The 72089-nt window shown below is 38.2% G+C and overlaps 1 pseudogene across 1 annotated transcript; it reads left to right on the top strand.

Annotated features, from left to right (window-relative positions):
- Positions 1–16654: 16654 nt before the first annotated feature.
- Positions 16655–50176, top strand: LOC110203670 (E3 ubiquitin-protein ligase DTX3L pseudogene; annotated as a pseudogene). Its single transcript, XR_013483530.1, has 2 exons — positions 16655–16761; positions 45969–50176. The product of XR_013483530.1 is annotated as an E3 ubiquitin-protein ligase DTX3L pseudogene (transcript).
- The last annotated feature ends 21913 nt before the right edge of the window (positions 50177–72089 follow it).

Here is a 72089-nt window from a genome sequence, read left to right as displayed (position 1 = left end):
GGGATCAACTGCTGTGGGTACCGCTGCCCTAGTCCGAGGAGAGGCCAGTTACCAGGAACTTAGTGCTCAGGTCGATGCAGACCTCAGTCAGTCATCTGGAGCACTCTATATCCCAACTGGAGAGACAGGTCAACTCCTTGGCAGAGATGGTTCTGCAGAACCAGAGGGGTTTGGGCTTATTGTTTCTCAGGCAAGGCGGCCTTTGTGCCACCCTAGGGGAGGCCTGCTGTTTCTATGCCAATAACTCAGGTGTAGTTCAGGAGAGCCTTTCCCTAGTATGGAAAAATAGTGCAGACAGGCAGAGGGAACAACAAGGGAACGAAAATTGGTACCACAGCCTGTTTCGGACTTCCCCATGGTTAACCATTCTTATTTCTGCCTTAGCCGGGTCTTTGCTCCTTCTTACTATAGCCCTAATTCTTGGTCCTTGTCTAGTTAATCGGCTCCTTGACTTTGTTAGATCCTGTATTAATTTAGTTAAGTTACTGTTGGTTAGAGATCCCCGCTATCAGCCCCTGGCGTCTGCCTCCTTTACACCCTATGATGAGACAGCCCCCACCACGTCAAGGGTTTGACGTGGTACACAAAAGAAGTGGGGAATGTAATGCAGAACATCATTTTTGCCATTTAGGTAGTAGAATCCTTCAGGCCATGGAAAACTCCAAATTCCTTAGTAAGACCCTTATCTGGCTGCTCAGGCTCCAACCCTCAGATCATGTCTCTGGAAGCCTCCCAATTCCTCAGTAAGTTCCTGTGTTGTGAGAAAGCTTTCCCTTGTTGCAGAGCATTCTCTCATCAAGACAGAGGGAGAGGGGTGTCCTTGACCAGCCCAAGAACTCTTCCTCTTGTGAAACTTCAAAGATCCATCCCCCTCCCTGTCCTATACACTCCCTGTACTTTCCCATCCATAGCCCCAAAGACACCTGCACCTTTGGATTACCTTATCAGTGTTCCTTGCATTTCTTTCCCATGCTCTTTTCTATATAAACCCTAGCTCGACCCCTGATGGGGGCTGCGTGATTTGGACGTGAATATCCCTGGCAGCCGCGCGCTAATAGCTAATAAAGTCCACAATTTAAAATTAGCTTGGGTCGTCAACTCGCTCATTTCTCAGTATAACAGTCTCCACACTCAAACTTGGCCAGAGTTAGAATGCAGAGAGAGAGAGAAACTATTACTCATGCAGAAGTCCCAAAACCTTCTCAGTTTCAAAACCTCCAGTCACACCATGCAACTAAATCATATTCCCTTCAAATTTTCTACACACACTCCTCTCTCCTACATGCTTAAACTTCCTTGCCTTTCTTTCTAATGATTTAAAATCCCCTTAAAACCTGTACATATCTCATTCCTTTCTAATTCTGACCTGACACTTCAAAAATCCTTCCCAAGTTGCCCTCTACCAACCATATAACCTAAGTAATAAAGTATTCTTCTCTCTTTCCCTCTCACATTCACGCACTGCTTTGAAGCTGCTGTTATCTGGGGAGGGAGAGGGGGAGAATGAAGGCAACTTTTCAGAGTCCTGCTGCAGCCTTTGGCTGTCTGGCTGCAAACAACCCAAAAGGGAGGGAAATGATGTACTGGCCATATCCCCCCATTATTGCAGAACACAGACACAGACAAACAATAAGAGCCTGAACACAAACACATCCTCCCAATGGAAGTCAAAGGAACTGCCCTGGAGAAAACTGTCTGCAATCCAGTCTGACACCTGTCTTTCAGTATGAAACAGAGGTGGCTTCAGGCAGATGATTGCAAAACAGAATCTCTTAAAAACACAACCTCTACACATATAAACTAATAGACCAACACTGAGACAGAAACCAGGAAGGAGACACGGGCCCAACAGAACTAAGACAGAAACCAGGAACCAGAAACCGGGTACCAGGAACCAGATACAGGCATAGTCCCGACGTCTCAGGGTGCCTGGGGGATTGAGGCACTAATTAGGTGCTCTGCCACGTCTGGCACTCGTTCCCCACCAGAAAACAGGTTTGCAAACATTTACCTCCAGAGGGTTACCAGGTCCACGAGGGCCTAAATGAGGTACAGTTGGAGTCAGGGAGGGAGGCTTCTCCTAGTCCTGAGTCCTGGGGCCCTGGAACATCATCAGGGGCCGGCTCCCCTAGAAGTCAGAACAGAACAATTCCCCCTCCCAAGGCCGATGTCCTCTCCAGGTGGGTCTCTGCAGCGACACAGTACGCTGCTATCTCTCTGGGGCCTCCAAAATGTTATACCGAGAAATTAGCGAGTTGACCACCCAAGCTAATTTATTAGCGCGCGGCTGTCAGGGATATTCACACCCAAATCAAGCAGCACCCATCAGGGGTCGAGCTAGGGTTTATATAGGGAGTATACAGGACAGGGAAGGGGATGGATCTTTGAAGTCTGGCAAGAGGAAGAGTTTTTTTTTTGGGGGGGGGCTGGTCAAGGACACCCCTGTCCCTCTATCTAGATATGATAATGCTCTGCAAACTTTCTCACAATGGAGGCTTCCAGAGATATGATCTGAGGGCTGTGGCCTGAGCAGCCAGATAAGGGTCTTGCTAAGGAATTTGGAGGTTTCCAGAGATATGATCTGAGGGCTGTGGCCTGAGCAGCCAGATAAGGGTCTTGCTAAGGAATTTGGAGGTTTCCAGAGATATGATCTGAGGGCTGGAGCCTGAGCAGCCAGATAAGGGTCTTGCTAAGGAATTTGGAGTTTTCCACGGCCTAAAGGGTTCTACTACCTAAATGGTAAAATAATGTTCTGCATTACAATTCCAGCTTCCTGGCTCAGACCAGTGGTATCCATTTCTCTAACAGCTTCTCAGGGATGAAAATTCTGGGAGCTCTGAAGAAATATATCTATTGGATCTTGTGACAAGGGATTGTTTTATCCACTGTATCTATATCCCCAGACCCTAGAGAAGAGCTTGGACTGAGGCTGTTGTTGTTTATCCTTCATTCCGGAAAAGGGCCATGACATTGGGAAGGCAATGTCATGACTTGCAAGTGAATTGGATTTAAGTGAGGCAGAGCTGTGCAGACACCAGCCTCACTCTCTCCTCCTGATCCATCTGGGTCCAGTGGCAAGATGAAGATGACTGAAGATGACCCTGGATGCAGTGGGAGACCTTGGCCTTTTTAAGCTAAGGTATTTGGCAATGCCCATTTAGGGATGAAGAATTGATAAGAAATGAGGCAAAAAAAAAAAGGTCTTTTTTACCTAGTCAAAAAAAAAATCAATTGGGCGGGGAGGGAAACCTCAGGGTTTCTGGCCAAAACAGAAACAATTGCCATTTACATTCAGTCTGAGCCATCAGAACCCAAACAATGACCAAGGTAGGCTTGGGCTGGACCCACTGTTGGCCAATCAGTGAAAGTCAGAGTGATTTAGTTTTAAGACATAGTCCTCAAAAAACAAATCCAGCCTGTAAACCCCAAGATATCTTTGGAGGTTCCAGCAATCAAAATTTATATTCCTTTGGACATAGTACCCACAAGTAAGGGTATGATCCCCTATGTGGACAGAGGTAGAAGAGGGAGGGAGAGGAGGGGAAGGAAAGAAGGAAGGAAGGAAGGAAAGAAGGCAGGAAGGCAGGAAGGAAGGAGCTGCTGCCCAACTGAAACTGGCCATTGTTCTCCAACCATTCAGCTCCACAAACAGTGCATTAGCATCTCTGTTTTCCCAAATCCCCCCCACACACCAGCAATTGTCATTTTCCTCTATATCTTATTAGCCAATCAGATAGGTTCGAGGTGGTACTTCAGAGTTGTTTTTATTTTGATAATTGAAATAAGCCCTTCAGGGAAATGCAAAGTTAATCTGGAGAAGATCAGCCTTCCTTGAGGTTCTCCTACTCTCTGGAAATGGGCCTTGTTCTCATAGTCCATGTAGAGGGGCACACCACTCTTTGCTCCATACAGGCAAGCTAAGAGACTTATCCCTTCACTCCCTTCCAAAAGGAAGAAAGACATGGACGCCTGACAATTTCAGAAGGATTTCCTGTAGGGATCTCAAACTCTACATGTTCACAAGAGAAGTCACTATCTTTCCCCTCAAACACATGCCTCTTCTGAACTTCTCTATAACCCTTCAAGCCAGCCAGGGCTGAAACCTCACAGTCATCCTCTAATAATAATACAGCTTATCTTTCTTGGAACCAAGACTTCACCTCATTCTCTAGTTACCAGCTTTAAACCACTCGCTTTCCCTTTCTTTGCAATTCCAGGTCAATTGTTGCTGTTGTTGTTTAATGTGTATATCATTTTACTGGTTCTGTTTAATTTACTTTATGTCAATTCAAATAAGGCTTGCCATGCATCTCTAAATATATTAAATTTATCCTTTCTTATAGCAAAGTAATATTCTTTTTTCTTTTAAAAAAATTTCTTTAGTATTTTATTTTCCCAACTTATATGTAAAAACAATCTTTAACATTCGTTTTTAAAAGTTGGAGTTCCAAATTCTATACCTTCCTCCCCGCCTCACTGAGAAGGCAAGCAATTCAATACAGGTTATACAAGTGTAGTCACTCAGAACATTTCCATGATGACCATGTTGTGAAACAAAACATAGACCAAAAAACCTAAAGAAAAATAAAGTTAAAAAAAAAGTGTGCTTCAATCTGTATTCAAACACCACCAGTTCTTTCTGTGGGGATGGATAGCATTTTTCATCATAAGTCCTTTGGAGTTATCTTGGATCATTGTATTGCTCAGAATAGCTAAGTCATTCACTGCTGATCATCTTATAATACTGCTGTTACTTTGTACACAGTCAATTTCACTTTGCATAACTTCATGTAAATCTTTCCATGTTTTTCTGCGAGCATCCTGATCACCATTTCTTACAGCACAATAGTATTCCATCATAATTACATAACACAAATTGTTCAGTCATTCCCCAATTGATGAGCATCCCCTCAATTTCTAATTCTTTGCCACCAGAAAAGAGGTGCTTTAAATATTTTTGTACATATAGGTCCTTTTCTTGTTTTGTTTTGTTTTTTATCTCTTTTGGGATACAGACCTAGTAGTGGCACTGTTAGATCAAGGGGTTTGCATGATTTTATAGCACTTTTGGCATAGTTCCAAATTGATTTACAGAATAGTTGAATCAGTTCACAACTCCATGAACAGTGCAGCTGTTTTCAGAGATACTTCTAGAGACTAAGTTTTTAGTTCTTCCAAGGTGGTATGATCTAAAGAGAGATGTTTACTACTCTCCTACCCTATGCTGTGGTCCGTGAGTGACCATAAGCACTCTTTTCTGCCCTAGAACCGTGACAAAGGTCCCTGCTCCACTATAGCCACAAGCTGTGGTATAGTAGTGCTCCTCCTTGCCCTGGGACTGTCACCCACAACTGCAACTCAGATCCGAGTATGAGCAAAGCAAGAGAGTCCTACCTCAGTGTTAGCAAAGAGACTCTAGTAATCTTCTTCTGGACAGTTGTGGTCAACTCCCTTACCATCTGTGGGCTGAGAGCTCCAGAAGCAGCAGCTGTTATTCAGTGGCTCCCAAAGCCTGCTCCTGGTTTGCTGGGGCCAGGTCTGTGCTGGTGCCGCCTATGCTGAACTGTGCTCCTCTCTCACCCTGGTACAACAGATCTTTCCTGACAACCTTTTAAGTTGTCTTATGCTGGAATATTGTTTCACTCCATCTTTTTCTGTGTTCTGCCACTCTAGAATTTTAGAGTTGTTTATTTAAAGGTATTTAGAGGGGTTTGGGGGGGAGCTCAGGCAAGTCCCTGCCTTTACTATACCATTTTGGCTCCGCCTCTCCAGGTCAGTTGTTTTTGATAGACTTTACATTTTCTTTTGCTTTTTGAAATCTTTTCACTTTGTTTTAATACTTATTGTCCCATGGAGTCACTACTTTCTCTGTCTCTTTCCCCTTGAACATATACTTAGACAAATCACTTCTTCTCATATACTTGGGCAAATCACACTTTTCACAGGCCTGTTTGTTTATATTTGAAGATAGGAAAGTGGCATTTGTACTAATGACTTCACAGAATTATTTTGAAGCCAGAGTTTTAGGAATGTGAGTGCTATAACAATGGGGAATATTGTGGTTATGAATGTGGTTGAACCAGACCTATGATTTCTACCAAGGCAGTTTGACTCCTGCTCTGAAATCTTCAGTCTTACAAGCTGCTTGAGGTGCCAGGGTATGGGCAGGAATTACTATGACTTCTTTCATTACAAAGACTAGAAAAAGAAAGGCAGAGGTCCAGTCCAGAGTAGAAAACATTAAGGTACTTTTAGGAAGGTCTGCTTTGGCTTTTCTGTGTCCCTTGGGTTAGTGAGCTTTCCTTAAGGTACATAGTTAAGGAGTATTGATTGGCTGATTAGAGGGATCTCAGAATGGTTGCCCCTTACAAAGCATTGCCACATCCCATAGAAGGGTAGTCTATGTTTAGTGATATGTCTGTAAACTTCTTCATTTACAGTGCCCTCCTGGTGCCTGGTGAAGAATGGGCAGAAGAGGCAGAAAGTTCTCTGGGCTTCAGATGGGCACACCTTCTGGCAGGATCTAGCAAGTCCAAAAGGCTTCCAGGGAAGTCCCAATGATGAACTGGGTGTCTGAAGTCTGAGCACTGGTCTAGCTAGTCTCCTAGAAGATCATCACCATAGCCTTCAAGATCATAATCTCCCTTCAGGGTCTGAAGGGGAATGGCTTTTATTGTCAGAACAATTTTTGAACAGCACTGACTAATCTGTGGAAAGTTTTGATCTGGGGGCAGCTAGGTGGCATAATGGATAGAACACCGGCCCTGAAGTCAGAAGGACCTGAGTTTAGATCCAGCCTCAGACCAAACACTTGACGCTTACTAGCTGTGTGACCCTGGGCAAGTCACTTAACCCCAATTGTCAAAAAAAAAAAAAAGAAAGTTTTGACCTGAAGAGGTGGAGGTGAATATACCTCCCCAGATGAAATACAGATCCTGGGCCTATTGGCACAGCTCAAGATTAAAAAATGCCCTCCTAGGACCACTGACTTCTTTCCTTATAATAAGAATTTTCATCTGGTGATACAAGACCTTTCACAGCTTTTAAAGAAGAGGCTGCTTGGGGGTTCCAGAAAGAGCTCTAGATGAAGAACCAGGAGATCTGGGGTCTAGTGCACCCTCTGCCTCCCACTAACTGTGTGACTTTTGACAGGTCCCTTCCCCTGTCTAGGTCTTCCTGTCTTCATCTGTCAGGTGAAAAGGTTGATGGAGGTCTTTGATGTCCAAGGACCTTTCTAGTTCTGACATTCCAGGAATCAGATTAACCCACGCTAGTAAATGTTTACTAGCTAGCTCTCCAATAAAAAGTATGCACAATACACTTTTATGTTTAACCTGAACTATGAACATTTTCCACCACTTTCTTAAGTCTAGACAACCAACAAAATAATAAATCAAGCCTTGATTGCCAATTTCTGTGGTGTAAATCCTCACACTGAAAATTTCACAATTGAGTCTCTCTCCAGCTGGCATGAGCTGATTCTAGCACATCCCTGCACTGATTTCAATGACACTAGCCAAGGTTTCCAAAAGAAAATTGGCCCAGATAAAACATTTAAGTAGTTTCTTCACTTTAGAAATGTTTACATTTTCTTTTGTTTTATTCTGAACCTGCCTCCCAAGGAATCATTTGCCCCATACCTAGGGTTTCCCCAAGGAATATCAGAATTTGACATCTGTCTAAGTCTCCACAAAAAATGTATAAAAGACTTCTAGTTCCCAGTCAGTTTAGCAGCACAGCAAATGTAGGACAGGCTTTATTTCACCTGATAGAAAATGTAAAATTTAAAGGATTTGTGCTTGAGCATGGTGCCTGGCACAGTGGGCACTTAAGAAATGCCTTTTTGATTAACTGGGCCCATAAATATTCAAGACAGCTCTTCTTCCCTTTCTCTGCCTTTCCAAGGGTGGAAGTTCCCCACTCACCAAGGGAAAAGCACTTGGGGTAAATAGAGTCCATCCCGTCCCCTTAGGGATGTGGGCATCTGCCTACAAAGTATGATTTCGGAGACACAGAAAGTGTCCTCTCAAGGGGGCAGCTAGGTGGCACAGTGGATAGAGCACCGTCCCTGAAGTCAGAGGACCTGAGTTCAAATCTGGCCTCAGACCAAACCCTTGACACTTACTAGCTGTGTGACCCTGGGCAAGTCACTTAACCCCAACTGCCTAAAAAAAAAGAGAGAAAGAAAGAAAGAAAAGAAAGAAAGGGAAAAAAAGGAAAGTGTCTTCCCATCCCAACTGACCTGTAAATTCTACTCATTCAAGTCTACTCATGCAGTAGAAAGGTATTTCATTTTGGATTTGGGGTGAGCAAGTGTACCCCACATGTATTTTCTTGGCTCTCCTTTCTATTTGTGTCTGAGCTAAATCAGCTTCTACTACAGGGTGGGAGGAGGATCTCCCAGGCAGTCTCTACAACATTGAGGGTCCCTAATCTAGGGCCAACCCTAGGGAGAAAATAGCATATTTTCAGTGCCACCCCCTTTTGGAGCAATTGAGCAGAAATCAGAGTTTGTTGCTTGGTGCAGAGGGGTAGGAGAGTAGAGTGAGGACACTGCATTGGCAAAAATTGTCTTGGCAAAATCTCTGAAGCAGGAAGGCAATCCCAAGGGAATACCAGGCACACCTATCAGTAGATGACTCCCTGCAGGAAAAGAGGAAGTTGTTAAATGAGGGTGTGTTGAGTAAGTGCTTTAGGGATTCCTGTACTCTTCCACTGTTAATTCAGCAAAATTTTGCCTTGTTAGGATTCTCTCTTTGTTCTGTGGATTTGAACATAATTGCTCTACATCTGGTATATAACTCTTCTTTACTGGAGGTTTGGAGAGTTAGTAGGGTCTCAAGAAAACATTTAATCCGAAATTTTGCTGGTTGAATGGCACAGAAGGCTTTCTGTAGCTATTGAAGAAGGTATAATACCCTCCTGGCACAATATCCCCATCCAACCAAGTCTTACTGACATCTACCATATGAGTCCAAATTGGCTTCCTTGCATTAGGTTATTCTATTACCCTCATTTTGTGTATTTCTGGGTTGCCAAATGGGGACTGGGTTGGATTGCTGCCTATCTTTCTTTGTAGGTGTCAGTCTTCTGTGAATTATTGGTTCTCTGTTATTTAGTCCTATGATATGAGACTGGAGGTCAGGAGAGAATTTAGGGTTGGATAGATAGATAATAGATTTGAGAATCATCTGCATAGAGATGATTACTGAACCCCTGGGGGCTGAATAATTCACCTAGTTACATTTTACACATCAAGAAGAAAAAAAGGTCAAGTGTAGACACTTGGGGGACATTCAGGATTATTGAGTATGATTTAAATGAAGCTTCAGCAAAGTAAACTTTTAAAAAATGATCAAAGTTGATTATCTTAACTATATTGCTCTTGCTGTGTAGATTTTTCTCCTGGTTCTACACACTTCAATTTGCATTAGTTCATACAAGTCTTCCAAGATTTTTCTGACACCATTCCCTTCATCTTTTCTTATAGCACAATAGTATTCCATCAGATACATTTACCTTAACTTGTTTGGCCATTCCCCAATTGATGGGCTGATTTTCCCACATCCCCTTTGGCACTTGCTATGTTCCATTTTTGTCATCTAATCCAGGCTGAAAAGGGTGAGGTTTTTTGGGGTTGCTTAATAGGTTTTGCTTTGTTTTAATTTGCATTTCTCTAATTCTTAGTAATTTAGAGCATGCTTCCATATAGTTATTGATTGCTTGGATTTCTTCCCCTGAAAACTGTCTCAGTCATACCCTTTGACCATTTATTAATTGGGGAATTGATCTTATTCTTGTAAATTTGACTTCATTCATCCTTAGAGATTTCAGAGAGAAGAATTTGAATTGAATGCTGAGTGGAAGAAAAGGGAGCTCATGGTGAATGTCCTCAATTTATTTCATCAAGTATAAGGTAAAGCCTTCAGTTGAGAGATTGAGGAGAGATGTGCTATGGGAGAAATGGAGACAGTTGAGGGAGAAAAGAGAAAAGAAAATGGTCAAGAGTTAGAATCTGTACTTAGGAACATGGGATGGAGAATTAATTGAGGAAGAAAAAAATGTTTTCCATGAAATAGTGAGGACACAGTAATGATTAAATAACGGGAATTAGTCGTGGTCCCAGGAGCTCTGATTTCTTCTTCTATATGCTCTTTTTTTCTCTGAACTTAACCATCATCAGCAAACCTGAACCATCATAATGGCAACACCACTATCAGCCTTCCTCAGCTCCTTTGCTTCAATGGCCATCAGGATGCTGAGGAATCTTTACAGGTGAGAAACTCCTTATACCAATGCACATTCATTTTGCCTAGGGTGCTGAGAGTTTAAGTGACTTGCCCAGGGTCACACAGCCAGCAAGTGTCAGATGTGGGACTTGAAACCTGGTCTTCCTAGCTCTCAGGCCAGCTTTCTATCCCCTGTGCCCTATTCCTTGTCCTGTATTTATTTAGCCACAGTTCCCCATGAAGACCACCTCCTACTTCATAGAGGGGTTGGAGGAAGCAGGGTCTACCCCCATAGCCTCAGTCAGTCTTTAATCTTTCCGGACTCTGGGCCTTTCACTGTTCAGCCCATGTTCCCAGGAATCCTCACCACATGTAGGGCTTTCTTTCATCATCCTGATGGTTTGTCTAGGGAGGATTTTCTGTCTTCATGTCTTGGTAGGAGGTTTAAAAAAAGGATGGAGTATCGGATGCTTTGTGCCTGAGGTTGTAGTTAGGATAGGGAAGACAGGGTAGTGAGGGAGAAGGCAGCTGTCAACTATGAGCCTGAAGAGGCACCTGTAGCTCATGGCTCACTTGTTTCCCTATTACAGTGCAGAACTTGTAACACCACAAAACACATAGGTCTCATTTGCCCACTTCACAGTGGCACTGGCAGTTTGGGTCCCCAGGGTGACTGCTACTATGTTCAGGAGTTGCTATCCTCCTAACACTATCTCTCAGGCCCCCATCACTGTGCTTCCCTTTAACAATCAGTCAGTAGACACAATTCTACAACAAAGATATTTCTTTGAATGACACAGTAAGAAGAGTAGTTTCAAAGGATTTCTTCCAATACCCTGGGGAAAATCTTCCACAAATATACACAGAATTTGGAAAGAGGAAATTTGAGCACAAATTTAAAGTACGTTGGTAGTGAGGTATATGTGTAGGGAACACGTGATGATGGCAACTCAAAATTCCAGAATTCCAGAGCCTCAGTGTCCTCAATTTTCTTTTTTCAAAGGGTCCTGATGACCAGTCATTTTGAGGTGTGGTGTCTACGAAGGATAGATTGTGTTAGTCTAACCATTAGGTGGTCAAGCTACTCACAAGGCACAGTGTTCTCTGGAATTCTTGTTAGTCCTTGCATTGACTGGTTATTTAAAAAGCCCAAGTGATTTTTCTTTCAAATGTTTTCACTAGATTATTTGTTCTCCTGGCCCTGCTCACTTTTCTCTGACTGAATTCATGCATATCTTTCATTTCTTATAGCATTATAACATCCCATTACTTTCATTTAGGAATTTCCAAAATGATGCATACCCACTTTGTTTCCAAGTATAGATGGGCCTTTTTCTTCTGTCTTTCCTTTCTTTGGAGTATTCACCTAGTAGTTGTATTGCTTGGTCAAAGAGTATGCACAACTCAGTGACTTTTGGGGTATAGTTTCAAATGCTTTCAGGAAGTCTAATAATTTTTAAATTATCTCTCCTGGATCTATTTTCCATGTTAGTTGTTTATTCAATGAGATATTTCACATTGTCTTCTATTTTTTTAGTCTTTTGATTTAGTTTGATTGATTCTTGGTGTCTCATAGAGTCATTAGCTTCCACTTGCCCAATTTTAATTTTTAAGGAATAATTTTCTTCAGTTAGCTTTTGTGCCTCCTTTTCCATGTGTTAAGAAGTTCCCCCCCCCAGTGGATTTTTATTCCTCCTTTTCCATGTGGACAATTACCAGTATCAAAAATGAAAAGGGTGAATTCACCACCAATGAAAGGAAATTAAAGCAACAATTAGGAACTATATTGCCCAATTGTATACCAATAAATCTAACAATCTGAGTGAAATGGATGAATATTTACAAAAATATTGATTGCCCAGATTAACAGAAGAAGATATAGAATACTTAAACAACCTGTTTTAGGAAAAGAAATTGATTAACTTATCAATGAACTCCCTAAGAAAAAATCCCCAGGGCCACAGTGATTCACAAGTGAATTCTACCAAACTTTTAAAGAACAATTCATTCCAAACCTATATAAACTATTTGGAAAAACAGATGAAGGAGTCCTACCAAATTCCTTTTATGACACAAATATGGTGCTTATACCTAAACCTTGAAGAACCAAAACAGAGAAGGAAATCTATAGACCAAATTCCCTAATGAATATTGATGCAAAAATTTAAACAAAATACTAGCAAAAAGATTACAGCAATATATCACCAGGATCATAAACTATGACCAGGTGGGATTTAAACCAGGAATTTAGGGCTTGTTCAATATTCAGAAAACTATCAGCATAATTGACCATATCAATGACAAAAGCAACAGAAATCATATAATTATCTTAATAGGTTCAGAAAACCTTTTCACAAAATACAGCACCAATTCTATAAAAAGCACTAGAGATCATAGGAATAAATGGAGCTTACCTTAAAATGATAACTAATATTTATCTAAAACCATCAGCAAGCATTATCTGTAATAGGGATAGGCTAGAAGCCTTCCCAATAAGATCAGGGGTGAAGAAGGATGCCCATTATCACCACTATTATTCAATATTGTACTAGAAATATTAGGTGAAACAATAAGAGAAGAAAATTAAATTGAAGTTATTACAGAAGGCTAGGGATAGGGAAGCTTTGGCCTTGAGGCTACATGTGGCCTTCTAGATCCTTGGGTGTGGCCTTTTGACTGGGTCCAAGTTTTACAGAACAAATCAGTCAAAGGGCCACACTTGAGGACCTAGAGAGTCACATGTGGCCTTGAGGCCACAGGTTCCACACCTGTGGAATAGGCAATGAGGAAAAAAAACTATTACTCTTTACAGATGATATGATGGTATACTTAGAGAATCCTAAAGAATCAACTAAAAAAACTACTTGAAATAATTACCAACTTTAGCAAAGTTGCAGGATACAAAAAACCCCATATCAATCATCTACATTTTTGTATATTACCAACAAAGTACAGCAGCAAGAGACAGAAATAGAAATTCTATTAAAAATAACTCTAGACAGTATAAAATACTTAAGTCTGCCTGCCTACACAAGCCCAGGAACTGTATGAACACAATTACAAAACACTTTTTACACAAATAAAGTCAAATCTAAATAATTGGAAAAACATCAGTTGCTCATGGGTAGGCCAAGCTAATACAATAAAAATTACAATTCTACCTAAGCTAATTTGCTTATTCAGTGCCATACCAATCAAACTACCAAAAAATTATTTTATAGATTTAGAAAAAAATAATAACAAGATTCATTTTGAAAAACAAAAGGTCCAGAATATCAAGAGAACTAACGAAAAGAAATGCAGGGGAAGGTGGCTTAGCCATTCCAGATCTTAAATTATATTATAAAACAGCAATCATCAAAACTGCTTGGTGCTGGCTAAGAAATAGAGTGGTAGATCAGTGGAACAGATTAAATATGCAAGACACAGTGGTCAATGACTATAGTAATCTATTATTTGATAAACCCGAAGACCCCAGCTTCTGGGATAAGAATCCACTCTTTGAAAAAAACTGCTGGGAAAACTAAAATGGATAGTTTTGATTATATTAAATTAAAAAATTTTAGCATGAACAAAACCAATGCAACCAAGATTAGAAGGAAAGCAGAAAGCTGCAAAACAATTTTTACAGCAAGTGTCTCTGATAAAGTCCCCATTTCTGAAATATATGGAGAACTGAATCAAATTTATAAGAATACAAGTCGTTCCCCAATTGATAAATGGTGAAAGGATATAAACAGGCTGTTTTCGTGATGATGTAATCAAAGCTATCTCTATTTTTAGGAAAATTGCTCCAAATAACTATTGTTTAGAGAAAAGCAAATTAAAACAATGCTGAGTCACTACCTCACACCTATCAGATTAGTTAATATGATAGAAAAGAAAAGATGGATGTACGAAAATTGGGACAGTAATGCACTGTTGAACAGTGGTGAACAGACCCAACCATTCTGGAGAAAAATTTGTAACTATGCCCAAAGGGCAATCAAACTGTCCATACCCTTTGATCTAGCAACACCATTACTAGGTCTGTTTCACTAAGAGATCATGATAAAAGAGAAAAGGACTCATATGTGCAAAAATATTTATAGCAGCTCTTTTTGTGGTGCAAAGAGTTGGACATTGAGGTGATGCCCATCAGCTGGGGAATGGCTGAATACGTTGTGACATATGAATGTAATGAAATATTCTTGTGCTATCAGAAATGATGGACAGGTGGATTTCAGAAAAAGCTGGAAAGACTTACATGAGTTGGTGAAAAGTGAAATGAGCAGAACCAGGACAACATTGTACACACAGCAACACTTTTTGATGATTAATTGTGATTGACTTGACTCTTCTCACCAATACAGTGATTCAAGACAATTCCAAAAGACTTAGGTTGGAAAATTCTCTTCACCTCCAGAGAAAGAGTAATAGAGTCTGAATGTAGATCAAAGTATAGTATTTTCACTTTTTTTCTTTTTTTTCCCTTTTATTCTATTTCTGATTTCCCAACATGTCTAACATGGAAATACGGTATCTGATTGCACATATATAACCAATATCAAATTGTTTACCATTTTGGAGAGGGGGTGGGGAAGGAGGGAAAAATATGGAACTCATAATTTTATAAAAATGACTGAAGCATTGTCTTTACATGTAATTGGAAAAAATAAAATACTAATCAAACAATATTTATCTAAAATCAAGATGGATAGAGTACTTCATATAATTATGTATCTTTCTTGATTTTGTTATTAATGTAGCTTATTACATTTGTGTCTTTTCTTAATATTGAATCTGACTGGCATTCCTATTATAAATTCAATCTGGCCACAGTAACAGCTTTGTAATATGTTCTGGTAGCTTCTTTATTTAGTATTTTTGTACATATATTCATCAGAGAGAATGGCATATTATATTCTTTCTTTGACTTTTCTTGCCCAGGTTTTTGGTGTTGAAAAATCACATTTTTCTGTCAAGAGTTTCCCTATTTTAAGAGACAATTTATGTAAAACTGAAGTTAGTTTTTCTTTAAAGATTTGCTAGAATTCCTTTGTAAATCCATTTGCTCCTTGGGTTCTTTCTCTCACTCCCCCAAACTTTGCAAGTTCATTTATGGTTTGTTTAGTTTCTTCTGGTTCTGTTAATCTGGGTACTTCATGTTTTTGTAAATATTCATTCATCAGTTTCGTTGGCATAAAATTGAGCGAAAGAGTTTCTGCTAATACTTTCCTTTATTTCATCTGCCTCGGGTCTCTCTCCACTCCATTCCGTTCTCCACTCAAAGTGAGTATCCTAAAGCACAGATCTGATGATTACCCTCCCGCCACACACACACACACACACACACACACACACACACAGGCACATACACACATAAATACTCATAAACTCTAGTGGCTCCCTATTGCCTCCAGGATCAAACACAGAATCCTCTGTTTTGCATTCAAAACTCTTCTTAAACTTGTCCCCTCTCACCTTCCCAGTCTTCTTACACCTTATTCCCTTCCATGTGTTCTTCAATCCACTGTCTCTAGCCTCCTGGCTGTTTCACCACCAGGACACTCCATCTCCGGCTTTGGGCAGTTTCTCTGACTCTCCTCCCTGCCTGGAACGCGGCTTCCCTGACTTCCTTAAAGTCCCAGCTAAAATCCTATGTTTTTACAGGAAGCTTTTCTCAAATTTTCTGAATTCTAATAGCTTCTGTCTGTTAATTAGTTTTTATTTATTCCCTAGGCAGCTCCTTTGTACATATTTGTTTACTTATTTTCTCTCCCTTTAGATCGCTAGATCCTTGAGGGCACTGTCTTTTGCCTTTTTTTTTTTCTATCCGCAGTGCTTAGCACACTACCGGACTCATAGTAGGCAGTTGTTAAATGTTAATTGACTGACTGATCTTCATCCCTTTTTTTCCATTAAAAAAAAAGATCCTGGCAATTTGGTTGTCCTTTAAAAATCAATTAGCTATTTGTTTTGCCCAAATTTTATTCATTTCTTCTTTCATTTGCAGAACTTATCTTTATGTGAAGTTTTTTTTTTCTATGTGTTTCTTTTCCAGGTTTTTTCTTTTAGTATTTTAGTTTACTCTTTTATTCATGAGTGTATTGGAAAGATACATTATACATAAGGATTGCTTTGCCTGAATCCTTAAAGTTTCAGTATGTTGGGTCATTTTATCAGTTTAAGAGATGATCTCTTCTTTTTCTGATTTGTCCTATGTCCGTGGTGATTTCCAGCTCTTGCCCAGTAGCCAACACGTAGTAGGAACTCATCAAATATTGATTGACTGCTTGACTGATTTGTTCTGCAGGGGCAGCGGCCCCCTTCACTTCATATCCAAGCCTTCCATTGGCTGGATCAAGGCACGCCTCCAGACGTGACGTCACAGGCTTCCTCCTTTCTGCGGTTTTCACCCAGGCTGGGGCGCCCAGCGTTCTTTGAAAAAGGGGCTGCCAGCGAAGCAGCTCGAGCTCCGTCCGCCTCCCGCCCGCCCCTCCCCCTTCCCGGGCCTGCCTCATCCTCGGTGGGAGTTCCCTGTGTGTGGGAGGTAAGTAAAGGCCCGCGGGACGCCCCTTTTACGTCCTCCCTTCTCTCCCCAGATCCCCGGGGGGGGGGCGTGTAGGTGTGGGCGCCCCTCACCCCACCCGCACCCCCAGACCTCAATGCAGGGCCTTCTGGATTTCATCCACGGATGGATCTGCAGCGGGATGTGCCCAGGCCTCTGTCGGGAGGGATGGAGGGATGGACGGATGGACGGATGGATGGAGGGCCTCCGGTTACGCCCGTCCTCACCCCATTTGGTGCCCCCTCCCCGCCGCAGCTCCACTGCACCGGCCCCCCCAGAACCCCTCACCCCTCGCCCAGCCCCTCAGTGGAGCGCGGCCTAGAGGGTGGAACTGGTGGGTGGGGGAAGAAGCGCCGGGCTGTGAAGCACCTTTTTGTTTGCTTGTTTGTTTTTGCATAATTTCATTTTATTCATTCATTATTATTCTAGACTCATCAAACAGCCAATTTAAATAAACATTTCCATGTAAACATCTTAGAACTGAAAAAAGGTCCATGCACCTGTTGATCTATCATCTATAGCTCAGGGTTTGTTTGTTTTTTTTCGTGGGGGGGGGGTTGGTTTTTTGTTTTGTTTTGTTTAATATGTAATAAATTCAATCTGTATTTTCCAAAGCTGCCATTGCTTCTTTCTGGCCTTCCTTCTGTTCTCGTCCATTCAGTTGTGTTTCTTTAAAGGTGCCTTAGTGACCTTTTTTTGTTGTTGCTGTTGTTTTTGTTTTTCCTTTTCACCCTTTTCTGTCTTCTGTACATCCCACACCCCACCTCATTAAAAAAAAAAAGACGGAAAAAAGAATAAATACGTATAGTCAAGCAAAACAAATCTCCACTTTGGCTGTGTCTGAAAATGTGTCCTATTCTGCATCTATATTCCCTTACGTGTCAAGCTGTGGGTCCCGTGCTTCATCATCAGTCTTAGGATTTTAATTGGTCATTGCATTGATCAGAGTTCTGAAGCCTTTCACAAGAACAAAATGTACCTTTTTTAGGCTCACTGAACTGGATGCATAGCTAATATAGCTTTGTGAAGCCAGCAAGTATGGATGACTCCCCAACTTAAATACTTAAAAATGCACAAAAGGATGGTTCCTATATAGGACATCTAACCAATTTAATTGGACTTTTGAGAGCAATTCTTATATTTAATTTTTTTAAATTTATTTTTACAAGCATTTATTATCACTTCCTCCCAGTGGCACCCCCTTCCCCACAACGACAACAACAAAACCCTCACAATAAATATGTATATTCTAGCAAAACCAATTTTCATCTTGACCAAGTTCAAATAGACAGGTATCATTCTCGATTTTCAGTGCATCACCTCTGGCAGGACATGAATAGCATAATTCACCTCCAGTCCTTTGGACTGCATTAAATAGGATTCTAAAAACTTTTAAAGTTTTTTTTTCCCTCTATATACTGTTGTCATTGTGTAGTTGTTCTAGTCCTGCTCACTTCAATCTGTATCAGATCTTAAGAGTTCTCAGTTTCCTCCGAAGCTGTCCATTTCTTATGGCGCAATAAAATATGCTGCCATTACATTCATAGACCACAATTTATTTAGTTGTTTCACTATAGGTGGAAAACCACTTAGTGTCCAGTTTTTGGCCACTTTGAAAAGTGCTTCTATAAATATTTTTGCATGTGTGGGTCCATTTCCTTTTTCTTTGCTCCCCAAGTGCTCTAAGCCAAGTGATGGTACAGTTGAGCCACAATTTGGTGACTTTTGAGGCACAGTTATAACTTGCTTCCCACTATGTGGACCACTTTGCATCTCTACTATCAATGATTTCTGTGTGCCTATTTTCCTGCAGCCTCTGCAGCATTTGTAATTTTGCTCATTAATAGTCAATAAACATTTATTACATACCTACTATGTGTCATCCACTGTGCTAAGTGCTGAGAATACACATATCAAGAAGACAGTCCCTGTGTCAAAAAGTTTACAGTGTAATGGAGGAAGATAACACACACAAAAGAACTGGAATGTGTGTGTGTGTGTGTGTGTGTGTGTGTGTGTGTGTTGATTCATTTTTCATCTTTGCCACACAGTCTGATGGGTGGGAGATGGAACCTCAAAGTTGCTTTAATTTGCATTGCTCTAATTATTAGTAATTTGGAACATTTTGTCATGTGGTTGTTAAATGCTGGTATTTCTTCCTTTGAAGTCTACCTCTACATAGTCTTTGACCATTTATCTATTGGTGAACGGCTCTTAGTCTGATAAATTTGAATCAATTCCATATGTATATATATGTAGATACACACAATATAAAGCTTTTAATAGAGAATTTGCTACAAATTTTTCCCCATTAACCTGTTTCCCTTCTAATTTTAATTGCATTAGATTTGTTTGTGCAAAAGCATTTTCGATTTTATACAACCGAAATTGTTCATTTTATTTTCTGTGATCATCTGTATAACTTATTTGCTCATGACCTCTTCCCTTATCTGTAGATGTGAAAGGTAATTTTTTCCCCTTGCTCCTATAATTTCTCCATGGCCTATAATGTATGCTTTTGGCCATAGTGGATAACACCTCAGACTCTCTTTTTAAAATGTTAAACAAAGTGAACAATATTGCCACATGGATGAGACTGTATTTTAATGGGAAAAAATGCATATAATTATTGATAGCCAAAAAAACAGGTACTGCCCATTGAGTTCCAGGATTAAAAATCTTAAGATTTCTATAATGAGAGAGGAGGACACTTATTTTGACCTCAGAATCCCTGGGGGGTTCCACATTGTAAATTCATCCCATGATACCATACTCATTATAGCATCATATTTGTACCTAGTGGACAGGGTGAATCTAGCATCCTAGATGAAATAAGATGAAGTGAATACCTCTTTTGTACCCTGTCTTTTTGTTTTAAGAATGATGTAATCCCTTCTGCATTCAGAAAGAAAAAAAAAGATGTTGCATATGAAACTGTGCCTCTCTTACATGCATTGTTTTTATTTAAAGATGTATATCCAATTTATCATGGTAATACTAATGTTACACTTCTTGTCTATATCCCCTTCTGAACTTCTGTTCTCTTCTATATATTTTAAAAATGATTTCATTGACAACATTTTCTTTTTTTGTTTTTGTATCACTCATTATCCCAAACTGCCCCATAAATCCCCTCCATGCCAAAGAAAATGGTCTCTCTTATAACAAGTACAGTCCAGCAAAAGTCTCTTGAGATTTTAAATAGTTTAATTCTGTATATTTGTATTCCCACTGCCTGGCACATAGTAGGAGCATAATAAGTGCTTGATTGTCTGGGGGAAAAAAGAATAATGTAGTCCTTAAGAATACCCTCTGCCTCTTAGATAGAACAGCTGAAAAGAATGATAAGAGATAATTGTCCCTTTCTCAAAAAGCCAGCCTTTCTGGTAGATTATTGGTAATATACAGAAACACTGAATATTTGTCTGACTTTATTTTATATTATGCTGCACTACTGAAGTGGTTCATTATTTTGATTAGTTTTTTAGCTGATTTCTAAAATAAACCATGATATCATCCACATAAAGTGATAGTTTGGCTTTTTCTTTGCCAATGCTTATTTCTTCAAAATGTTTTTATTGTCTTATTTCCTTGTCTTGAATTTGCATCAAATAGCAATGGTGATAATGGGCATCCTTGTTTCATTTCTGAATGTATTGGAAAGTCTTCTAGCTAACCCCTATTAAAGATTTGCCTGCTCTTAGTATTAGATATACTTCTTATCATTTTAAGAAAATCTCCAATTATTTCTATGCATTTCTGTTTTTTTTAAAACAGGAATTGGTATTGTATTTTAATAAACACTTTTTCTGTATCTATTAAAATAATCTTGATTTTGTGAGTTTTGTTATTAATATGGTCAGTTATGTTTGTGGTTTTCTTTATATTGAACTAGACCAACATTCCTGGAATAAATGCAGCTTGATCATAGCCTTTATTACTGTAACCTACTTGCTAATATTTTATTGAAAGTTTTCATATCAATAATCACGATCAAAATTGGTCTCTGGTTTTCTTTTTCTCTTTGACTCCCTGTATTTTGTTACCAACACCATATTTGTGTCATGGAAGGGATTTTGTAGGATCTCATCCTTGCCTCTTTTTTTCAAACAGTTTATGTAGTATTGGAATTAATTTTTAAATGTTTGGGAGAATTCAGGATTTTTTGCTGCATTAACATTTTTAACTAGCAATAATATTTTAACAATTTTAATATTCATCTTCTATTTTGAATTCTAAATACTCTTCCCTTCCTACTCATTGAGAAGGCAAGCAATATGATATCCATGATATATAACATATTTCTGTATTAGCCATGTCACAAAATAAGAAGCAAGAAAAATAAAGAAAATGAAAAATGTGCTTCAATCTTCACTGAGAGTTGATCGGTTATGTCTCTGGAAGTGATCAAGAGTGATTTAGAGCATTTTTTCATATACTTATTAATAGCTTTGATTTCTTCTTCTGAGCACTACTTATTCATATTAGCTGGGAAATGGTTTGTGTTTTTCTCAGTTTGGCTCAGTTTCTTTATCCTTAGCTCTGATAGGTAAATTTTTCCACGCTCCCCTGATTTGTCTAAATCTTTTACCCATTTTGATATTATCTTGGTATAGACTGTGAGATGCTGGTCTTAGCCTAGTTTTTGCCAAACTGCTTTCCAGTTTCCCCAGCAATTTTTGTCATATACTGAGTTCTGGCCCCCAAAGCTTAGATCTTTGGGTTTCTCTAACACTAGATTACCATGGTTATTTACCACTGTGTATTCTATACCTCATCTACTCTGCTGATCCACCACTTTATTTCTTAGCCAGTACCAGATTGTTTTGATGTTTACTGCTTTGTAAAACAGTTTGAAATCTGTCACTGCTAGGTAGCCTTCCTTCATGTTTTTTTAATTGTTTTCTTTTATATTCTTTACCTCTTGTTTTTTTCCAGATGAATTTTGTTAATATTTTTCTACCTCTATAAAATAATTCTTTAGTGGTTTGATTGGTATGACACTGAATAAGTAAATTATTTTAGAGAGAATTGTCATTTTTATTGGCTTGGCTTATGCACGAGCAATTAATATTTCTCCAATTTTTTTTTTTGAGTGAAGAGTCATTTATTACACTTCTTTCCAGAGAAGTGGGCACAACACACTTTAGTAGCACATGGGCACTGGTTCAGTGGTAGAATCAACTTTTAAACCATTAGTAAGATCCATACTCCACCCATCAGGGCTCTTATTGGTCTAGTTCATCTGAGTTACACCATTCCTGGACAGCCCATTGCATGTTTGTCCATGTTCTATTAACTCAGACTACTTCATGGGTCCCATGTTCAAAAATGGCGGCTTTCTCTGCCCTTGGGGTGTGTCAGTTCATATTCAGTAAGCTTATTAAGCAAGCACAGTGGAGAAAAGCCTTTGCCTGTCCATCCTTGAACCCAGCTGGTTGCAACTGGTTTGGCCTCTAGGGCTCTTTCTTAAGGACTAGTTGTTTTTGGAGTACTTTCTGATTGGCTGAGGGACTATCCACAAGATCTTGGAATTTCTTATCCTGCTGTGGAAGCCTAACCCCCTAAAATCTTTCTTATAATTGCCCCCATTTCTTTTCTAGTAAAGATTTGGCTTCCACACGTGCCTAATTTCCTTGTCCTCTTATCTCTTTAACATGATTTCACGTTCTCCATCACTGGGAAAGTCTCATTGGTACTTTCAATCATCCTTATATTGCCAGAGCTTGCCCTCTGAACTCCCACTGTGGGCTCTACTGGGATAATCTTTAGTGAGATGATCAATCGTTGTAGTAGTCCCCTATTGCGTGGAACTATATAACATCCTACAGCAGGTAATATTCTAACCATCCCATTAATTAATTATCTATCCCAGAATTTTCTGCTAACTCCTCAGCTAAAGTGGTTAAACCTTGCAATGCCTTAGTGACAGTTCTACCTGGGGCTGTGCTACTGGGCAACATTTCATCGGGGATCTTGGGGAACAATATGGGAGAAGAAGGGAGAAATTGACTGACGCGTTGATAAATTAAAAAAGGGGGCAATCCCCTTATTAAGTACAGAGACCCCAAAGTAACAATAAATTGTCCATTTAAAGCTTCAGAAGTCTCTTCTCATATAGCTGTCTGACACTCTGAACATCATCTGGTGAAGTCCTCTGGTCCAAGTGCCATTCAAACAGTGTCCAGCAGACTCTCCTCCTGCAGAAATCTTCCTTTTTGTATCCACTGTCCTATAAGATTGATCTCAACACAATTTTAAACTACCTTGCCAATAACAAGGACAAACAATGAAACTTAACTCAACCCCCATGTTTCCACCATTACAAGGTCAAAATTGGAACCTTGGCCAATTGCCATATTTTAAGAAACTCAAATTAGAAAAATTAGAACTTAGACTTACACTCAGCATTACTTCTAGTTTTATACCTTACATTAATTTAGTATTCATTCCTACTCATATTCCCCATCAGGAGGATGAAATTCCACTAAGGAATTAATAACAGACTCCAATACTTAATAGTTAATTTAAAACCAGTACATATCAAATACTAAAACAATCCCAACTTCTAGTTATGTACAAATAAATAATCCGTAATTAAAGTGAGTGCTTCTTTCAAACAAGATAAGTCACAAGCTATTCTTCTTTTAACATTAATTGTAACAAAGTAAAACAACTTTGACATTAGCTAAGTATTAACTAAGTAACAAAATAATAACCTAATTTCACAGTTTCCTGGCCTAATTATGCCCCTAATGAGGAGGTACGGACCCAAGCCCACCAAGGCCCTTGCCCCTTGCCCCAAAACAAATCTGGCTCCCATTTATCTATGGGCCCCAGAAAACCCTTATACTTCACTCAACTGGCCTATATGGTTTATCTACAACAAACTTCCCACCTGGCTGAAAGAGCTGGGCTGAATTCCTTCAGGCAGGGCCCTCATGATGTGACCTTGGGGTCCCAGCACCCCCAAACCTCCAGACCTCATCATAACCATTATGAGAAATTAAAGGATACTGACTTATACAGGAATACACTAGTAACAGATGTCAAGACTGATTATTTAATTCCAAAATTCTAGTCCAAATAACTCAATCTCATACTTGCATCTTACTGTAATAACCTCAGATGTTCCCTCATCAATCTATTGTTTAATAGATTTGGTATGTATGCTTACAAAACTTATGATTATAGGAATTTGCCATGAAAGAACAGAGATATAAATAAAGTAAGGGAACAATTGCTTCCCTAGATTCATGTCAATTCCAGGCAGAAGTTATATAATGACCAACTGCATTGAGCCAGGTTTAAAGTCTGCCAGGTGTCATAGTGCGGAAATTGAGTCAGGAGAATCCTACCTCAGCCATGCAGAAAAGTCGTCCTGACCTTTCCATGACAACACCCCCTTGCAGCTCATAGATGCAGCTCACAAAGCTCTTTGCAGGTTGCTGACGTCATGGGTCAGTAGCTCAATCAGTTCCTTGTTAACCATACCTGGAGTTAGACTCAGAATAATAGTACATTTAACAGTCCCCAAGGTCTTAGATAGCAAATTCCCCTTATCAGGGTTTCAGGTGGGACTATAGTTTCACTTTAATTAGGGAACATCTCCAAAGCTAGCTCTAAGTAGTTTGCATAACCTCCCACACTTGTTCTGGTTCCTAGTAACATCCTCAGTAAATCAAACTTTCATTAAGATCATAAGTTGCTACTCTAAATAGGTCTGCCTCTCTGTTTCTCCATCTTATTTATCCCTCCATAACCATTCGTAATCTGAAAGAATGAGACACTTTCAGAGCTTGAATTCTATAAATATGATAAGTTCAAACAGTAATTTTAACTCTTGCTAGGCCATGGAATGAATTCAGATCAAAACAGTAAGATTTTTCCTACTTACAGCTTATTGCAGAAATTTAGATGCTTTAGCATTAATCACTAGCTTTAGATCTCTGATGCTGCTTCCATCCAGACTGTTTCTCTAAAAGCACCCAGTTAAGTCCAATCCAAGGACACAACAAACCCAAGAATGAAACTCTTAAGTTCATAGTAGGTTTAGACATAATTTTCTAACAAATAGAAATTTAGTAGGCCCTCTAAAAGAATATCAAGGATTTCATTAAAACATTTTCTTCATAAAAATATCTCCCTTTCTTAAAAACAGCTTACTATTTCCTAATTACCATAAAATTCCGAGTTACCTAAATTCTGTAGTCAAAAGATATCTGTATAAGAATTAAGAGATTTTACAAAATCTCTTTTTTTGCATAATTGCCAAGTTTCTTTTCTCTCTCTCTCTCTCTCTCTCTCTCTCTCTCTCTCTCTCTCTCTCACACACACACACACACACACACACACACACACACACACAATACTTTTACCAGTGCTTGACTTAAACAATAACTCCAAATAGCTTAGTTAACAATTTTAAACTTCATAAGTGAGAGCCAAATAATCCCAGCTAAAACTTCCCTTTAAACATAGACAACACTTGGAAGTTCTCATTTCTTAAATTACAGTACTTAAAAGGCAATGTTACAAAATAGGAGCATATAGAATACCCCAACAGCATGATTCATTCCTTTTTCTCTTTTCTCTGAAGGTACAATTCTTAATCTGACGTTCCAGATTATAAAATAAATTGCCCTTCCAGCAACATAACTAATACAATTGCTTACCAGATTAAATCATGTAAGAAAATTCAGAAATATGTAAGCAGTATATTAAAACTTGAAAGAGATCCAATTAATAATTATCAGAAATTTTTAAAAAAAACCTTTCTTTCTTTCTGAACCCTTCCACCAGGTCCAACAGTCTCTGGGGCCACTCCCATCCTAATAGACTGGCTTTTTGTTTTTGTTTTTGTGTTTTTCTATTATCTGTGTTGACCCTTCATTGTCTCTTACTGGTCTGATAACCTAGGACAACATTATTGACGTTCCCAATCCAGACCTTTGACTGATGGCAGCCTAGACTTCCCCATGCAAGCTAGTCCCTCCCTTAAGAGCCTGGCCCATATGGCACCTTCCCCAACAAACCCAGCCTTTAGCCTAAAGAAGGCTTGGGTTAATTTTTTTTTTAATTTCTAATTGAGACCCTGATATATAAGAATACTTCATTAATTCCAAATCAATGCATATCAATAAATTTTTCACAATAAAATATGTTTGTACCACAGGGCATACATTAAAATTGTTTCCATAATTGTAATAAATTTTGAAACAACCCATTATCAATTTAGATGAATGCACTCCCAAATCACTTTGCACAGAGAATCATTTATCTCATCATTCATATGTTAAAACTATAACTTTAGACCACCATATATTTTTATAATAGTCAAGATTTCAAATGAAAATCTGCTATCATAATCTTATAACCAAATATACCTCACTAGGTATTTAACAGTTTCAAATTATCTTATTTTATCACTAAAAGACCCATTCTAGATCAAGAGTTACTTTAACACCATTTCTACCTCACAATGGTCCCTCAAATTTTACAATCTAAGAGTTCTAGAAATACAGTGCAATTTAGAAGCAGTAATAACTTTTGTAACACAAACAATAAACTTCAGATAACATCAGTTGCATTTCCAGATTATCACATATATAAATTATCACTCTTATTATTCTTGGTACCTTTAACATTTACATTAAATAATAATGCTGCATTTAACATATGCCATTGTATTAAACATTTTACAATCATATAATTTTTTCCCATAACCATTATTTTTTTCCTTTATAGAACAGTAAATCCAATCAGATCTGAATTTATAATTGCTAATGATAAACATTTAAAAACATTTTTGTTTTAAATCCAATACTCTTGGCCCTTTAAAAGGAAATATTCTCCACAAATTTATATATTCCCTTAAAAAGACACACGGTGACAATTCCGGTTTTAACTCTCTCCCCTTTTCTTTCCTACTTTCTTAAGGGAACAAAGAAAAAGTCCCCTCTGCTTCTTAGAGGCTTATCAGGTAGAGCCACCCTCCCGAAAATCTCAGCCTTCCGCAGTTCAAACAGGAAGTAGTCAGGTCTTCCCATCCAGCTTAATTATAAAGCCCTCCTTAACCCTTTACAACTTTATTGGTTTTCAAATCAAGCTACAAAATGTTAATTTTTCAATCCTTCTACTCAAAACAGACCACTTCCTTCCACTTTCTCAACTTACTTACTCAACTTACTCAACAACCTACTCAACTTACTCAACTATCTAAAGCTATCCAGAGGGGCAGCTAGGTGGCACAGTGGATATAGCACCAGCCCTGAAGTCAGGAGGACCTGAGTTCAAATGTGACCTCAGACACATAACACTCACTAGCTGTGTGCCTCTGGGCAAGTCACTTAACCCCAATTGCCCTCACAAAAAATAAAAAAATAAAAAAAATAAAGCTATCTAGAACAGCCATCAAAACACCCTACCCCACCCAAATTACACTCACCAAGGCTGGTCAGCTCTCCATTACAGTTCTGAAATCTGAAGGGAGATAAGAACCCTCTCTCTCTTCCCAAACCGATTTTACAACTTTACTATGCATTTTAAAGTAATCAATGAAATCTTACCTCATTAAAAAACAGAAAAAACCCTTATTATTTTTTTTTCAACTCTAAACACATTGCCTCGATACCAAATATTTTGGTGGGAGGGACACAAAGACAATAACTCAAACTCTTAGTCTTGGGATCCCATTAAACCTGAATTCAAATTCTTCTCAGCCCTTTTTCTTCTCTTTTGTCCCTAGCCATCTTGTGCTGCGTGTTCCAAATCCTTATCAGTCTAATCTCAATCTCCCTTGAAAGAAAGCCTGAGACGGGAGCTCTTTCCCATTGTTCCTTCTCCAATGTCAGACCTCAAAAGTTACCCAAAAATTTATCTGGCAGACACAAAACATCCATAGACAGACAACGTGGGCACAATTCTAATCCTAACCTTGACCGGTCAAAAGAAACTCATTTTGTCCCAGGGTCCACTTTGAATGGGTTCCGAGGTTTTTCCTCCCCTTTTCCTTCAGTAGGAAAAGTTTTTCCTGGGTAGTCCCACTACCTCAGTTTTCTAGCTAGCGTTCCCTGGCCTCCCATCACTAGGTTTCCTCCTCCAAGAGTCCCTTTCCTTCCAGGGACCCGTCCTTACCTTGGTCAAGATATCTCAACTTTTGTAGTCCCTTGGCCACTGCAGATATTTCAGGTGATGCGTAACCAACTCAGCCCAAGGAATAAATCAGAGACCACCAAATTTAGGGCGGGAGAGCTCTTCTCTGAGTTCACTCACCTGGGTTGGGGTCGGGGGTCTTTGGATCTCCAGACGATTCCCCAGAATTGTTAAAAATTAGGCCTTAGAGAAATAAAGCCTTCTAGTTAAAAATGAAACTAAGCTCGGAGTGAGTGAAGAATCATTTATTTATGCTTCTCTCCAGAGAAGCAGGCACAATGCACTTTAGTAGCATGTGGGCCTTTCTAATTGTTTACATTTGTCCTTATGTGAAAAATGTTTTGTAATTACGTTCATATAGTTCCTAGGTTTGTCTTGCAGGTATTCTCCCAAGTATATTATATTGAATTGTTATTTTAAATAGAACTTCTCTTTCTATCTCTTCCTGCTGATTTTTTTGGGAGGTAAAATATAGAAATGCTAATGATTTATGTGGGTTTATTTTATATTCTGAATCCTTGCTAAAATTTTTCATTGTTTCAACTAGTTTTCGAGTTGATTCTCCAGGATTCTCTAAGTATGTCATCATATTGATGGGCTGCTTGTGCTGCAACCCTAAGATCATGTCTCTGGAAGCCTCCCAATTTCTCAGTAGGCCCCTGCCCTGTGAGAAAATATTCTCTTGTTGCAGAACACATTGTCTTATCAGAACAGACACAAGGGTGCCTGGCCCAAGGATTTTTGTCCCTGACTGGCCCAATGACTCTTCCTGGCACCAGATCCCCAAGGTCCATGCCTCTGGCAACTAAACAAAAAACTCTTTTCTCCCTCAAATATCTGGTATCAACAAAGTTATCTCTGTAGGTTCCCTGTATCTTCCCATCCATACATCACTGACACCTTCTCTCAAAGTCACCTGGACCTCTTGCATTACCCAATTAGCATCCTTACCATTCCTTTCCCTTCCCCTTTTCTATATAAGCTTTAGATTTACCCCCATTAAGTTGCAAGTTCTCCAAAGGAACTTCGTCCTCTACTATTGGCATTACAATAAGCTTTTTGCCACTTGACTAAGAGAAGGCTTAAGTGTGTGAATTCATTCCAGGTGACACTGCCTTGGCATTCTTGGGGTCCCAGCACACCTAACCTCTTTAATATCTTCTACAAAGAATGGTAGTTTTGTTTTTCTCATTGCCAATGCCTATTCAATTTCTTTTTCTTGTCTTGTTGCTGTAGCTAGCATTTCTAGTACAGTATTGAATGATAGTGGTGATAATGAATATCTTTGCTTCACCCTGATCTTATTGGGAAGGGTTCTACTTTTTCTCCATTAGAGATAATGTTTGCTCTAAGTTTTAGATGAATAATTCATTTTAAGAAAGGTTGCACTTATTTCTTTACTTTCTAGTGTTTTAATAAGAATGGGTGTTGTATTTTGTCAGAAGCTTTTTCTGTACCTGTTGATATAATCATATGATTTTTGCTATTTTTGTTATTGATATGTTCAGTTACACTTATAGTTTTCCCAATATTGAATCAGCCCTACATTCCTGGTATAAATAACACTGATCTTAGTGTTTGATCTTTGTGATATATTGCTGTAATCTCCTTGCTAATATTCTGTTTAATTTTTTTTCATCAGTATTCATTAGAGAAATTATAGTTTTCTTTCTCTGCTTTTGTTCTCCCTGACCATACTTGTGTCATAAGAGGAATTTGATAGGACTCCTTATTTATCTATTTTGTCAAATAGATAAATGTTTGGTAGAATTCACTTGTAAACTCATCTGGTCCTCAGGATTTTTCTTAGGGAGTTAATCTGTTGCTTGTTCAATTTCCTTTTCTAAGACAGGGCTATTCAGAGAATCTACTTGCTCTTCTGTTAATCTGGGCAATTTATATTTTTGTAAAGTTTCATCCATTTCACTTAGATTATCAGTTTTATTGGCATGTAATTGGGCAAAATAGCTTCTTCTAATAGCTTTAATTTCATCTTCATTGGTGGTGAATTCACCTTTTTTCATTTTTGATACTGGTAATTTGGTTTTCTTTTATTTTTAATCAAATTAATCAATAATTTATTTTATAGGGTTTTTTAGGTTCTAGTTTATTAGTTCATTGTTTTTTTATTTTAATTTTATTAATCTTTCCTTTGATATTTGGAATTTTTATTCTGGTGTTTAATTGGAGATTGTTCATTTGTTTTTGTTTTTTAATTGTGTGCCCAGTTCACTGATCTGCTCTTTCTCTTGTTTATTGATGTAAGTGTTTATAGAGATAAAATTACCCCTACACACTGCTTTGGCTTTATCTCACAAATTTTGTTGTGTTTTCTCATTATTGTCATTATCTTTCCCCCTTCTTCCTTTCCAATTTTCAAGGTATTTATTAGGCTAGAGAAAGCATGTTGTAATCCATAAATCTCTACTCTTTACACTTTTTGGCTGCCACCCTCTTATCTTTTTCTTCAACAATGGTGAGATTGATGCAAAATAAAGGGAAAAAAAGAGGAGAACAATGAGCAATACATTGAAAAAATTTGAAAATATTTGCAGATGCAGCACTTCTGGATGTCCCACCTCTGCTAAGGAGTAGGTTATGAGCATATTCTAATACCTCTTCTTTCAGCATGTTTCTTTGTTTTAATTTTGCAGTATATATGTGTGTGTGTGTGTGTGTGTGTGTGCGTGTGTGTGTGTGTGTGTGCATGTGTGTGTGTGTGTGTGTGTGTGTGTGTGTGTGTGTGTGTGTGTGGTGTTGTTGTTGTTGTTGCATGTCTGGTTGCTCTTTCCATTTACATTGTTGAAATCTTTGTGTATATTACTTTCTTGGCTCTCCTTCCTTGACTGCATCAGTTCATATAGATCTTTCCACAGTTCTCTGTATTCATATTAATCCTTTCTTATAGCACAGTAGTATTCCATTACATTCATGCACCACAATTTATTTAGCAATTCCCCAATTGATGGGATGCTACTTTGTTTCTAAAGTTTTGTTAACTCCACAAATAAATAATTTTTCTATATGGATTTTTCTACTCGTCACTAGCCTCTTTGAGGAATAAATGCAATAATGGACTTTATAGGTCAATGAGTATGGAGATTTTAGTCACTTTCTTTGCAAAATTCCTTTACAAAATGATTGTACCAATTCCCATCTCTACCAGCAATTCATCAGTATGCCTAATTTCCCAAAACCCTTCCAAGTTGATTATTCCCATCTTTTGTTATTTTGCCAATTTTCAAGGTGTGAGGAGGAACCTCAGGGTTGTTTTGATTCGGATTTCTCTTAGTGGTGATTAGGAGCATTTTTTTCATATGGTTGTAAATACTTTGAAGTTCTTTTGAGAATTTTTGTTCATATTCTTTTACTACTTATCTGAGGGTGAATCTCTTTTTGTTCTCTTATATATCTGTTAATTATTTATGTATCTTGGATTGGTTAGTTGTTGTCCTTCATTCTTGAAGAAGACCCAAATGACATCACTATGTTAGAGTTAAGTTATAGTGTGTCCCACTGTGTCTGATTAGACCAGTATGAGCTTGGAATGCTCTACCACCAGTCGGGTGCAAACACTCCATGTGAACATTTGGGGTAGATTCTCCAAATTTGTGCATCTCATGTTTCTTTTGATCTACTTCAATTCTGCTTTGCTCAGAGTGCCCATCACCTTCTTTGATGAGGGCATGCCAATGCTGGGCTGTTCTGTGCCAGTGTCTCCCATGTCATGCAATCAATTCCAAAGTTCATAAGAGAGATCTTGAGAGTGTCCTTGTATTGCTTTTTCTGACCACATGTGAGTCCTTGCCCTGTGTGAGTTCTCCATAAAATAATCTTTTTGGGAAGCATACATTTGGCATTTAAACAATGTGGCCAGCTCATCGGAGTTGTGCTCTCTGCAGTAGAATTTGAATGCTTGGCAGTTTTGTCCCAGAAAGGACCTCAGTGTCTGGTACCTTATCCTTCCAGGTGATCTTCAAAATCTTTCTACAATTCAGATAGAAGTGATTCAGTTTCCTGGCTTGACTCTGGTAGACTGTCCAGTTTTCACAGGCATACAACAATGAGGTCAGCACAATGGCTTTATAGATCTTCAGTTTCATAGTCTAATACTTACTCTTCTCTCCCACACTTTCCTTTGGAGCCTCTCAATCACTGAGCTAGCTCTGGCAATGCGTGAGTCAACCTCATTATCAATGTGTACATCCCTATAAAATATACTGCCAAAGTAAGTGAACCTTTCCACAGTATTCAAAACTCCTTTTGCTGTAACTGATGGTTCCACATATGGATGGTGTCGTGCTGGCTGATGGAGCGCCTGTGTTTTCTTGGAATTAATTGTTAGGCCAAAATTAACACAGGCAGCAGAGAATCAATCCATACTTTATTGCATCTCAGCTTCAGAGGCTTCATTGAGTGAACTTTTTTTTCCATTGGACCACTTTCTTGCTTATCCAGGGTACACTCATTTTGTCTACAGAGAACCTTTTTTGTTTTGTGTAATCTAAGATATTTATCTTATTTTTTATAATTGCCTCTATCCCTTGCTTGGTTAAGAATACATCTCCTACCCATAACTGTGAGAGGTGTATGATCTACTTCTCTTCTAAAAATGTTATTGTATGATCTTTAATAGTAAGGTCAAGTACCCATTTAAAATGAATTTTGGAATATGGTGCAATCTTAGCCTAATTTCTACAACACTGCTTTCCAGTTTCCCAGAAGTTTTTATCAAATTGGAAGTTCTTTTCTGAAGAGTAATATGTAGTTTCCACCTTATTGAACACTGGGTTATTAAGTTTCCATTGTTGTTGATTCTCCCTTGTCTAGGCTTTTCCTTTACTCCACTGTTATCTACCTATAACCAATCTGAGATGATTTTGATAAGTGCTGTTTTATAATATGTTTGAAGTTTTGAGTATTTATTCTTCAGTCTTGCCTTATTTGATCATTTTACTTGGTATTTTAGATCTTTGGTTTTTCCACATGAATTTTGTTATTATTTTATAAATTTCTATAAAGCATCCCTCAGATAATTTGACTGGTATGACATTAAAAAGCTAAATTAACTTTGATAGCCTTGTCGTTTTTATTCTATTGGCACAGCCCAGCTATGAGCTATGATATTTAAATTATCCTTTATTTCTTGAAGGGACACTTTGTAATTGAATCTCTAAAAGTGTTTTGTGTGCTTTTATAGATTGATCCACAGATATTGTAAGCCTTCCCTAGTTATTTGGAATGAGATATTCTTTTCTCTTATTGCCTGTTTTATTTTCTTATTAATACACAGAAATACAGTTGATTTTTGAGGGTTTATTTTGTGGTTTGTCTTAGGTTGAAATGGACCTATGTGGAGCCATCCTTGAAATAATAGAGAGTTTATTGAAAAGATGAAACTAGGAGCATCCAGAGTATACGAATATAGGTAGCCTGTGAGAGGCTATGAGAGAAATCCATAAGAGCAGTCTTTTTTATACAGACAACAGAGTAGGAACTTCTTTAGATATCTAAAAATAACTCATGTGCAGCACAGAAATGTCTCAGAACTTATTTCAGTACAACTATTTTTCAGAATTTTCATCCAGGTATTTTTTCATAGGCATGTTTATCATGATGTGTGCACCTCAATAATGTTGGCATAACATTGGCAGAACGATCTATTTAAGTCTGGTTCCATTATGTGCACCTGGTCTTGGCAAGAGGGAAGGAATTATACAAGACTGCTCCCTAAAACTGTACTGTTTACAATTTAACCTCCTTAGGATAGTGCTGTGTTAGAATTTAACCCTCACTTATCCTTACATTCCCTTTTTTGATACTGTTTTCTAGTATTACCCACTTAGATAATTCAGATCATTTCAAGAATCGATTGTACATGTTTCAGGTCTTTACATAACTAATATGTGCAGAGCAGCAGTAAAACTAACAAAATTAATAATATTATGATAGAATGAATCAGAAACTTTGAATAATATTTGCTTTCAGCAAATGTCTCTTAAAATAAACCTTGCACTTAATCCTCAGTGTATTTCAGATGCTGGATAATATTAAGGCTTTACACAAACACTTTGTGCAACATTCAGTTAATGTTCATTTAAAGCACAGGTTTTTAATTCTGTTGAGTTGGATGTAGCTTTTTCCTTCATAATAGCCAACATGTATATATCACTAAGATGCCAACTACTAGGGAGGGAAGAAGGGAGGAAAGCAAGAAGAGGGAGAGGAAGAGAGAAGGAAAGGAAGAGAAAGAAAGAGAGATAGGGGAAAGACAGAGAGAGAAAAAAGAGGGAGAGGGAAATGCAGAAGGATGGAGAGGAAGGGGGTGTGGATAGAAAGGGGGGACAAAAGGGGGAGAGAGAAGGATGGAGTTGAAGAGAGAAAGATAGAGACATGAGGATGGAGAGGGAAAGGGAGAGAAAGACAGAGGAGAGAGAAAAATGGAGAAGGAGGGAAAGAGGCAGAAGAATAGATAGGGAAGGATGGAGAGTAAGGTAAGAGAAGAGGGAGGGAGGGTGGAGGAAGGGGAGAGACAGAGAGAAGAAAGAGATTGATAAAATGATGGAGAGAGAAGGATGAAGATGGAGAGGGAAAGACTGAGAGAGGACAGACAGAGAGAAGTATGGAAAGGGAATAAGACATGGAGGAAGAAAGGGAGGTGGGGAGAGAGAGAGGCAGAGAGGGATGGTCTCCAGGTTTTAGCCCTGATACTGCCCTCTGTTAGGTTACAAACTAGGTCCCTGGATAGAGTGCTGAACCCATTGGTAGCCACACCTGCACTGGGTGAGTATGGCATTGTTAATGCAGTTGTTGAAAGCAAGCCTCAGTGGAGGAATTCTTTGTCCTCCCAGGAGGTTTCATTTTGTACTGAAAGCACTGACATAACCCATGGGTTTTTCCTAAGCCATTAAGTGACTCCACTTGTGGTGCTAAAAACCTGGCATCCAGTTTTTTGACATCTTAAACAGTCAGAAGGGGATTCCTGCTAGGGACTCCTGAATCTTGTTTAGATTAATAAACTGAACACCAGACCTGTGGCAAGGATGCTTAGCCAAGCTGCATGGTCCCTCAGGAGGGTTTCCAGAAATGAGTAAAACCTTGGCCAGGGTATTCTTGAAGACCCTCTCCACAAATATACCCCCTAGATTTTAAATTGGGCCAGTAAAAGTCTTTTTAACTTCTCCAACCAGAAGAGGCACTTTACCTGATAAGGAGAAATAAAATCCAGAGGCTGCTACTGAAGCCTCAAAACAGCTACTGGGAAGACCTGTCATTCATTATCATTGTATGTGTGTGCATGTGTGACAGATTTTACCTGGTCATATTTAAGAATTTTATATACTTATATATACACATATACACTTAGATTTATATATATAGAGAGAGAGGGAGAGGGAAAGAGAGAGAGAGAACATTAGAAAAAGCACAAATAATATGCCAAAGGAAACTCCTTTGGGGGAAGCTCCTTGAAGCGTGGGATAAGGGAGAACTCCTAACTGAGGCAGGAATGACAAAAAAAGAAACAATTTTGTAATATTTGGGAAAATTTTAGCTGGTGAATTACTCTGGCTTCAGTTCAAAACTTTGGATTAGCATAAACTAAGAGATTTAAAATAGTCTTAGCAGATAAAAACAAACATAGACTATTGATATTTGTGAAATGAATTACTTAATCCTTTAAATGAATTTAAAAATGATTGCATTTTTCCCTTCAACAAGGTGTTAGTCATAATTGAAGGGACAATGTAAGTTTTTTAAATTTTAATATTTTTTTTCTCAATTACAATAAAACAATGTTAACCTTCATACTTTTATAATTTTGAGTGCCAAATTCTCTTCCACCTTCCTTCCCCTGCCACATCACTGAGAAGGCAAGCAATTTGATAAAGGTTATACGTATGTAGTCATGCAAAACATTTCCATATTAGTCATGTTGTAAAAGAAAACACAGACCAAAAAAAAAAATCTCAAGAAAAATAAGGTAGTAAAAAATAGTAAGCTTCGGTCTACATTCAGATTCCATCAGTTCCTTCCCTGCAGGTGGATGACATTTTTCATCATAGGTCCTTCAGAACTATCTTGGATTTTTCTGTTGCTGGGAATAGCTAAGTAAACAGTTGATGCTGCACAATATTGCGCTTGCTGTGTACACTCTTCTGATTTTGCTCACTTTACTTTGCATCAGTTCCTATAAGTCTTTCCAGGTTTTTCTGAAAGCATTCTGCTTGTCATTTCTTATAGCACAACAGAATTTCATCACAATCATATGCCACATTTTGTTCAGCCATTCCCTAATTGATGGGCATTCCCTCAATTTCCAGTTCTTTGCCATGACAGAAAGAGTTGCTATAAATATTATTGTACATGTAGATACTTTTCCTTTTAAAAAAAATATTTGATCTCTTTGGAATACAGACCTAGTAATGGTATTGCTAGGTCAAAGAGTATGGACCTTTTTATACCCCTTTGGGCACAGTTCCAGATTGCTCTATAGAATGTTTGGATCAGTTCCAGGTTCCAGCAGCAGTGCATTCAAGTGTCCCAATTTTCCCACATCCCCTCCAACATTGATCGTTTTCCTTTTCTGTCATATTAGCCTATCTGACAGGTATGAAGTGGTACCTCAGGGTTGTTTTAATTTGCATTTCTTTAGTCAGTAGTGATTTTAGAGCATTTTTTCATATGACTAGTGATAGCTTTGATTTCTTCATCTAAAAACTGCCTGTTCATATCCTTTGACTGTTTCTCAATTGGGGAATGAATGACTCATATATTAATAATTTGACTCAGTTCTCTCTATATTTGAGAGATGAGGCTTTTATTAGAGAAATATAATGTAAAAATTCCCCCCCCGTTTCCTGATTTCCTTCTAATCTTGACAGCATTGGTTTTGCTCGTGCCAAAATTTTTTAATTTAATGTAATAAAAATACCCATTTTATATACTGTAATACTTTCTGTTTCTTATTTGGTAATAAATTCTTCTTTTATCTATAGATCTGAGAGGTAAACTATTTCATATTCCCTTAATTTGCTTATGGCATCACCTTTTACGTCTGAATGCTCTAATATATGGTCAGTTTTTTGTAGGTGCCATGTATTGCTGAGAAAAAAGGAATATTCCTATTCTCATTCAATTTTTACCAGGGGTTTATCAAATTTAATTTTTCTAAAATTCTATTAATTTTCTTAATTTCTTTCATATTTTTTTATTAGATTTATCTAGCTCTGAAAGGGGAACATCATTCTTTGTTTTAGATAGGTTCATCATCAGAAATCTTATCATTGTGGAGATTTGGTCTTCAACAATTCCTAAGTGCCCTAGGTTGCCTCTTTTTTTTTTTTCTGGGTGCTAATCAGAACTAGAGGGCTGCAGGGTTAAGAAAAACAGCTCCTGCCAAAGTGTCCCTCTAGGGAAGGCTCAGAATTCCCACCTGCTCATTTCCTATAACCTCTACTTTTTGGTTTATTTGCCAAGAATCTCCATCATTTTTCCTCTGAGTTATATTAGCCATCAGAAATCTTACCATCTTGAATTTTGATTCACCTTTCATACTCAATTCCCCCCCTCACTCTTTCTGACTCTGTTACCTCTCTTTTTGATTGAAGGCCTGCACCTTTTTGACCTGAAGGTTGAAAAACCTCCTTCCATTTCCTCATTTCATAGAGAACTCAGTATTTCCAACTTTCCTTTTCTTGCCAGCATCATGGAATCATTTGAGAATAACTTACTAGATTTCTATAATAGAGGCATATATCCTAATCTTTATGTGGGGAATATACATTAACAATTTCATTATAATTACTATGTAATAGAGGTCATTTTTAAAAATTTCTGTATTTCAGAAGAACTTAGCCTCTACCCCCAAATGACAGAGTTGAAAAAGCAGGACTGCCAAGTCAATCTTTGACAATATACTTACTGAATGTAATGGTGTCTGTAATTTAAAGTTCTGGCAATGTATGACCCTTGCAAAATTTGAGAATTCTGTATGATCCCATTTATAACAATAACTCCAGGTTGGATTATATTGTATTAGTCCTAAACAGAATATAATACAGTCTTATTTAAAGTGAAGATGTGTTTTTCTCTTTGGGCAATTATGATATTTGACCCTTTGTAAATAAATTAGACCTTGAAAAACAACCCTTAAAATCTGGTATTATGGAAAAATGATTGTAGACTACAAAAATATGAACTATAAATGAAAGCTTTCTATCAGAATTAAGTCACATTGAGATCTCTGGGGATGGCTGACACACTGAATACCTCAAAGTTAAAATAAGCATTTTAAAAAATTTCTACTGGGTTTTGATTAGTAAATTGGGAAAAAGGGGTTGAAAAAGTTTTGCTTTGTTTGACTGAGATGGTTGTGTGAAACTTCATGTGTTTATCTTATTGGGAACTAGAGTAATAAATGACTGCTATTTGTTTTGGAAGTATATACAGAAAAAAGTAACAGACAATTAAGAGTAAACTGATAAGCAAGCAGTTCTTTCTGAGATTGTAGAACCCATATTTGAACTAAATTAAAATGTGCTCTTAAGTGTGATATTCGGGATAGATTAAAACCTAGTAACAAACTACCACTTTTACAATCTTTGACAGTAAATTGGCTGGAAATAGAGGACCCCAAATATGAAATGCTTAGAATAAAAAGCCCTTGTGTAAAATATAATACTACTAAATTAAAATTATGAATTCAAATTCATTACTATTTGGAAAATAATAGATCCAGGTATAATTGAATTTATTCTGATCTTATTTTAAGTGAAATGTGTCTCTCCTCATATGATGTTGTGATGCATCAAAATTTATTATACTATTTGGCATTAAGACAGATTGGGAAAATGCACAGATCTGAAATTTTGTTGACTGGGTGACCTTAAGCAAGTTACCTCATATCTTTTGACCTCAATTTACTAATCTGTATGGGGATTAATAATAGCACCCACCTCCTTGAAACCATCTGTATGGGAAAGGTCATCAGTCTTGGGTTATGGAGTTCCTAGAGAATGAAATTGGCTTACTGAGAATTTACAAGTCTGTGTATAATATGGAAGTGATTTCTAATGATTGATCCTTATACCAGGATGAGTCTAAGCTTAAGGAGAAGAAGAAAAGAAAAACAAGTGAACATTGTTAAGTAAAATCTGTCATGAATGTGTGACTCCTGGTAAACTTTTATTGCTTATGGCAACTTCATAAGAGTAAAAATAATTATGTCTAACCCTAAGCTGTGATAAGTGAAACTTTTCATTTGAGATAAAATCTCTTGGGACTGTAATTGATAGTGTTTTGAGTTTTGAATTCAGCTATGATTGTCTGATGGATCAGTAAGTCAATAATCCACCATTTGAGAGAAATGCCAAAAGCTATTCAGAGGGAATGTGATCCTAAACTGTTACAAGAGGATATCTGTATTTGGGAAAAAGTCGAGATTGTGAGCTTGGAATTGCCTCAGGTAGGATCCTTCTGGCTCAGTTTCCCCATTGTGTTAATTTCTTTTGAACAGGAATGTTTCCCACCTGGCTATTCCCGATTCTAGCTATGAAGTGGAATTGTTACTGTATAATTGTTATCGATTCTGATTCTTACCTGAAGTCAAACAGAGCTAAGGATGCTTTATCCTGCCATATATGTGTTGAATCATTAGGAACCACTAAGCAAGGCTGTTAGGATCATGTGCCTGCATTTTCCTTCTTATTGCAAATTTCTAGAATCAGAGCAAGTGGTCAGTAGAAGTTATGAGCACAATGCAAGTGTGTACGATTTTAACTTTTCAATCTAAATGTGTAGTCATTCCATATCCCAAAAAAGTAAGTAACTTAGTACTTAGGCTTGTCATCTGCCTGCTAATACTTAACATTGTCATGTGTAAGAGTAAGTCCCTGAAATAACTCATTCTTTCTGAATGCTTTGGGAATAATTAGACAAAGGTAAAAGAAGCTTGTGAAACAAAGATACAAGCACAAAGTTAAATCATTATCCAATAGACTAAGGCTGGAACACATCTGAGCAACTATAATAAAATGCATTTGTATAATATCTAAGCTTTTCAGCCTAGAATTATAGTCCTTTCTATATCCTAAACAACTTATTAAATGAGTATTTGGCCTAGTCATCTGCCTGTTACTAGATATATATTTACAAATGATGCAAGAATAATTGATATTGATGCAACAGTTTATGGGACCAAGTTGTTTCTCTATTAATAATTAAAATGAAATCAGAAACATCTTCAATTTTGTTTGAAAGTATTAATTTTAGTGCAATCAGTTCTCTTAGAGGAGAATAACTTATGGAATAATTTGTGTTGTGTCAATGAAAATGTCAGTTTTATTTAAGATTCTTACTTTTTTTTTTTAAGGTTCTTAATGTGGAAATAACACCCATCATTTCTTGTGGTACAAACATGTTTTTATTATCAACAATATTTTATTATCACCAACTTATTTGATATGCATTCTTTTGAAATTGATTACTTAAGTATATCTATGCAACCCATCCCAAGTCTTTTGCTACAACTGAAGTTTACTTGGTAACTTTTATGTAAATTAATTTGTGTTTTATTGGTCATCTTCTTATAAAAAGTATTGTGTAATACACATTTTTAAAATGTGAGGATTACATCCTTATCTGTCTCAGTTCCTTTTAGGAGGGGAATTGAATAATTGAATTGAGTTGGAATAAATTAAATTAAGTGGTATTTAAATTTAGAGTTCTAAAATAATTAAGAGTTAAAAATTGTAAAGTTAAAAAATTAAGTAAAATGTTGAGAAAACAAGATAAAATGACTATGTGCATGATTTAGAATATTTTAAGAGTTCTCCTTTCTGTGGTATTTAAAATATTTAGTTCATATTTGAATGTGTTACATATGTCAATGTAACAGTAACCCTTTAGCTTGTTGTTAGTAATGTTTATGTCAGGTATAGAATTTAGATAAAGATAGAAATTGCATGGGGTATTTATAATGTAAATTACTGAATTTTCAAGTGGACTATGGGCTCCTAATTTGATGTGCCCCTTATTGCTCTGTTATTTATTAGAAAAGAATCCCTAGGGTCCAGCTGGTTTCTACCACATGTACTAGGTATTAGAGAAGTAAACTTTGTTACTAGTGTGGAAATCTTGTATTGAGATCTGTTTTGTAGAAAATTTTAGCAGAAACGTCTAAGGAATCTTTACAACTTTGAACCAGAAAGGAAGTCCACTGAAGTGGTGACCCTGAGGACATGATATTTTCCATACTGCCCCAAGAAGAGGAATGCCAGGGACAGGATGACTGCATGGGACATCTGAGATGCAAGATGAAATGTGCTGATTGAATGGATATTGGGAAGGGTTATTGCAGGGAGACTTAACGTTTGTTAATATTGATGTCCGTTATTGTACCCCTTTGTCTTTTATTTTGTGTATCTGTATACTAAAGTTTTCTTGGCTTTCTTGATGTTGTATGATTTCCCCTCTGGATTAATCCCTGATTTTGAACATTCTTACTGTGGCTTGTACTATGCTTTGTTTATGGTTGTGATCTCACATTTTATTAATTTATTTTAAACTTAAATACACCATAAGAAAAGAAAAAAAGAAAAAGAAATGTATTATAAACTTATATACTAAAACTTAAATACAAGATGAAAAAGAAAATAAAAAGCATTGCCATATGCTCAGAATGAATGTGAGGATTTGAAATATACACCTATAAATTTCTATTTCAAGAAAGCCTATGTAATAAACACTACACGTTGTGTTCTCAGCTATCCATCTTTTCTTTGCTTCCTTGTAAATTTTCTTTTGTTCTCTGCTGTGTACTTTTTAATTTTTTTTCCCTCTTCTTCCCCTCTCTCCCCCAAGAAGGCCACAGTTGAGCACAGATACAGACATACACACACACACACACACACACACACACACACACACAAATATACATGCATAACATATATACATCCACATATAAACACAAACATATATATACATAATACACATACATATACTTACATACACATACATATACTTAGATATCTATACTCATACTCATATATAGACATATATATTTCTATGTATCGGTGTAAGACCATATTATACTTGTTTCTTCTCTGTTTCTTTGAGGGTGGATAACGTCTTCCTTCATAGGTCCAAGTCTTTCCCTTTTTTTCTAAGTCCACCAATTCATTGTTTCCTACACCACAGCAATACTCCAATACTGTCTGGTTATTTTAAACAGTCTAAAACAATATTGATTAATATGGCTGACATATAGTGTATTTTCCTTTTTTTCTCTTTTGATTAAATCTATTTTAGCTTTACCTGAGATCATGCTTACTACCCTTTCACTTTTCCCTAATATATTCGTACTCCTGATTTTTATTTTATGTTTTTGTGTTATCTCCTATTTCGTATCCCTCCTGATTCCTCTACTTTACTTCTGCTTGCTACCTTGCCTTCTACTACTTAACCTTCCTCCCCACCAAAGATCCCTCCCTTATCTTCTCCCTCATCCTGAAATTCTTCCCTTATCCTCTCCCACCTCCCTATCCCCTTAGCCCTTTATTTCTTTCTGAATTTAGAAGACTTTCATGACCTTCTAGATATTTATACAACTTGTCCCCCCTTTAGCCCATTCCCGCTGAGAGTAGGGTTCCAGAACTACCAGTCCTTTTCTTCCATCTAATTCCTCTGTGTCAGTTTTTCATCTCCCACCTCATTTATATAAGATAATTACACTTTTTACCTTTTTCCTAGACGATTTACTTTTTAGTATCACATCATAATCATCTCTACCCTAATCTTTCTCTCAAACTATCCAATTACTAATAACAATCTTGGACAAATGATTTACATTTCCTCATATAAAAAGTGAACAGTCTGTCCTCATTGAGTTCCTTGTAATTAGTCTTTGATGTTTACCCTATATTTCTCTTGTATGTATGTATGTATGTATGTATGAATCTTGTATGTCACATTTTCTGTTGATTTCAGGTCTTTTTGCAACAAAATCTTGAAAGTCTGGCAATTCATTAAATGTCATTTTTTTCCATTCAGGATTATGCTTAACTTTGCTGAGTATGATATTTTCATCTGCAACTGCAGTTATTTTGTTCTTCCATATATAGTATTCCAAGACCTTAGGTCTTTTAGTGTTGCTGCTACTAGGTCTTGTGTGATTCTAATTCTGGCTCTGCCATATTTTAATTGCTTTTTCTTGTTGCTCGTAATATTTTCTCCTTCAGTGGGGGCTTTTGGAATCTAGCTATGATGTTACTGTAGGTTGTCCTTGTAGGACCTCTTTCAGGTGGTGATGGGTAGATTTTTTTCCATTTCTAGTTTGCCCTCTTGTTCTAACACTTCAGAACAATTTTCTTTAATTATTTCTTGTATTATTGCATCAAGATTATTTTTGTGTTGTAGTTTTCAGGTAGTGTAATTATTCTTATGCTTTTTTCTTCTTGTTCTGTTTTCTAGATCAGTTGTTCTTCTTATGAGATGTTTCACTTTCTCTTCTATTTTTTCTTTCTTTATATTTTATTATATTATTTCTTGGTCTCTTATAAGTTCGCTGGCTTCTTCTTGCCCAATTCTAATTTTCAGGGAGTTGTTTTCTTCTTTAAGTTTCTGGATCTCCTTTTCTAGTTGGTAGACTTTCTTTTCACAGTCTTCTTGTTTTTCTTGGATTGTTCTTATTAATAAAAATTCCTCAATCTCTCTCATTTGATTTTGGCTATTTTTTAAAAGTTCTTCTATAAATTCTTTTTGGACAGGTGACCATTTCATGTTACTCTTTGGGAAAGGAGAGGCTTTTTTTTTTTGCATCAATATCCTCCTCTGAAGGGGAACCCCAGTCTTCTCTATTTCCATAGTAACTTTTTGTTTTTGTTTTTGTTTTTGTTTTTTGGCTAGGCAGTGGGATTAAGTGACTTGCCCAGGGTCACACAGCTAGTAAATGTTATGTGTCTGAGGCAGGATTTGAACTCAGGTCCCCCTGAATCCAGGGCTGGTGCTCTATTCACTGTGCCACCTAGCCGCCCCCATAGTAACTTTCTATGGTTCAGTTCTTTCTCCTTAGCCTACTAATTTTTTTTTTATTTGTAGAAGCTTATTATTGTAATCACCTCTAGTCCTGGTGTGTGGAGGATGGTGCCTTTGGCCTTAGATCCTCCTTCAGTTCTCCCCTCTGGCCTGGAACCAAACCAAGAATTCTGCCCTCCTGTAAGTGCCCATTGCCAGTGGTGTCCACCCCACTGTTTCTGCACTTACCAGGTGTGTGCTGTTTCCTTCTCACCCAGGGCTGTGTCTTTGCAGCACAGCTGGACCTAGCCTCCCTTATCAACAGAGGTTCCATCAATCTTCCCCTGCCCAGACTCCTGACTCCCCGCACTTTATGGGAGGTAAAAATTCCTGTGCCTGGTACCAAGTCTACCTCCCAGCTCAGCCCCAGGGAATTCTGCTTGTTGTTTGAGTGGAACTAGCCTGGAGATGTTCACACTTCACAGGGACCAAATCTCAGATCTTCTCTTGTCCCAGGAGGACCACTGTTCTGTCCCAGCTCTTGTTACTTTTTACCATTCTACGTTCACCCTAAGGTTCACTATTTTGTCTTATTTGTAGAGGAAATCTGGAGAACTTGGAATTTTCTGACCTACTCCACCATCTTCCCAGAATCCTCTCCTCAATCTTACTTTGTAATTAGAACTATCCTGTATCAGTCTTGAGACATAAAATGCCCAAAGTCTCTTGTTAGTTGTCTGTCTGTTGACTTTTATCTTTCTGAAGTGTTTCTTTCTCTTGCCTTCAGAGACCCTTCACAGGTCGTATGCATGGGAATATTTTACCAAGTGCACTCTCTGTGGTCATTGACATATCTAGAGATTGCTTTTGACTAATGGTACAAGGATATGCAGATATTAAAGGGTCCCTTGAGCTTTTCTTTTTGAGTTGTCATATTTTGTAGAAACACTGGACCTGGAGTATGTAGAGGCACTGAATGTGTCAAGGATGAAGGCCTCCCTTGGCTGACACAATTTGTTCTTTGCACCCCAAGCTGGACTCCCTGTATATCCTTCGAAGTCAAGTCAAGCACCAGTCAGTCTGTACCAGACTGAGAAACTATTTCTGCAACTGGGACCCTTGAAGTTAAGCAGACCATCATATCTTCTTGGCCTGGCAGTTCCCAGTTTTTACTTATATATGCTTTCTCTTACCCTTTGGTAGGGCATGGGTCCTTTTCCCCTCCCCTATGCCTTCGCCCTTTCCTTGTGAATTAAATACCAAAGCCTTCCCTGCACTGCTGGGCTTGTTGGTACAGGGAGTACCCACATGCATTTGCCTTCTCTTGTAATAACTTAAGTTTCAACACATGTCTCATGGACTTGTGATGTTGATTTTGGTTAACACTGTACATAACATGCTGATTATTTATTTTTTCTTCTGATCATGTTGGTATTTCATTTTGCTCACTTACTATTTTATTGATTTGATTTTCTCCTCTCTTTTTAATCAGAGTAGCTAAAACTTTATTAAGTTCATTATTCTTTTCAAAGAACCACCCTTTAGTTTTAGATATCATTTCTTTGCAGTATTTCTGTTTTCAATTTATCTCTTTCTGTATTTTTAATATCTTTGTGCTTATTTTAAGCTTGTTTATTTGTTGGCTTTCTAATTTTTTCAATGAATATTCATTTCATTATTCTTATCTTCTGGATGGTTAATGTATGTTTGTAAAGACATATACCTTTTTCCTTCTTAGGACTGCTTTATCTGCATCCTGGAAATTGTATGTTGTTTCATCATCATCATCGTCATCATCGTTCTCAATTTTCTCATTATTTTTTCAAATAATTACTTGTATTTTTAAAAATATAATCTCTGAACTTGTCATTATTTAGGATTTCATTGTTACATTGCCATTTGTTTCCCTTTGTTATGTTTGTGCTATCTGAACCAATTGCTGTTTTGTTAAGTTATGCTCTGGGCAGAGAGGTGGGGAGTAGGGAGCTGACAGCAATTTTTTATCTTCCTTCTCTGCTTCCCAGTTTCCCCCTCCAGAGGCCAGCGAACAAACGTCACAGGCCCGGATCTTCAACTCCCGAGTTCCTACCCTGCCCTGATGGCCACTGGTACCACTCCCCACAGCCCGCTGTACCGGGTCCTGGTCCGGGTGTCTGAGAGCTGCTCTGGAATAGAGAAGAAGCTGCAGAAGTATTTCCAGAACCCATGTAAGTCTGGGGGAGGCAAGTGCAGGGTCAAAGCCGGTCCCAATGAAGGCACTTTCTGGGTAGAGTTTTATAAACGACAAGCCAAAGAAGGTGTGATAGCAAAGGGAGATCACTCTTTGGCAGTCAGTGATACATCACATGTGACCATCTTCCTAGAAGCAAATGAAGACCCAGAAGAAGAGAACAGTACTGTGGAGATAAGCCAGCTTTCCTCTCCAACTCAGTCAGTCCCAGAGGAATTTCCAGATGGAGGAGGTGCTGCTAGCTCCTCTGATTCCTTCACTAAGAAGATATTTCTCCATGTAAGGGCCCGGCTGAACTTCAAGCTTTCCAAAGAGCGAAGGGAGGAAATTATTAACCTCTGCCCAAATGTCAAAATAGAAGGAGGCCTTGATGGACCTGAGAAAGTGATTGGTGACTTTGAGGATATTAAAAAAATTTATCAATTCTTACGTGAGAAGATGGTGGAAGATGAGCAAAAAGATGATTTCCCCCCCTCCGCCTCAGCAAGAGAAGTTGAGCACAATGTGCCAAATGACGGAGACAGTTCTAGTCTTCGCTCAAACCCAAAACACAAAAGAAGAGGAGTTGGACATTATCTCGGTTCCTTCACATTTGTATGAATATTTTAAATACTTTTTTTCTCAAACTCTGGACAGAATACAAAGTGAGCATAAGGTCCGTATCAAAGGTACTGTGTCATATCCTACAGGCAATGTGTGTTTAGATTTTGAGACAAGTAAGTCAGCGAACAGGAAAGCAGCTCAAGAAGCTTTTACCAGAGCATTTCAGAAGGAAATAAAGAATGTGACCCATAGGGATCTTCATTTTGCAGATAATAAACTGGCATTTGAAGTCCAAAAAACACTGACTGACATGTTTAAGAACCTTCGTATTAAAGCTGAAGGAAAAGTCTTAATTCTCTGGGGAAATCCACAGGATATCTTAGGAGTTCAACATTTCATTGAAGCAAACTTCTCTCGCAAACCACCTCTGGAAATGGTGCTTTCCGAAAACACGATGCAGAATGAAATTGAGGTTGATACCGATCACTTGCGTCTTCTGCGCCATGAAATCAAAGAAATAGAGAAAACATATGACACTGTCATGGAGCTGGTGAACAAACCGCTAAGTCGGAAGACTCTCATTGTATTTAAGCCAAAACGCAAAGACGTAGACCTCTCTGCACATGCTTATGAAGATTTCATTGAGCTGTTTCAGATGCTCTTACCTGAAGTTGTCAGAGAGGTAGTTATATTGAAGCCATTAAGCCAAGAGAAAAAGCGTTGGCCTGAAAAGACATTTTTTGAAGACTTTGAAAGAAAGCACCCCCATGTAAACTTGGAGTGGTATGAACAAGAACTGACATTGACTGGTTTGCCCAAGTACATTGCAAAAGCAATGAAATTTGTTAAGAGACATTTTAGTATTGAAGGTCTTCCTCAGGAAAGACAAGGTCCACCTCTCTCCCTTGGAGAAATTTGGTATAGAGATCCCAAATCCCCACTGGACAGAAATGGTGCTGATTTAAAGATGGCTTCAACTCCCTTCAAGGGATTGCCTGGCTGTGGGGACTTAGGAAAAGAGGAGGAGGAACAAGAGGATGAGTGTGCCATCTGTCTGGACACCATTCACCACAAAGAAGTCCTCTCAAAGTGCAAGCATAAGTTCTGTGGCCCTTGTATCAGAGAGGCCATGAAACACAGACCAGCGTGCCCTGTATGCCAGACTTCCTATCATATCCTGAAGGGGAATCAGCCAGATGGAACAATGACAACCTCTTACAGGACTTCTTCACTTCCCGGTTACAATTCATGTGGCACCATTGTGATTCAGTATGACATGCGGGGAGGGATTCAGACAGAAGACCATCCCAACCCAGGAAGACGCTATGAAGGCACAAGACGGGTGGCGTACTTGCCCAATAATGACGAAGGACGGCAGGTTTTGCTTCTCCTCAGAAGAGCTTTTGACCAAAGGTTGATTTTCACAGTAGGACAGTCTCGGACGTCAGGAGTCAATGATGTGATCACTTGGAATGATATTCACCACAAAACTCTCCAGTTTGGTGGGCCAGAAAACTTTGGTTACCCTGATCCTGGCTATCTGCAACGAGTCAAGCAGGAACTGAAGGCAAAAGGAATTGAGTAAACGTGTTGACTTCAAGGATTCCTTGAGAGCTGAACTCATAAAAGTTGCAGCCATGGAAAGCAATCAAAGCAATCATTAAAATATATATGCGTGTAGGCACCATCTAGAAAAAAATAAAAGAACTTGAGAAGAGCTTAATTTGTTTGGGGTTGAATCAGATGAACTGTGATCTGCTAACCTATCTAATTTTTTGGAGCTTTTAACTTTTTATTAGACGTACTTAGAGCCTGGTAGGGAAGTAAAAGTTCCTCTAGTGAGAACCCAGAGTGTATCTCTCAGTGCTTTCCTGCCTGTCTCCATTTTGCTGTCACCAGGGACACTGGAGTTAAGGAATCTTCCATTGTACCACTTACACAAGGTGATGACTGACCTTCAGGTCCATTCACATTATTTGTGGAAAGCTGTTGGTAGCCTCAGAATTTACCAGAGCTAGCTCCCTTGTAACTGGAATGGTAGCCAGAACATTAAAAAGACTAGAAGACATCTTGAAGAAGCTTATTCTCCAAATATAAGAGTTCTTCACTTCAGAAAGAAACTATCCATCCTTGGGGCTCTGGCAAATTTAATGTAAATTTATAAGTGGGGAAAGATAATTCTGTCTTCAATCAAGTCCAGTGACTTCCAATCACTTTCAGGAACAGATAGAAAAGCCTCAGAGCCCTTCATAGCCTTACCCCTCCCTTTATTCCCCCACTATGTACTGTGAGATTCAGTGATACTGGCCTTCCTGATGTTCCTTGCACAAGAAACTCCATCTGTCTCGATTGCGCATTTTCACTGGAAATCCACCATGCCTGGAATTCTTTTCCTCCACATTTCCACCCACTGGCTTCCCTGACTTCTTCTAAATACCACCTTCTACATGAAGCCTTTCGCAAACCCCTTAATAGTGATGGTTTTCCTATTTGGATTATCTCCATTTTGTCCTGTATGTAACTTGTGTGTACATAGTTGTTTGCATATTGTCTTCCTCATTAGACTACAAGCTACTTGAGAGCAGAGATTGTCATTTGCTTTCTTTTGTATCCCCAGCACTTAGCACAGTACTTAGAATATAGTAGACTCTTAAATACTTGTTGATTAACTGGCTTAACCATGGGCACGCTCATTGACCTGGGAATCAGAGTTCCCAGGTTAATAGGTAAATGACCTTGGCTTTTGTGCTGCCCTCGTTCTCTGCCTTCTGACTTTTAACCTCCGCAGAATTGTCCATTCAATTTGCCATTATTCAAAGTGCCCCCTCAAAAAGTATACTTGTAGGGTAACAGATGAAATGCCCATTGTTTTCTGAATGAGTCCACCTTTTATATTTGCTACAAAAACTAAGCAGAAATACTCATTAGGAGCTGAAATACTGGGTCCTGCAGCATTGCTTGCAAAATGAAAGAGAACCTGTTATACAGAGAGATTCCTTTCCCAGTCACAAACAGCTTATTAGTGATAATACACCACTGTATTACCCCAGTGCAAAATGTTAAGTGTTGTAGCCAAAGTGTTGTTTATTTAGTTCTTCTCTAAATAATTAGATCATCTGGATTTGGCTCTATGCTTTTGTTAGGGGAGATATGATTTAATGGCTGTGTCAGATGCTTCTAATAAAACTGAGACTGTAATGACCAGAAAAAAAGTTGTGGTGTATAAAAAAATTTATTAATTATTTCTGTGTTTTTATATTTGTTTGTATTATCTCTGTGCCCTAAGTGGACATGGCCAATTTTTGTAAAAATTCCATGTTCTACTTTGAAATGTGTATATTCTTTTCCAGTCCCATTTAGAAGATGCCAGAAGTCTTTCTGGTCTAGTTTCTCTAGCAGTTTGTTCAGTTCCTTATTTTCTTTTTTGTTTATTTGTCCATTAAAAGCATTGGAAACTTACAGAGAGTTAATGATGATTTAGTTCATCTATGCTCTTATCTTTTTATGAGGTACAAATCAGCAATCCCCTCATGTAAACCTGGAGGAGGCTTGAATCTCAAGTGTGGAGAGTGCAAGAGCCAAAATTATTGGGGACCAAAGAACAGGCCGAAGGCTGTGAAGGCATAATGAATTAAGGTGGATGCTTTGGTAGAATAAACAACTTTAAATTTCCTGCAAATGTCTTGAAAAGATAGTAGGTAAATCACAGAAATGCTTAATTTGGAGAAACCCAATACACAGGTTAACCTAATCTAATTTACCATCTTTTCTTACCAGTAAAACTGGGTACTACATGAGCACTGCCTATTTTTGGTAAGTCCTTATTCCTCTTAGTCTTCAATTATTGACTGTGTTACTTTAATTTGAATTTGGACGGAGGGTATTGTTAATGCATGGCCATGGCTTATCCTTGGAGTAATTGATTATAACAGACTCAATTCGTTTCATCAAACCAGAATCATTCCTAGACCAGGCCCACAATACAGACTAAGTTTCCTTTATTTAGGGTTGTTTTTCCAGCCTAAGGTGAAACTTCCACTTTCCTTTGTCCTCTTCCTAAACTTGAAGCCACATAGTACCTAAATCAGTCCTTTCCTATTGTAGTTTCAAAAACACCTCCTCTTGGGTACAGAATATAAAGGATATATATCATAATTTACACAGACGGTCTCTTCCAAAGAGATCAACAGGCAAATCAAGTGATAGCAAAAAATCATGATTTTAGTTAAAGGTCCTATTTGAACAGAGGTTTTGGAGAGAGTGAGAGTGCTTTTAACTGTCTTACATCTTCTTCCATTTTCTTACATTTCTCCTCTTTCTGACTATCCAAATCATTTTTAAGTTTGTTGGAAGCACAATACCCACATCAAAAATACCAGTATTCCCTTTGTTTGGGTACAGTCTTTCTCAAAATCCCATTGAGTGTGCTGATTTACCTCCTTCAAATGAACCTTCTTTTAGCCACTATCAGTCTGACTTTTTGTAAATAAAAACATTCCACATGTGACAGCAAGATATTAACCCCTTGAGAAAGAGACATGCCAGCAACAGACAAAGATTCCCATATTACTTCATCATTTTAGCCAGTTTGAGATATAGACAGGATCTTTTCAGCACATGCGCTACCCATTTTCTAATTTACAATACCTAGTTTCCAATTTCTTCAGTTCTTTACTTCCTGAGACACTGGTCGGTGGAGTACTGGAATGGAGACTTATTAGAAAGACAGGGTCACTTATCTGCTACAAAGTGGCCATGAATACCCACAAGGAGTTCACTCACTACTCCTCCAGTGCTTGAGAATCCTTCCCTGTCAGCCAAATTTGCAGATTGGAATGAACTTATATAGAGACAATTCTTGAAAGAGAATAAAATGTTTGAAAAAAGGAAAATAGTATCATTCAGAATATATACATATAGCGAGTCTACTACCATTAAATTAATATTATGCATCTACTATGTTTCAGACACTATGCTAAGCACTAGAGATACAATAAGAGGCAAAATCCAATCCTTGCCCTCAAGGAGCTTACAATCTAATGAAAGAGACAACATGAAAAATAAATATAAACAAAGTATATACAGAAGAAATAGTAAATAAGACTGAAAGAACTAGAATTAAGAAAGGCTGGGAAAATGTTCCTGTGAAATTTGGGATATTAGTTCAGACCAAAAAGAAGTCATGGAAGTCAGTAGATGGAACTAAGGAATTCGTAGCAAGAAGCCCAAGAAAATGGTCACAGATGGCTTGTCCTATTTATGGAACATTTAGGAGACTAGAGTCACTGGGTCAAAGAGTACTTGGTGGGGAGTAAGGTATAAGAAGACTGGAAAGGTAGAAGGAGGCTAAAATATGAAGGGTTTTGAATGCCAAACAGAACATTTGTTTTATTTGCTCCTGGAAGTGATAGGGAGCCACTGGGAGTTGCTGGGGGAGTTGGGACTCAGGGAGTGACATTATAGGACCTACTCTTTAGAAAAATCACTTTAGTGGAGGAATGGAGGGTGGATTGGAGTGGGTGGGAACTTGAAATAAGCAGACCCACCAGCAGACTACTTCAGTAGTCTAGGCAGGGGTCAATGAGTGCCTGTACCAGAGTGGTGGCAGTCAGAAGAGCAGGGGGCATATTAAAGAGATATTACAGAGGTGAAGTTGACAGGTCTTGGCAACAGATTGGATAAGGGGTGAGAGATAGGGTTCAAATAGGTCTCCTAGGTTGGGATCCTGAAGTACTAGCAGGATGGTGTTGCCTCCTACCCTAAGAAGGAAGGTAGGAAGGAAACAGGACAGTTTAAGAGGAAAGATAATGAGTTCTATTTTGGGCATGTTAAATTTCAGATATCTACAGGATGTCCAGTTCAAGATGTCTGAAAGGCAATTGGAGATGCAAGATTAGAGGTCAGCAAAGTTTTGGGCAGTGAAGGTAGATTTTAGAATCATTAGCATAGAGATGGTAATTAAATCCATGAGAGCTGATGAGATCATAGGATAGAGGAGGAAGAGGAGAGGGTCCAGGGACCCCTGAGGGACCTCTGTGTTTAGAGGTTGTAATCTGGAGAAGGATCCAGGAAAAGATACTAAAAAGAGTGGTCAGATAGGTAGGAAGGGGATCAGAAGAGAATGGTGTCTGAGAAATCTAAGGAGAAGGAAATATCAAGGAGGAGAGGGAGATCACCAGTGTCAAAGGCTACAGAGAAGAAAAGGGAATTAAGAATTGAGAAAAAGCACATTGAATTTTGCAATTAAGAGATCATTGGTAACTTTGGAGAGAGCAGTTTCAGTGGATGATAAATTTGGAAGCCAGAATGTAGGGGTTAAGGAGAGAGGAGAGAAAGCAGAGGCACTTATAGTAGAGGGCCTTTTCAAGGAGTTTAGCTACAAAATCCAAAAGAGATATAGACAATACCTAGTGCAGATGAAAAGGTCAAGTGAGAGTTTTTTGAGGTTGGGGAGACATAGGCCTACTTGTAGGCAATAAACATGGGGAGATAGAAAATAAGTAATAGAGTAAGGATGATAGGACAGTCAGAGCACATGGGATGGAATGGCATTACTAGAATAGGTAAAAGGGTCATTAACCTTGGTAAGGAGTAAAGCCACCTAATTCTGTGAGAATGTTGAAGGAGGAGATAGTGGCAGAAGGAATCTGAGTGATCACAGATGAAGAAGAGGGATCTCAGCTAAGAGGGTGGTAGAAGGGGGTGCTGTGAGAGGTATGAGGAGAGAGGAAAAGGTTGGGAAGACCTGCCATGGAGGGTGGGATAGTGAGTTGATAAGAGCCATGATGGGATTGCCTGGCAGCAGAGAAGGCCCAGTTGATGTTGTGTAACTTAATGTCTGAGTCAGAACAGTTGTATATTGTTCTCTTTTTTTCTTTCCGCTTTTTTTCTTTTTGTTTTTTTTGGGTTTTTTTGCTAGGCAATGGGGTTAAAGTGACTTGCCCAAAGTCACACAGCAAGTAAGTGTTTTTATGTGTCTGAGGCTGGATTTGAACTCAGATCCTTCTGAATCCAAGGCTGGTGCTCTATCCACTGTGCCACCTAGCTTCCCCTTGTATATTTTTCTCTACCTTCATTCAGTAGCACATGTAGAGGAGGTAAGGCAATCTTTTGTGTGAGTATTCCAAGGCTGAATCTTGGTTAGGACATATTCGGCAATGGGAGACATCTAGGGATTTATGTATTGCATACAGTGTAGAGTTGAATTAGTTCAACAAGGACTCAAGATGGAGGGAAAAAGAGTGTTTAGTTTAGGAGCGATGGCCTGAAAGATAACTGAGAGGTCAAGGGATTGGAGAGAATGGTGTGGACAAAATTTAGGTTTTTGTAAGCAAAGGCAGAGGGAGAGGGGGAAAACCAATAGACTGTGGTTGGATAAGGGGATTTTGGGAATTCTTAAACTTGGAAGTGGTGCATTTGTGAGTGATGGCAAAATGAAGGGTATGATCATGTTTGTATGTAGCTGAGGTTTGGTAGAGTGGGAAATTAGTAGGTTGAGAAACTGAGTGGTTACGGTGATAGAGGGAGAGTCGGTATGTGTGTTCAAGTTCTTTAGTATGACAGCAGGAGTTGAAGAGGAAAAAGTAATTGTGAGCCATGTACCAACATGAATGAGGAAGGAAGGAGAGTGACCTGGGAATCTGTAGACAATAGCTACCAGGATTTTGTTTGGGTGGTAGATATGAATAGCATGAATCTCAAGGGAAGAGAAGTTACTGAGTGGTGGAGTAGGGGGACAATCTGGAAGTGGCAGTGGGCAACAAGGAGTACTTTAATTCTACATTGGTTCTCACAGTGGGCAATACTGCCCCCTGGGGGTGTTGGAATGATCCAGGGGGGTGGTAGTACTTTGAAATGAGAATTTCAAATTTCAAAACAAAAAAAAAAAACCTTAAAAGATTAAAGAAAGTAGGTTTCCAGGAGGGTGCTGAGTAATTTTTTTAAAAGGGGGTTGGTAGGCCAAATAAGTTTGGAAACCTCTGCTACCTCAACCAGTGAACTGAGGAGAATGAGAGAAAGTAAAGCCAGTACTGGAAAGGGTGACCAGGGAGGGTGTCATCTAGGGGTAGCCAGGTTTCAGCAATATCTACATATAAGGAAGGAGTGGGAGAAATGATTTAGGGTAAAAGGAATTTTGTTGCCTATGAACAGGTGGAAGATTGGGTGGTGTAAGAGTTACTTAGGGGTGAGAGGGTTGAGGGGGATGGGGAAAAGTAATTGGCTGGTAGGGGGTGTGGAATGTGGTTTGGATGATGATCTTCAGGGGCTCAAAATCACTGAGATGAGAAGGGTATGACCAGGTGTGAGAATATTCATCACTGAATGGAGGACACCACTCCTCTTACCAATGGAGGCTGGAGATAAGGCTGAAGGAAGTGCAGTATGAGATAGGAGGCATACATTCAGATGGTCAGATGGGAAACCCTGCTTCCCTAGTCCTCCTCCCTGTGAAGGGTGGATATTAGCCCAGAAAAGGGTACAGCAAGAGGTGAAAGTCAAACCTGTGCAATAATAAACAGAGTCAGAAATCCCATTCTCCACCAATTTTCTTCTTCCTTCAAGAGACAGGCACAGCAGAAGATGGAAAACCAGAAGAGAAAAGGTAGGTTTCTCTTTTTTGCACCAGAGATTCTCCAGATCTTGGTGTGGCATGGGAGTGGGAAAGTTGAAGTACAAGTGGGAAAAGGACCACCACCACTTCAAAGTGCCCCTCTTCCACCCACCAAAGCTATGTCAAATGCCACGTTCTTCCCCCTTGGGAACTGCTAGACTATGAAGATAGCATGGTCTGCATAACTACAAGGGTCCCAGCTGCACAAGCAAATTTCCCAACTTGGCACAGACTGGCCTGGTGCCTGTCTACACTTCCAAGGAAACACAGGGATTCCAGTTTGGGATGGAAATAACAAATTATGTCAGCTGGGAGCGGGCAGGTTTGGTCCTTGAAACATTCAGGCTCTCCTTCATTCTCTGGGTTCAGTGCTTCTGGAAAATATGGCAACTCAAAAAGACAAGTTCAGGGGACCCTTGGGTAGCAGGAAATGGTAGACTCCCCATGGAAGGGAAAGTTCTTTGGGGAAGATGGAAGATGCCTGATATGTTGTCACCTTCCCTCAAAGGATATTATGACCAATGTATTTAATTTTCCTCCAAGTTGTTTTTCTTGTTCTTTGTGCTTTTTCATTTCCCTCATTCCTGCATGTGCTGAAATGTAAGAAGTAACAATAAACATTTGAAAGTGGCAAAGGAAGTCCTAGGTCTGGGTTGGAGTCAAGGATCAACCAGGGATCATTTTCTCTATCTTTTTATCTGTGACAAAACCCTTAAGGTTAATTTTATACCTGCACTTCTTCATCCTTAGGAGTGCTCCCAGGAAGAGCCTAGCAGTCTAACTCCTGTGCACAAATGTGCTATCACAACCAGCACTGTTACCTTTGAAAAGTGAGTTCCCTTCAGGTTCTCCATTGTTTTGCCTGTGAGTCCCTTAAAGTTAACATGGTTTCTCCATTTATGGGTCCTAAGAATATTCTAGTGAAGAGCTGTATAATCTCCATTTTCTGGACAAATTTCATTTTGAAAGCTCACTGTTATTTCAGAAAGGTGAGTTTCCAGAATTGAATTTGCTTGAGAAATTTATAGAGTTTGGGGTTGGGGCATCAGTTAGGAAAACCTTGGGCAAGTGCTTTTTGATGGACCAATGAAATGGTTCCACTGCACTCCTGAGGCATCTTTCTTTGCAAGTGTTCCTAAGTATCTGTACCAGTAAAAAGAATAACTCATTTGCATAAAGAAAGCTGTACATTTTGGGTCACTTTTGATCCTCTGAGTAAATAGATTCGTAATTTTCTTATCCCAGTGTTGCAAGGGAGAGACCAGCAGATAAGAAATGTTAAGTGACTTGGTTACCTTGAAAGGTCTGGTAAGTGGATAAGTTGGGAGGCAAAGTCCAGGCTTCCTGATCCTACAGGTTGTGACCACCAGGCAATTTGAAACACTGCCTGTCAAGCATCATTTTCCTTCTTCTGCCACATATATATTCATTCCTGCTATGCTTGACTTCCCTAAAAATTCATGGTACGCATAGCTAGAACTATAGGCCTTTTCAAAGGCCCTCTATGTGGAAGCACCTTCTGAGACAACTGAGAAAAGTGAGGTTTTCCAAGGCCTAATCAAAAGAATGTGCCTGATGCATGCATTAGGTCCCCTGCTTGGCTGACTCCAGATGCTGGCCACTGGATGCTGCTCTGAGTGTGCCTCTACCTCGGTCATATTTTGTTTTTTCTTCTTGTTCTCATTCTCCTTCCTCCATCAAATGCATTCAGCATGGCAATAAATTCAAAGTAGTTTGGATGCCAGGCACCTAGGATGATTTACAGGGCTACCCACACAGCCAATCTTTCCAACTCTTTTCCTTTTAGTCCTAGTCAGTCTTGCCATATCTTTTCTTCCAACTCCCAGTGGGATCACATCCTTCAGCACTTCTTATTCCTGGGATTGTAATATCCTGGAAGATTTGAGGAGTCACCCTCTTACTTACAGATTTCCTCATGTAAACATCCTTTTGAAAGGTAAGTCTCTTTAAATCCTTTTTCTTTTAGGAGAAATGGATGAAGGTAGCCATTGGGAGTGGTGTTTGGCTTTGCTTAAATGCTTTGCCATAACATAATGGACAAATCCCATTCTTGTGCTCCAAGCATGCCAGGACTATTCCTTTCTGTTCAGTATTAATCACAAGAACAACAGCACAAAAAACCACAATAATATCCTCAATTACAAAACCAGAAACAACTACAACAAATATCATTTATGGAGAACAGTGTATGTATGTTATCTCCTTTGACCCAGCAGCAGATTTCTGATTTTGATGCTCTTTGTAGTTCAAATGGCAGAAGAATTAAGAGATGCTAAGAGATGAAATGGGACTTCACCAGGACGACACATCTTACAAATGGCTTAGGTGGGATTCTCGGTTGGGCTTTCCTGCTTCCATGTCCAAGTCTCTAGGACTTTTTGCCATCCACCATCACTTTTGCTTCTGTGGTTCATTTTGTTCATGTTTTTCTTTTCTTTTTTGCATTTATTATTTATTTAATTTGGATTTATTTTTTTAAAGTTTGAGTTCTGAATTCTCTTTCCCACTTTTCCCCTATCCATTGTTATCAAAAGAAATATGCCAATTGCACATGTGAAATCATGCACAATATATTTCTATATTAGTCATGTTGCAAAAATAAAGCAAGTCAAAATATTATGATTCAGTCTATAGTCAGACTCCAACAGCTCTTTTTCTGGAAGTGGATAGCATTTTTTCATAATAAATCTTTTGAAATTTTCTTGTATCATTGTATTGATCAGAATAGCTAAGTTATTCACAGTTGATCATCATAGAACATTGCTTTTACTATGTACAATATTCTTGTGGTTGTACTCACTTCACTTTGCTTCAGTTCATAGAAGTCTTCCCAGGTTTTTCTGAAAGCATCCTATTTTAGATGTCTTATGACACAGTTGAATTCCTCATCACAATCATACCTCACAACTTGTGCAGCCTTCCCCTGTTGATGGACATCTCAATTTCCAATTCCTGCCCACTACAAAAAGAGCTGCTATAAATATTTTTGTACAGATAGTTACTTTTACCTTTTTTAAAAATTCTCTTTGAGATATAGACCTAGTAGTGGTATTCCTATGTCAAAGGGAATGCATGATTTTATAGCTCTTTGAGCATAGTTCCAAATTGCTCTCCATAATGGTTGGATCAGTTCACAGCTCCACCAACAGTGTTTTAGTGTCTCTATTTTCCCACATCCCTTCCCACATTTGTCATTTTTCTTTTCTGTCATGTTAGCCAATCTGACAAGTGTGAGGTAGTACCTCAGAGTTGTTTTGATTTCCATTTCCCTAATCAATAGTTATTTACAACACTTTTTCATATGACTATAGTTCTTCTCAATCATTTTTAGGAAGACTCTTTTAATGAAGGCTCTGTTTAGGAAAGCTTCACCCACTCTGCAGCTTTTGTATTTCCCACTATCCCTCAAGTACTAGGTCACCTACTACCTGTTAGTTGGCACCTACTGGCAATTGGGGAGGAGCTGAGATGCAATATCCCATCTCCTTTTGCTGATGTGGACATATTTGAATTATCTTTATCTCATTATGAAAGTTATCAATAAAAGCAGGCTCCATCTCTAGGGATCAGCCTGTCAAATGTGTTACTACCTCAAAGTACTTTTAATAAACTCCTTTAAATGTCCAGGGAAAACCCCCCAAAATTTGCCTTTTAACAAATGAAGAACCACTAGGAGCTTTCCAGGGTTTTTACCTCTGGCTATCACTGTAGGTGGGCCTACTCCATCCCTGGAACCAATAATCAGGTACTGCCTGATAGCTGGCCCACGCCAGCAGTTAGTTAAGCTGTGAAGTGGCAGAGAATTTAGCTTCCCAAAATTCTGAATGGAAAATTGAGAAATAGCAAATCCAAATTTTGATTTTTTTTTATTTGTGCACCAAGAAGGAAAAGCTGAAGGAAAGTCAAAAGGCTCACCAGGAAGAGGCAGGTATGTAAATGGCCTTGCCTACATTTGCATGAGAATATCAGTATTCACAACAGGAGTTGAAGGAGTGAACCTTCAGGGGATTCCAGGGTAGACAAGTTGTAATAGCTTGGGGAGCATTCTGCTAGATATGTGCACAACTGAGCAACGAGGAGAGGTAAGGACTGGGAAAATTATCAAGGGGAAAAAGGAAAAACAATATTTTGGCCAGATAAAGGATGGGACCTTGGGTATTGAACTCAATCAGATGGGCATTCTAAATGGGATTAGAAGATCTCTAGGCTAGGCAAACCAGGGATTTTCAGTGCTGTTGAGAGAGGCCTTGAGACAGCAATTGGAAGAGATGACTAGGTACTAGGAATACCTTTTGGGAGGGCTGAAGTAGAACTTTCAAAGCTTTTAAAAATGAACATAAAGCAGGACAATCTCTCTCTTTCTAATGGCCAAGTTGGAGAGGCAGACAAGAGAAAGAGAAGAAAAAATTCAGTAAAGTGAAGATTATTTCTCTAGATAGTCTGGGATATGATTGATAAGGGAAGTGTCTATTCAGAATATCAAAGAAACAAGACAGGTGCAGTTGGGAAGGGTTTTAATCTGAGCTTGAAAGAAAGGAGGAGATAAAGTTTAACCAAGTTAGTGATAAGAATAAATGAGCATGAAGTTACTAAAAGTTGTAGTCTCTTTTGCACTGATAGTATGAATAGAGGGCTTGAAAGTAAAGGGTTGTGGAAATTTGGAAAGAGAAGTGAGGAAGAGTTTGATTTCATTCAGAGAAGAAGGATATGAGAGACTTTATTTGGTTATTCTTCATGATATAGAAATATATTTATAGTATTGAATTCCCTGGAGATAACAAACCATTAGTCCTTATGTGAGGAATACGCATTGCCAATTTCACTACTGCATAATAGAGGCTGTGTTGGCAATTTCTGTTTCAGAAGTTTCATGGATCCTAAAAGAGGGGTGAAAATACAAGACGTTCACTTTAAATCTTTGGCAGTAGAAAAAGTGAAAATAACTGGCCCTACAATTTTAAGGGTTAGCAGTAAATGGCCCGTGGATAAATTGAGACTTACACATTACCAGTAGTGATTATAAATCCAGATAATCATAATATGGTCTCATTTATTGTGAAATGTGTTCCCCTATCAGGATAATTGTGGTAAATGAGAACTTGATGCAAAAATGCATTTGTTATTTGGCATTAAGGCAGAAAAAATGGTAGAAAATGCATGACTCAGGAAAATGGGAGTCAAAAAATACGGGTCTCAGAAATATATTGGCAATGTAGCTTCACCCCTGTTTACTGCAATTACCCCATGTGTTAAGGGAAACATGAAATAATAGCATCCACTTCCTAGGGTTGTTGTAAGTATCACATGATTATAAAGTGTTCAACACAATGCCCGGCATATGGTGATTACTATGTAAATGTTAACTATTGTTGATATTATCATTTCTTTAATTACATGTAATTGTTCCATACTTGATAACTTTATACCAGGTTTTAGATATGATCAGCGTAAAATGTTAAAAGCCATAAGATGAAGATATTTCTATGTAAAAGAATTCGGAGATGCATTCAAATAAAATATTATTTGGCATCCAGATAAATGCATCTCCAAATTCTTTTGTTTTCAAAATACATGATATTGTTGTTATCTTTCTAAATTTCCCTCTATTGTGGATGCTGGAAAACCATTGTAAGGGACATGTTGAACATTTCTTTTGCTCTGGTTACTGTGAAATTATTAAGTCACTAGAGTTTATGTTCGTAATGTAAAAGCCTATCAAGTATTTAATTGGGTATATTTTGAAAGGGAAAATTGAAAATTACTTACTGTATGGGAAAATTTATAAAGAAAAGACCTTGTAAAATCTTTATTTGTTAAACTTCCAAGGTTTCTCGAGACCATCTGCTTGGGTAAGGTCATAAAATCTTATAATCCCTGTGAAAGAGCTTGCTAGTGTTATGAAATTCCTCAACAATGAACTGGTTTTCTAAGAAAATGGGATCCCCTCTTCCACTCCTTGCAAAAATAGGGGAGAAATTTTCAAGCCTGCCTATAATAAAGAGTGAATTTTATCTAAAGTTATTTGCCTATCACTTTTGAAGATTATGGAATTATACCTGGAATAATACATATTGAAGTTACATCTTTAACCAACTTAGTCTCCACAAACTCCACTCTTAAAGATTTATTTTTGCCTTAAGGGATGACTATAGAATATCTTAAGAGGTAGATATTTGTTAGTCTGGAGATTGACAGTAATTGACCAGTGTTTTCCTGGGTTTTTGAGTAAACTCATATATTCAGTGTCTCTGTGAAATTCCAGAATGTAATTATTTTCTTGATTTCTAAGGATCGATTTTTACACCGGTACTAGTTGAAACTCAAGGAGCAGAAGAAAAATTAAAAAAGGAAAGGATCTTGAGTAAATTTTTAAAGGGCTGGTAAATGTTTTATTATTGCAGCACCTTGAAAGAAATAAGAACAGCTGTATCTAGCCTTAATCTGAGATTAATTAATATTTGAAGTAAAATCTCATTGGACTGTAATCTAATATTATCCTAAGTTTGGATTTCAGTTATGATTATCTGCATTGTCATGTGGCCAATAGTTCACCATTCATGGGGGATACGATATGCTACCCAAATGGAGTAGTCTGGTAACTGCTACAAATGGATATCTGGATACTAGCTGGGTTACCCTGAGCAAATTACTTAACCCTAATTGCCTCACCAAAAAGCAAAAAAAAAAAAAAAAGGATATCTGGGCCTGGGAAAGGTTAAAGGAATGACTTTGGCATGACCTATGGGAGAATTCTCTTGACTCAGTTTCCCCATGGTGCTATTCCTTTTTTTGAGCATGTATGTTTCTACCTAATTAATCCTGAGCCTGAGGAATTTTATAACACTAGGTTATGGTTAGAGTTATGATACTCTGTGACTAAGGTGAAATATTCCAGTTCTGATTGTTCTTAAAACTTGACTATGACTTACCTGAAATCAAGCAAAGTTAAGGATGCTTTATCCTGGTGTGCCTTTTTTGAGTTATTCTGTGCCCTTAGGCTTAGACTTGGAGGACCAGTTTTGATACTGTTATGCTTATGTCCCTCCTTCTTCCTCTCATAGAAAATCTCTCTTATCAAGGTAGTCAGACAGTGTAAGTTTATTATTGCAGTACTGTGTGGGACAGAGTCCACTACTCAAAATAAAAACAAAGACTTAGGTATCTTAAAAGCAGAAAGAGTTTATTGCTTTCTCATGAGAAAGGGTACTGCTCCTCATTGCCTAGTGGGAAGGCCAGGAGAGTATGAATTGGTTACAGAAAGGAAGCCTTATTTATCCCCTAAAGGGAGCTCCTCTCCCTAACCTCCTTCTCCTTATCCCCTTGGCTGAGCTTCGGGGCACACAATCTATTCACCGAAATCTCTCCCAGCAACAGAGAACAAAAGCAGTTACACAAGTAAGTAAGACCTATCTGAAATATCTTTATCTTGTTGTCAAAGTTATCTTGGATCCTTGGCTGGTGTCTTAGTGATCAGCTAATCAACATGTTACTTCCTAGATGCACTTTTAATAGATTACTTTTAATTCTCTTTTTCCTGAGTTATGCCTCATTAATTAGGGTTAAAGCCTGAAGAAAGAATTTTTTTCCTTTTAATAGGTCATTATCTTCTCTGTCACCTGCAGGAGACAAGAAAACAGGAAGTTTTGCAAGGGCAAGCAGTTCAGGTTGGGGGTAGGACTATTAAAAACAGGGTGGGGGGGTTTACAAGGTCAGAAGGGCAGCAGTACAAGAACTATTTAACAAGAATTATTGACCCTTTGAGGAGGCTTCACTTCTGAGAGATCCGCTTTCACAATACTAAATAAGTATCTTTTAAACAAATTCATTTGTGTAACTGTTGACCGTAGGGATAAGATGCATCTACTTACAGTGAGTATTGGTAGCTTTGTATTCATGTGTAGGATAAGATCCTCAAACTATCCCCTGCTCCTACAGGGGAATTATCAGGCATGGACAATTTTAAGAAAGCAACAAGATCAGATAATTTATATATACAAATCTTAAACATGTTATAATAATAAGTTCTAAAAATTGGGTTCAGGACTGTACAAAAAATTATATTGATAATTGTATAGAAGAAAGCTAGAAACAGCAAGTGGCCTGTAATAACTGAAAGTTTCTGAAGTTTCAAGTGAATTATATGTTTTTAATTTGATATTCTCATAGCTTTGTTCTTAATAAGACCAGAATCATAAGCCTTGAGCTGGTTTTTCACCACATGGATTAGTTATTGAAAAAAGCACATTTAAGAGGTTATACTAAATTGTATTGAGCCTGGTTACTGACAGATTTGAGTAGAATTCCCTCGGAATCTCTGCAAGTGCCTTGGAACCAGAGAAGCAAATTCACTGGAAATAGGCCATTTCAGAGCTGCCCTGGGAATAAGGCCTATTCCTCAATGTCCAGGGGAAGATGTTGCCAGAGACCAGACAACTACATTGGACATCTGAGACTCAAGATGAAATGTGCTAATTAACTGAGCATTGGGAGCAGGTTAAGGAGATGTTTTATTTTTTCTTTTAACACTGATGATCCGTATTGTATTACTTTGATTTTTTTGCTTCATGATGTTCATATTTACTGTTTTCTTGATGACTTTGCTTATATGTAAATCTCGGTACATGGTGAGCCCTCTAAATGGCTTGATGTGTAACCTGCCTTAGTTTACATATGGAGCTTGTTTAACAGGGTTTGTCTTTTTGGAGGATACATGACATTATGATGCTGTACCTAAGTTTATTTGACTTTATGACATTGATGGCAAGGTGGGATTGTGATTTTTGATCCCAGTTGTTTCCTGTTGTGAGTTTAAGTCCACTAGCTAATAGCCACTGAAACTTGCTCAAACTGATGTGGCATGAGCAGCAGAGAGTAGGATGATGTAGTTAAGGATAAAAGAGTGAGATGAAAACAGTTGTGTTGCTGCACCCTATATATGGTTAGCACCAAATGGGGGAATTATAGAAAGTTATTCTGGCTCAGTGACCCATTGTTCCCAGTCCTGCTTGTCAATCACTGTTTGGGGAGGCATCACCCCAATAGTTGAAGCTTTTGTATTATTCCATGCTATCCCTCACATTTCAGATCCCCTACTTACTGCCTGTTATCTTGCATGTCCTGGCAGTTGGAGAGGCACTGAGATGCAATGACCCATCTCCTTTTGCTAATGTGGACCTATCTGAAATGGTTTTATCTTGTTTTCAAAGTTACCTTGGATCCTTGTTTGGTGTCTTAGTAATCATCTAATCAACATGTTACTTCCTAGATGCAGTTTTAATAAATTCCTTTTAATTCTCTTTTTCCTGAGTTTTGCCTCATTAATTAGGGTGAAAGCCTGAAGAAAGAATTTTTCCTTTTAATAGGTCATTATCTTCTCTGTCACCTGCAGGAATTGATATTGCTCTAAGAGTGAGGCAAATTGAAAAAGGAGAATCCCCAGAGCAAGCTCTCAAGACAGGGGGGCAGAAACTGCCTTGAGGGGAGAGCGCTTGGTTGGATACCTCAAAAAATTTCCATTCCATGAGGAATACAGATAATAGAGAGAGATTAGATCAAGGGTGGGGAACCTGTGGCCCTCTAGGTCCTCAAGTGCAGTCCTTTGACTGAATCCAAACTTCACAGAACAAATCCCCTGAATAAAAGAATTTGTTCTATAAAACTTGGACTCAGTCAAAAGGCCGCACCCAAAGTCCTAGAAAGTCACATGTGGCCTCAAGGCTGCAGCTACCCCACCCCTGGCCTAGATAATTATAGAGTTCATGAAGCAGAGAATGGAGAATTAGCATAGGGAGTGAGAATAGATAAGAGAGTGAGAGAAATCCTCTCTGGAAAGGAGTTCAAAATAATGAATTTTAAAAAAAACAAATGAAAAGGACTAGTTGAAGGGGAAGAAAGGAAAGGGAAATTAAATTGACTAAGAGGAGAAAAATAGGAGAAGAATTAAATAATTAGATAAAAACAGGAAGGAAAATTGAATTTATAATTTAAAAAATATGAAAGGAAAGGGGTAACAAATGGGAGATGGGGTGAGTGGAAGGTTGCCAATAAGAACAGAGCCACCTTTAAAAAGATTAAGCTAAAATAACTGAAGAAATATAAGACTGTGTTTACAGAAGAAGAGGGGAAACATTCTCAGCTTAAAAAAAAACAGTATAAGCAAATGGTACAAAAAAAAAATGTAAGCCTAACTTTCATAGCTTTAAATGTGAATGGATTAAATAATCCAATAAAACAACAACAAAGGACAGATTGGATAAGAAAACAAAAACCTGCAATCTGTGGCTTGCAAGAAACACATTTTAAAAGTGAAGACATGCACAAAATGAACTGATGGGATGGGAAAAAATTTAATATGCCTCAAATGAGTTCAAAAAAGCAGAAGTTGTAATCATGCTGTCTTACAAATCTAAAACATTCAAAATTTTAAAATGATAAATACGAATACTATATTATGCTGAAAGGAGCCATAGAGAAACTAATGTCAGTGATAAAATTATATGTTTTAGATACTTTAGTATACAAATTCAAAAAGCAAACTTTAACTGAGCTACGAGATCACATAGATGGTAACACAATAGAGACACAGATTTTAATATCCTCATTTATAGATGTCTATCAGAACTAGACAAAATGGGTAATACAGAACTGAACAAATCAGTGGAGAATTTAGAACTAAAAGACATGATATTTTCTAAATGGAACAACAAAGATTATGCCTACTTCCCAGCACCTCATAGTCTTTTTAGGAAAACTGACCATGATTTACTTAGAAAACCCTGAACAGTCAAACAAAAAAAAAAAATTGAAACAATAAATAAATTTAGTAGAGTTGTGAGATATAAAAGAAATTCACTTAAGTCATCAGCATCCCTGTATGTTACCAACAAAACCCAGTAGGAAGAAGTAGAAAGAGAAATTGCATTCAAATTAATTTCAGGAGGTATAAAATGTTTGGAAATGTAGCTTCCAAGATGCAACCAGGAACTCTGAATCCAAGTATGAATCCCTCTTTGCAGAAATAAAAAGTCTTGAATAATGGCAGAAACATTAATTGCTAATGGATAGGTTGATTCAATATAATAAAAAAAAAAGCAGTACTACCCAAATTTATTTCCTTATTCTGTGCTATACCGATCAAAGCACAAAAAATATATGTAGTATGCAGCAAGAAAAAGAATAAACAGTTCCATATGAAGGAACAAAAGTTCAAAAATCTCAAGACTAATAATGAAAATAATGTGGCAAGGAAGGAGGTTTTTTAGTATAGTACTACAAAGTAGTAATCATTAAAATGGCTTAGTGCTCTTTGACCAATTGAGAGGTTGGTCAGTGAAACAGATCAGCTATGTAATATACAACAGAAATCAATCAGTAGTGAAGTGATTGATAAAGACCGTAGTTCAGGGATGGGGAGCCTGCGGCCTCAAGGCCACATGTGGCCTTCTAGGTCTTCAGGTGAAGCCTTTTGACTGCGTCCAAGTTTTATAGAACAAATCTTTTTTATTAAGTGCATTTGTTCTGTGAAGTTTGGATTCAAAGGGCTGCACTTGAAGACCTAGAGGGCCACATGTGGCCTCAATAAAACAGGTTCCCCACCCCTGCACCTAGTTACTGGGGAAAGGACTCAGTATTTGACAAAACCTACTGAACACTAGTCTGTCAGAAATTATGTTTGGGCAATGCTTCACACTAAATACCATGATAAACCCCAAATGGATACATGACCTAGGTATAAAAGATTACAGCATAACAAAATTAGAGAAGCTAGGAATAGAAAAAAATGATTTTTAACATTGTTTTTTTTTTAAACTTTCAGTTTCAAATTCTCTCCCTCCCTCAGGCTTTTCCCACCAATCATTGAGAAGGCAAGAAATATTATACCATTTATACATGTGAAGTGACATAAAATAGATTTTCATATGAGGCAGGTTGCAAAAAAATCAAGAAAAATAAAGTGAAAAATATGCTTCAATCTGTACTCAGAATTCATGAGTTTTCTCTCTTAATGTGGATAGAATTTTTCATCATGAGTCCTTTGAAATTATTGTGGATCATTGTATCCATCAGAGCAGCTAAGTCTTTCACAGTTGATCATTGTTACAATATTGCTGCTACCGTGTGTAATGCTCACTTGGCCTCAGTTCATTTATGTCTGCATAGGGCTTTCTGAAAGCATCGTGTTTGTCATTTCTTATAACACAATAGTATTCCATCACAATCATATACCACAACTTGTTCAGTCTTTTCTCCCTTGATGGGCATCTCCCAATTTCAAATATTTTGCTTCCACAAGAGAGTTTCTATGACTATTTTTGTACATTTCCCTTTTTCTTTAATCTCTTTGGGATACAGACCTAGTAGTGGTATTGCTGGGTCAAAGGGTGTGCACAGTTTTATATCTCTTTGCTCATAGTTCCTAGCTGTTCTCCAGAATGGATGGATCAGTTCACAACTCCACCAACAATGCATGAGTGTACCTATTTTTCCACATCCCCTCCAGCATTTTTCACATTGCTAACCACCCCTTCCAATTTGCAGATTATAGGGTAACTGATGCTTAAGTAGAGAAAGAAAAGGCAGGGGTGGGGTAGGAATTTGGGACATTAAAATCCACATCCAGGTGTTTCCATTACATTCTATTAATGAATTAGCCATAACTTGGGGCCAAATCTTTCCTGCCCTTTCTCCCAAGCTGGTTGCAGTCACTGGATTGTTAGACAGACCACTTAGTCTCTTTGATGCATAAGAAGCATGTCTCTACCATTCATTCATTTATTTATTTAGTAAGGCAATTGAGATTAAGTGACTCACCCAGAGTCACACAGCTAATGAGTTTTATGTGTCTGAGGTTGGATTTGAACTCAGGTCCTCCTGACTGGTGCTCTATCCACTGCATCACCTACCTGCCCCCTAACATTAATTTCTTAAAAATCGTGCTTTAATGATTGACATTTTGGAGGAATTTTTGTCACTTTCAACTGCATCATAGTCAAGGTCAACTAACAATCAGCACAAAAATTAATCAACTGCATCATAAGTGCTTTGAAAAGTGTAAGGACCAGTTCTGGAAAGCATGAATCTCACATTGATGATTTGGTATAAAAAGATAAATTTGAAGATAGTCCATTTAGTTAAAATAATAGATTTAATGTTCTTCCTGAGATTATATTACCAGAAAATATAATAGAACATATGAATTTATGGCTTTTATTGGTCACAAACAACAATGAAAGTATTTTCAATTATTCTGATTAACTAGAACCATGTATTTAGTCTTATTAACTTTGCCTGAGATAGATGGTGGGAAAAATCTGTACCATTCAAATTAAATTTTCAAACATGATATTGATTGAAATGATTTTCTGAGATTTGTAGATAGTAATAATAACAATATTCTAATCCTTAAAGAGAGTCATTTTGTCCAGCTAAAGGTAAAAGAGGTTTCTGTTTAAGGAAAATAATTTCTGTCAGATTTAATGACAATAAATTTATTGAGACTTGAGTTAGAGGGATGTGATTACATTGTCAATTCTTGGGGGAATTGCAACTATAGATCTGTAGATAGAAGAGTTCTGTGAAAATCAAGGAAAGAATGTTGTGAGAATAAATGGGCTATATGGAATTTATAATCAAAAGTATTGTATGTTTCATTATTTGTGAATTATGAAACTCAAGTATATGTTTGTATGTATATATAGATAGATATGCACACATATACGTATGTTGTCAGAGAGCTGGTTGTTCAGAGAGCTGCAATGGACTGAAAAGTTAACGGTTAATTTAAAAGCTAGTTAAAAAAAAAGGAAGCTTGGATTATAAACAATCAAAAAGTAAGTGAGGCTCCTATTGTAGTCATTATAGTAATGGAGCTGGGATGCAAATCTTACTCCTCTACCTCCAGTCAGTCAATAAGCATTTATGAAGTACCTACTAAGGCCTAGGCACTGTAATAGGCTCTGGGAATATAGTGAAAGGTAAAAGACAATTCCTGCCCTCCAAGAGATCACAGTATACTGGGGGAGACAATATGCAGATATCTTCTCAAACAAGATCTATAAAGGATGAAACAACCAACTGTAGAAAGGCACATGAATTAAGGGGAAATCAGAAAGTCTTTCTATAGAAGGTAGGATTTCAGGAAGGTCTTGAAGGAAGCAAGGGAAGCCAGGATTCAGGGATGACAGAGAAAATTTCAGAGGAAAGTGAGTAAAAATGGTCAGAGGTAAAAGATTGAGTGTCTTCTTTTGGGAACAGCAAGGAGTCTAGTGTCACTGGATCAAAGAGCTCCAGGAGAGATGGGGAAAAGGGGCAGGCAGAGACTGTAATGTGAAAGAAGACTTGAAAGAAGGTGTGTGTTGGGGGGAAAGGTTTGGTTGGCTGGTTGGTTGGTTGTTGTCCATCATTCTCAAAGAGGACCAAAATGATATCACCAAGTTGGAGTCAAGTTACAGTGTGTCAGACTGTGACTGATCAGACTAATATTAGCTCAGAATGCTCTACCACAGGTCGATTATAAATAATCCATGTGAACATTTGGAGTAGATTCTCTAAATTTAAGCACCTTTTACTTCTTTTTATCTATTTCAATTCTGCTTTGCTCATAGAGCATAATGCCTTCTTTGATGAGGGCATGCCATGCTGGGCTGTCCTGTGCCAGTGTCTCCCATGTTATGCAATCAATTCCAAAGTTCTTAAGAGAGACCTTGAGAGTGTCCTTGTATGACTTCTTCTGACCACCATGTGAATGGTTGCCCTGTGTGAGTTCTCCATAAAATAGTCTTTTAGGCAAATGTACATTTGGCATTCACACAATGTAGCCAGCCTATCAGAATTTTGCACTCTCTGCATTACAGTTTGAATGTTTGGCAGTTTAGTTTGAGAACGGACCTCAGTGTCCAGTACCTTATACTGCCAGGTGATTTTCAGAATCTTTCTAAGACAATTCAAAGGGAAATGATTCTGTTTCCTGGCATGGTCCAGGTGTCATAGGCACACAACAATGAGGGCAGCACAATGGCTCTGTAGACCCTCAGTTTGGTAGTCAGACTAATACCTCTTTTCTCCCACATGTTCCTTTGGAGCCTCCCAGGCACTGAAATAGCTCTGGCAATGCGTGTGTCAACCTCATTATCGATGTGTACATCCCTAGAAAGCACACCGCCCAGGTAAGGGAATTATCCACAATGTTCAAAACTTCTCCATTTGATGTAACTGATGGTTCCACATATGGATGGTGTAGTGCTGGCTGGTGGAGCACCAATGTTTTCTTGGTGTTAATTGTTAGGCCAAAATTAACACAAGCTGAAGAGAATTAATCCATACTTTGTTGCATCTCAGCTTCAAAGGCTGCATTGAGTGCACAATCATCTGCAAACAGAAAATCATGTACCAGCTCTCCTTCTACTTTAGTCTTGGCTTATAGCCTTTTCAACTTAAATAATTTACCATTAGTGTGGTAGCTGACCTTGATGCTGTGTCCATCCTCATTGAAGGCATCCCACAACATTGTTGAAAACATCATGCTAAAAAGCATAAGAACAAACATACAGCCTTGTTTGACTCCACTGGTAACTGAGAAAGCATGAGAGCACCATCCATTATCCAGAACCTGGCCAAGCATGCCATCATGAAATTGACGTACAATGCAGATAAACTTCTCCAGAAAACCAAATTTTGACATAACTTTCCATTAACCCTCATGACTGACACTATTAAAGGCCTTTTGAGGAACATTGTATACAGGGGCAGCTAGGTGGTGAAGTGGATGGAGCTCCAACCTTGGAGTCAGGAGGACCTGAGTTCAAATCTGACCTCAGACACTTGACACTTACTAGCTGTGTGACCCTGGGCAAGTCACTTAACTCCAATTGCCTCACAAAAAAAAAAAGAAAGAACATTGTATACAGACCTCTGTTCTGCTCCTGGCATTTCTCCTGGAGTTGTTGGGCAGTAAACACCATATCAACCATTCTTCAATCTTTGCTCAAGCCACACTGGCTCTCACATAGATGACTATGATCCAGATGAAGGATCAGCCTATTAAGGAGGACTCTGGAAAGAATCTTGCCAGAATTTATTGAGAGAGAGACCACCCTGTGATTGTTATAGGACAATCTGTTTCCTTTGTCTTTATTGAGATACACAATGGAGGTGTTCTTGACCTCTGGGGGAATAACCTCCTCTTGCCATATAACCTGAAAATTTCAGTCAGCTTTAGTATGAGCAATGGACCTCACCCTGTAAATCTCAGCTGGAATAGAATCAACACCAGTTGCTTTGCCATAGGAGAGGAGCCTAATGGCAATTGAAACCTCTTCTTGAGTTGGAAATTTGGCTAGAGAGGAATTGACTCCAACCCGATATAAATGGTCAGTGGCTTCAGCATTGATTGATGACAGTCTGTTGAGAACATCATGGAAGTGTTCATCCCATCTCTCCAAGATCACATCCTTATCACTAATCAATGTAGCTCCATCAGCACTGAGTAGAAATACATCATACATATCTGACCTATAAATAACCTTCAAGGCATCATAAAAGCAATTTCAATTCTTACTTGCAATGTAAAACTGAATTTCATCTGCCTTCTTACTGAGCCAAGAATCCTAACTCCTCTAAACTTCATTGTACTTTATTTTTGATGGAGTTAAATATTGCCTTCTTAGGCATAGATAAACTATTCTGCTGGTAAACCCTGTGGAGTTCTCATTTTTCATTTAGTAGCTTCTGAATTTCCCCCTC

Source organism: Phascolarctos cinereus, unplaced genomic scaffold (assembly GCF_003287225.1).
Source record: "Phascolarctos cinereus isolate Bilbo 61053 unplaced genomic scaffold, phaCin_HiC Scaffold_8;HRSCAF=390, whole genome shotgun sequence".
NCBI classification, from domain to species: domain Eukaryota; kingdom Metazoa; phylum Chordata; class Mammalia; order Diprotodontia; family Phascolarctidae; genus Phascolarctos; species Phascolarctos cinereus.
This window is presented reverse-complemented; position numbering and strand designations above follow the sequence as displayed.